Source organism: Schistocerca americana, chromosome 8 (assembly GCF_021461395.2).
Source record: "Schistocerca americana isolate TAMUIC-IGC-003095 chromosome 8, iqSchAmer2.1, whole genome shotgun sequence".
NCBI lineage: Eukaryota > Metazoa > Arthropoda > Insecta > Orthoptera > Acrididae > Schistocerca > Schistocerca americana.
Window position 1 is genome coordinate 285,470,439 of NC_060126.1, and position 72,089 is coordinate 285,542,527.

At 42.3% G+C, this 72,089-nt stretch overlaps 1 protein-coding gene across 1 annotated transcript; it reads left to right on the plus strand.

Annotated features, from left to right (window-relative positions):
• Positions 1–16,116: 16,116 nt before the first annotated feature.
• On the plus strand, positions 16,117–53,307 carry LOC124544837 (endocuticle structural glycoprotein ABD-5-like). The gene is made up of 3 exons (XM_047123540.1): positions 16,117–16,171; positions 36,215–36,336; positions 51,608–53,307. Exons 1-3 carry the CDS (start codon positions 16,157–16,159, stop codon positions 51,849–51,851), a joined length of 381 nt encoding a protein of 126 aa, XP_046979496.1. The 5' UTR covers positions 16,117–16,156; the 3' UTR covers positions 51,852–53,307.
• Positions 53,308–72,089: the final 18,782 nt, after the last annotated feature.

Consider the following 72,089-nt stretch of genomic DNA (forward strand, 5'->3'; position numbering starts at 1 on the left):
GTGGATGGGCTCACGTAACTAACATTATCACACCTTTACAGCCATGCACAATGAGTAGTACAGTTTGTTTAACGTCAAACGTACACCTTAGAAATTGCTGTATGATTCATTTGTATTTGTAGTCGAGCACTAGTAAATTATGATGCGTACAGCCCCAGCTATTGCAGTATTTTGTAACTACACTCCTGGAAATGGAAAAAAGAACACACTGACACCGGTGTGTCAGACCCACCATACTTGCTCCGGCAACTGCGAGAAGGCTGTACAAGCAATGATCACACGCACGGCACAGCGGACACACCAGGAACCGCGGTGTTGGCCGTCGAATGCCGCTAGCTGCGCAGCATTTGTGCACCGCCGCCGTCAGTGTCAGCCAGTTTGCCGTGGCATACGGAGCTCCATCGCAGTCTTTAACGCTGGTAGCATGCCGCGAAAGCGTGGACGTGAACCGTATGTGCAGTTGACGGACTTTGAGCGAGGGCGTATAGTGGGCATGCGGGAGGCCGGGTGGACGTACCGCCGAATTGCTCAACACGTGGGGCGTGAGGTCTCCACAGTACATCGATGTTGTCGCCAGTGGTCGGCGGAAGGTGCACGTGCCCGTCGACCTGGGACCGGACCGCAGCGACGCACGGATGCACGCCAAGACCGTAGGATCCTACGCAGTGCCGTAGGGGACCGCACCGCCACTTCCCAGCAAATTAGGGACACTGTTGCTCCTGGGGTATCGGCGAGGACCATTCGCAACCGTCTCCATGAAGCTGGGCTACGGTCCCGCACACCGTTAGGCCGCCTTCCGCTCACGCCCCAACATCGTGCAGCCCGCCTCCAGTGGTGTCGCGACAGGCGTGAATGGAGGGACGAATGAAGACGTGTCGTCTTCAGCGATGAGAGTCGCTTCTGCCTTGGTGCCAATGATGGTCGTATGCGCGTTTGGCGCCGTGCAGGTGAGCGCCACAATCAGGACTGCATACGACCGAGGCACACAGGGCCAACACCCGGCATCATGGTGTGGGGAGCGATCTCCTACACTGGCCGTACACCACTGGTGATCGTCGAGGGGACACTGAATAGTGCATGGTACATCCAAACCGTCATCGAACCCATCGTTCTACCATTCCTAGACCGGCAAGGGAACTTGCTGTTCCAACAGGACAATGCACGTCCGCATGTATCCCGTGCCACCCAACGTGCTCTAGAAGGTGTAAGTCAACTACCCTGGCTAGCAAGATCTCCGGATCTGTCCCCCATTGAGCATGTTTGGGACTGGATGAAGCGTCGTCTCACGCGGTCTGCACGTCCAGCACGAACGCTGGTCCAACTGAGGCGCCAGGTGGAAATGGCATGGCAAGCCGTTCCACAGGACTACATCCAGCATCTCTACGATCGTCTGCATGGGAGAATAGCAGCCTGCATTGCTGCGAAAGGTGGATATACACTGTACTAGTGTCGACATTGTGCATGCTCTGTTGCCTGTGTCTATGTGCCTGTGGTTCTGTCAGTGTGATCATGTGATGTATCTGACCCCAGGAATGTGTCAATAAAGTTTCCCCTTCCTGGGACAATGAATTCACGGTGTTCTTATTTCAATTTCCAGGAGTGTATTTATGTTTCTTTTGCCATGTATTTTCCCCCTTCTCTGATAATATTCCGTTGCAATTTGATATCATTCTGGCCAGTCGTGTTATTTCTACAGTGGTTAGAATATTTAACTTTGATTATAATCACCCTGTATATACGGCATGTCGGCCAGTATGATGATTTCAGTGCGCATGCACTCTCTCTCCTGAACTCTTCCGAGAATTTATTGTTACGTGGCGAATAATAAATATGATAGTCAGAAGGCGCTGCGTGCGAGGTGTCGTCAAGTTAGGGATTTGGGTCGGGTGGAAAGCGTGGTCGGATAGCCGAAACAGTAAGGGTGACGCCTCATACAAAGGGAAATTAATAATTTGAGTCCGGGTCTGGCACAAATTTTGACATTTCGCTACTAAATTCATTTGATTGCCCCGAATTTATTTCATATTATTATAATTATGTGACACGCAGAAAAGCCATTAGAGTGCATTCGTATTATTCGAGCGTACTGTTGTTACTTGCCTATGCAAGACCGCGAAGCAGTGACTGTTGATGAATGACGTAATGACGTCGTACTATAATCGGTGATGAATCACGTATCTGGACTACCCCGGATGACCATCGTTGTCGACTATAGCGGTGACCATGTGAGAGTTCCCATTTTTCCAAGATTTAGGAGAAACATAGCAATGTGAGTCCGGGAGTTATGCTGCGGTGAGCATTCTGGTATGACCTCATGTCACAGCTCGAAGTGATCGATTATATGAAAGCGTGGTGTCGGTTTTTTGGATATATTCACATAATTGATTCACCTAGCTGGGCAATGGATGCACCTTCTTCAGTGCGGGTGCCCAAATACGCCCGACCTCCCGTGGGAATCTCAGAGTGGTGGAAATGGACAGGGACTGATGATAGATGGCGCTCGATGGAACTGTGAATCGGCCGTGAGAGGTGCTGAGGTAGTCCAAGTAGTTGTGATAACGCTGTGTCCCGGATGGTGCAATGGTTAACGCCCTGCCTGGTAAGCAGGAAATCACAGGTTTGATTTCCGGTCTGATACACATTTTCACTCGCCACCGCTGATTCCGCGTAATGTCCCGACACAACTGATAGCAATGATGCACTCCCTTTATTTCTTCCCCACTGCACCTTCAATTTACAGTCAGTTTCACAAGAAACCGTACGCCGTTATTGAATGAAATAAAATATATTTACATGAAAATACATGTTATTACTAATTCGGCAATTACCTAACAATCCAATTGCCTCCATTATCGATTACAGCTTGGCACCTTTTTGGTCTGCTTTTCACGAGATTTTCTTCACAGTCTCTCGGTACTCCATATTGTCCTGATTTAATATGACCGTCGCTTCGTTTAAGCTTCATCTTAATATACGACCAAAAGTTTCCGATCGGATTTGCATCCGGAGACATTGCAGGCCACTCCCACGTGGAACGGATCTCAGAAGGCTTTTTTGATATTTATATGAATATAAATAAGTGACGCTTCAGATATTTTGGACTCATTTTCCACTGCAACCGACAAAACAAAACATCCAGGGCTCACGTTGCTTATCTATACACTAGCGCACTGATTACAGATTCGAGACCACTAACAGAGATGTCGCTGCGGACTTTACATTTAAAATTATGGTATGTACTTTCTTGTGGAACTGACTGTACATATATCATGAACAGTATACGCAGATGTCAGCATTTGAGAGAGGGCGTGTAGCTACGTTCAAAGAAGCTGTTTAGAGTTATCGAATAGGAGCGATGTCACTATTCAGATATATTGGCAGGAGTGGGTGAACGATAGTCGAACACAGCATCAAGTAGGAAGCGGTCGACCTGGAGAGAACTTGAGAGCCGAGCAACCCACAGAGAGGCTCTCAGAGCCTCAGTTTTACATTATCATCGATCCGATGTGCAACAGATGTTTCAGTGACCAAAAGGACGTTTAATACGCGGCTCATAGGAAGAGGTCTGAGCTCACCGTGTCCCTTACGATGACTAGGATTGGCCTCTGTACACCAACGAGCCGGTTTGCAGTGATGTCCGGCACATCCGGCCTGAAATTTCATTGAGTGGATGAGAACTGTCTTCAGTGATGAGTCCCGCTTACAACTGCGGCCCGATAACCAGCGGAGAATTGCCCGGAGACACTCCGAACAGCTGTGGGATACCAATGTAACTGGCCCGGCAACCCAGGGAGTGAACGTCTGGGGAGCCATGTCATTTCATACGAAGGCCCCTTTGGTGTCATCCGCAGCATCCTTACAAGAAATTGGTACATCGACGATACTCTGCGATCCGGGTTCACTTTTCAGTAAGATAATCCCCGCTCGCAACTGGCGAGAGTTTATGCTGCTTGTGTTGCTGCTAGCTAAACCCTATCTTGGTCAGTAAAGTCACCGGAACTCTCCTCAACTGAAAACGTGTGAAGAATTATGGGCAGTGAATGCCAATCCTAATAACTGGGTGCATAAGAACCACAGGTGGACAAACGCGTTATTGACTTTCTCAATTTTTGAAGCTATTTCCCTTCGATAAATCATCTAATTTTACTGAAATTGTAAACATTTGTTTGCCTGTACATGTATGTCACATGCACCGATTACCGTTCCATTCGGGTAATTCCTTCGTGGTGTGTCGTCTTCTTTTGTGTGGTATCTGCAGAAATATTGCTTTGTCAACTAAATTTTAACTCCCTGAAATTTAAAGAACTTCTGTTTCTTCTCTAATTTTGCAGGGATCCGACGTTCTTTGCAGTAGCGTAGTCCTGAAGTTCAATTTCAGAAGCTTTTTCTTCTATATCGTACCACAATTCCAAGTTTTTATATGTAGCAGAACGTAGATTTTTATTCTACCATTCTTCATGATGTTTGTGTTTCTTTAATGTATTCTTTGCATCTTTCCTTACTTTCCTGGTGAAGGACTAAGTTACATTCAGTCTTTACCTATGAACAGCCATTGCTAATGAGAAGTTATTTGTGGTTGCCCTTCATTGGTCAATCACAGTCATGGGAAGGTTTATGTGAAAAGAAAACGGCTAACTTCCCTCCCTTACCTACTTAAACCGACCTCTAATGACCACACTATCCTCCACATCTGAGCTAACTTAGTTATATAAGCTAAATCCTCTTTTAAAGAGTTTTTCATTTTCCTAATTCTATATCATTAATGTGCGTAAATTTAAAAGGCAGATACAAAGAATCAAGAGGCGTTTCAAGATCTGCATAATCAAGAACTATGTTGTCGCAGTGCATAGTATTAAGTTACATGATGAAGTGCTGTCAGGGGCTTGCTACGATGTCCTTGAACTTATCAAAACAGTTACAGCGCCTTCAAGCAGAATATAAGTGTCGTTTATGAATATTTATAATGCAAACACAGTGACCTGTTTGCTGAAAACGTATGTCACTCCTGTCAGGGACTAAAATACTGACGGATCAAACCAAAAGGCCTACTTCATTATATCACCTTCTATTGTTGGTGATAAGTTACATGCATTTCTTTCTGTTTGCGAATGAAACATTTGGGATTCTTAAAATCTCAGTGCGTGATCTTAGTTAAGTGAGCTATTCAGAAGGGACGATGACAAGGCTGACGAATCAACAGTGGCTTCACCTCTCAAAATTTGTGGTCATTCTGTTGACAGCCAGTCGAAAAAACCTTGGATTCAAGGACTGCAGTCACGCCATGATTACCTGTGAGATTATAATCTGCATAGCTTTCCTCTTTGTAAGAAGTGTATCTATAATCAGTTTTCTAAACGGACAACACAAAAATATGAGCTGTCGTAAGATGAGTTAACATTGACGCTTTCTCGGTATCGTGCCGCGTCACGTTAGAAAATAAATGTCACAATACAAAATCGACGTTTCCAGTCATTGTTGCAATGGTCTGTCTCTGGATCCGCTAACCAGACATGTCACGCTTCTGAAGTCAGGGTGAGTATCATCTCGGTTGCGTGGCTGGATTCATGATCGCATTTTTTCTTCTTTTCAGAAACATCACTGCTTAAGGTAATTGACAGCGGGTCATTGAGTGAAAGCGAAGTGATATCTGTGGTTACCAAGAAAGTGGTTCAAGTGGTTCTGAGCACTATGGCACTTAACTGCTGAGGTTATCAGTACCCTAGAACTTAGAACTACTTAAACCTAACTAACCTAAGACGTTACACACATCCATGCCCGAGGCAGGATTCGAACCTGCGACCGTAGCGGTCGCGCGGTTCCAGACTGTAGCGCCTAGAACCGCTCGGCCACCGCGGCCAGCACCAAGAAAGTATTACGGACCATGTGCTGTTTCTAATATGAGCTAAAGACTTAGGAAACAGCAGTCGTCTTAGATTGTTCGCAAATAATACTGTCATTTACCGTCGATTAAAGTCATCAGATGATCAAAATGAATTGAAAAATTTAGAAAAGATATCTGTATGGTGAGAACAATGTCATTTGACGGTAATACATTAGAAAGTGTGAGGTCCTCGGCACGAATAATATAAACAATCCGTTAAATATTGGCTGTCGGTTACACAATAAATCACACAAATTAATAGGTTATAGATTAAAATAAATACTTAGAAACTATAATTACAGGCGTCTTAAATTGGAACCACAACACAGAAAGTGTTACAGGAAACACGAATCAGAGAATGTGTTTCGCTGGCAGCACACTTAGAAGAACCAACAGCACTAAAGACAATGCCTACATTATGCCTGTCCGTTCCCTTCTGGAGTAATGTGGTGCTGTATGGGATCGTTACTAGACAGAATAGATGGAGGACATCGAGAAGATCATAGAAGGGCAGCTCTTTTTCTACCGTCATGAAATAGGGTACAAAATGTTACTGATAGGAGAAGATAGCTGGATGATAGTCATTAATCATTAAACTAACTGTTTTCATCGTTACGGGAATATTTTTCACGAAATTTTAGTGTTCAACATCCTGATCTAAATGCCAAATATTTTGTTGTATCCAACCTCTATAAGGAGAAATGGTTATCGTAATAACATAAACTAAATTAGAACTCGTACAGAAATATTTAAATTTTCATTTTTTTCCATGTGCTACTCGATAGTGGAATGGTCGAGAAAGTCTGAAAGTGATTCTGGGAATCCTCTACCAGTGCAGAGTAGTCATGTAGATGTATGTGTGGAAATACTGAACGAAGATCCTATTGATGTCAGGACAAAATGACAAGAGGGAAGTAATCCATAAAGTTATCTGAAAAAATATAAGTACTGAAGTATTGTGTTTCTGAATATAAGCTCTGAGCTATAATAGTAAATGAAGTGTCATAATGAAATGTGAAAGACAAGGTGCACTGTCAAAGTGAGTAACTGTCGTAATGAAAAGGAAAGTCTTTCAGGCTGTAAAAGTTAGGAATATGACTGCAAGAATTTTGGACAGTATAAATAGCCTGAATAATTAAATTGGACATGACACCTAGAGTAATTGGCTTTGTAAAATTTGATCACAAAAACTGTGACTGAATAACGTAAGTTGGCCTTGATTCAAACAAAAAATCATTATCTTTTCTTCTTACCTCTATTCTGCGCAAATCTGGACAACGCGTTGCAGTACTGCTCTGTCTTGCTCTCTGCTATGCTAAAGCTGAAAATTACTGTAACTACACAGTGCAATAAGTTCTCTGTTAATTGCAAATCAAACATACTTGGTTGGATGATCCAATAAAACGAATTGTAAGAGAAAGGTTGGCAAGAAAATGAAATATGCCCAAATATGACAGCACTATGTTTTTTTATATTGAGAAAAAGTGCTCAACGCAAATTTTAAATTTAATGAACTTCTCAACATCCAAACAATACACTTTCCTACCTCTCAAATCTAACAACCTTAAGTACAATAACCAAGTTCGCTCGATGGCGCAACAGTAGTAAAAAAATGTCATTATTGTATTTACCTGAGATTACATTAGATTTCTTCCTTCGCATATCAGTTTCATAATCGAGTTGATTGAACGAAATTATACATTGTGACATTTAATTTGAATCATAATATTCCCATAGTTTCATCACTTTTAACACTGTTTTACATTATCAGCCTAACTCTAACACAGTTTAACTCCGACTCTGTCTCTCTAAAGCTAATGTCTGCTCCACTGCGCCCTTGCGCAGCTCAAAGATACTCACTTAACCTCTGCGATGTAGCTAACAACATCGCTGCTTGCTCACAATCGATTCAGATACCAAAACGTATACATGGTACCTATCAACATGTTCCTAAGGAACCTTAGGACTTAATGTCTTATTGACAACTGGGTTAGCACAAACTGTGAGTGAACAAAGATGAGGAACGAAAGCGGCTGTGTCCTTTTGGAGAAGTACAGCCCAGTATTTACCTAAATCCTTCCATGCACTGTGGGACGCTATTGTGCAGTTAACTTCGCACTGTTAACTATTTATTCGGCCAAGGATAATTTCAGAGAGATATAGGACCTGCCAGCTTATTCTAGTAGAAGGGAATGACACATACAGACGCGAATGGTTAAAGAGAGGAGTACGAGTAGTCCGCTATGTTGTTGTTAAAGTACAGTCCCAGCATTTGTCTGAAGTGACTAAGGAAAATCACGAAAAACATAAATCAGGATGGTCGGAGAGATCATGAGCCTCCATACTCCCGAATCTGAGGACAGCATCTTTACAAATGCACTACTTTATTCGGTAATACCTGTCGCATAGTTTTCTTGTACTTGTATATAATGTAACATGAAAGAACTAATTACACACTATTCATTTAGTCTACCCACACTTGATCATTAATGACTTCAGGAGTACGATCACTATTTCCTATTGCCCAAAGGACTGGAATTTCACACATATTTGTGATGTTGCTGTTTGTTGGTGGATGTACCTGTAGCATGAGGTTTTTCCTTGCTATACTGAAGTAACAACTGAGCACCATAGAGGCACTTTCAGCTACTTGCACTTGGATTTCGTTATTTGCTACATGTATACCATTCAGCACTAGTGTTCAGTAATACATTAGTCCTTCGAATGTCCAGATGGTCCAGTACCCAGTGTGAAGAGGATATCACATATTGGCCATTTATTTGTACCTGTAACTGAATCTGAATGTTTATATGCCTTATGTACTTCTATGAAATATTTTTTATTCTCCTGGTATGAACTTGTGCTGAGGTACATCTACAGATACATCCACATAGATATTCTGCAATTCACATTTAACTATCTGGCAGAGGGTTCATCGGACCAGCTTCACAATAATTCTTTATAATTCTACTCTCGAATAGCTCGCGGAAAGAACGAATACCTGTGTCTTTCCGTGCAAGTTCTTATTTCCCGTATCTTATTATGATGATCGTTTCTGCCTATGTAGGCTTTGGGAGGGGAAAGTTGGTTATTGAAATATCGCGACAAGATTGCGCCGCAGGGGAAATGCCTTTGTTTAATCATCCCAAATCCTGTGTCACGTCCGTGACACTCTCTCCCCTTTTTCGCGATACTACAAAACGCACTGCGCTTCTTCGAACTTTCTCGATGTACTCCGTTAATCCTATCTGGTAAGGATCCCAGACAGCGCAGCAGTACTACAAAAGAAAACGGACAAGCGCAAAGTAGATCTGTTACATTTTCTAAGTGTTCTGCCCATGAAACGCAATATTTTCTTGTATTGTTTACAATTTAAATTATTTGTAATACTAACTCCTAATATTTAGTTGAATTTACGACTTTTACATTAGACTGATTTATCGTGTAACCGAAGTTTAACGGATTCCATTTAGCACTCATGTGAATGACCCCGCATTTTTCATTATTTAGGGTCAACTGCCAATTCTCGCACCTTTCAGGTACTTTTTATGTATCGTTTTGCAATATGTTTTGATATTCTGAAGAGTTTACTAGAAGATAAACGACAGCATCATCCGCAAACAATCTAAGACGGCTGCTCCGATTGTTTCCTAAATCATTTATATGAATAGGGAACAGCAGAGAGCCTATAACACTACCTTGGGGAACGCCAGATATCACTTCTGTTTTACTCAACGACTTTCCGTCATTTACTACGAACTGTGACCATTCTGACAGGAAATCACAAATCCAGTCACATAACGAAGACGGTATTCCGTAAAAACGCAATGTCACTACAAGCCGCTTGTGTGGTACAGTGTAAAAGCCCTTTTGGAAATCAAGTACCTAAAATATGGAGCCGACTTTGTTATTTTGTCATATTTGCCTCAATTGTAAACAGTTTCAACATAAGTAACTGTAATATAATGGTTCTCAGTGGGATCAAGAGTCGTTTGCCGCGCTCTTGTAAGAGGAGAAAAGCTTATAAGGTAAGGATTTCAAGTTTTTCACTTAGAAACAAACCTTGACTTCAAAAAAGTAATTTATCTTGTCGTGTGAGTAATAGAATCTTATTGGCTCAGTATCACTCTCCCTGTTTACAAGTGTCATTCAGTTTTCTTCTTAAAGCGGGTGCCTAAATTTATTCATTCTCGAGTCCAGTGGGACGTACGTGTCACACACGCTATACTCATGATGTTACAAATACTGGCTCTTCTTCAGGAGAGTCCGCAGCTCGTGGTCGTGCGGTAGCGTTCTCGCTTCCCACGCCCGGGTTCCCGGGTTCGATTCCCGGCGGGGTCAGGGATTTTCTCTGCCTCGTGATGACTGGGTGTTGTGTGCTGTCCTTAGTTTAGTTAGGTTTAAGTAGTTCTAAGTTCTAGGGGACTGATGACCATAGATGTTAAGTCCCATAGTGCTCAGAGCCAACCATCTTCAGGAGATGGTGAGAGTGTAAACACGCAATCGGCGCCTAGCTTATGGACTGCTGACTGATGGATGATATGCCTGTTCTTCCATGGCAGACAGACAGACTGGAGTCACACTGTGTTGTGCTGGACAGAAGATAAGGTTTATAACGGGCTGAAATATTCTTTACCGACCCGAAATCATCTGGCTTACACTAAATCCCAGAAACGGGTCAAGATACATTGCGTGTATAGGAATAGGAGAAATTGCAGGTTACAGTGCAAAAACTACTGCAATATTAGACATCTATATTAACTGGAACTTTGAAGGGTCAATAGATTTAAAAAAAAAAGACTGGAGAATTCAAAACCGAACGTTCAGCCAGGGCATCACCTCGCCTGATTATTCTTGAATAGGTGTCCTCGTATTTCCACCCCATTTTTTATGTACACCATGTTTTAATACTTTTCGTCTATTAAAAACTCATATTACCAAACCATGGAATACAACCTGTAATACTGAACCGTTCCATCTTTCTAAATCAGACAAACCAGTAGCGTCTACCACTCCATCGTCTAGCAAAAGCGGTGAGTGCATATACGTTGCCAACATGTCAAACTCTTCTTTTCCACTAATCTGGTTAAAGAATTTGATGTTTTGAATTTCTGTTCCCACCTTTACTCCATACTACCACTTCTTAGTGTTTATCAGTTATTTTAGAAGACTGTCTACGGCATTAGTAAGGAAGCTTTGCTCTGTGTGTGGTTCTAGACAAGTGGTTAACACTTTTATGTTCACACTACATGACATACGTAGTAGCTTCGTCTTTTCTTCGGAAACATTTTACGCTGTAACAGAAAGAAGAACGAGTACCTAAATCTCAAAAAACAGCTACTGCAGAGTAACAAGTGCAACTATTCTTGTCTCGGGCGGTTAAATGATTTATCCGTTGATTCATGATGGAGAGTCGATGTGTCACCGTTACACACGCATCAAATAGCTACACCGCGTAGTTCGTCAACAAAGTCCCTGCAAGCGTGGCGTTCGCCCATGCGACTCATTTCTTCCATTAAATAAAGGTGCAGTTGAAAGAAAACGATTTTTATGGAACGAAATATTCTTTTAGCAGTGTAACTATGCAACATATACCACCAGATAGTCTAAAACAGGTGATTAGAATTAAAATCGTGAAAAATACACTGAGACTGTATTGCAAATTGTTCATAGTGCTTCCCGCATTACAGTCCTTCCCGCATTACGACTAAAACATACCGAGGCATAGAGGTGGTTAACTCAAATGTAGTAATAAAAAATTAGTTGCGTAAGACAAACATACATAACAGTTCCCACATAATGATTGGCAGGGGATCTACACAAAGACTGAAATGTTTATATACGGGCTGAAAGTCATGTTGCTTCAATAATGACGCTACCAATTACGAGAATATCAATAACATGTGTGTTCTGTTTTAATAACCTGATGTAGAGCGACTGACAGCACACATGAACTATATTGTGGCATATTCCAGGAGTGTAATACAAAAATTGTTTCCGGAGCTAGAGAAAACAGAAGTATAAAGAAAATGTATGTTTTGGGAAAATTATCCTGATACTTTCCAGTAAAACACAAGAGATAACCTCCTTTTCGTACATGAATAAAAAGTAGACTATACTGAAACAACGCTCAAAATGATATCTCATTTTAAATATATCTTACATTCTGTATTTCATGAATGGAAAATCCTAATTAGCTCATAGACTTAAGTGATCGTCTTGCGAAGAACCCTTACTGCAACTATGCATAAAACCATTGCCTCTGGAATGAAAAACACAATTTTAAATCATAGCTGGTAAATTTATGCTACATTTTCTAGTGAATCAAGAAAAAACTTTATTCATTACGGCGTCATAGAAATACGATCCATGGATTCGCAAACTAATGATCTTCTGAAGTTAATTGTCATTTCCTAAGTATATGTACTGCTGTATGTAAATGTATGACAAACAATTCTCTAGTAACGTTTCCAGAGATTCAAAAATATAAAATTCTTCTTTTTGTTTTGTTATTCTCTGTAAATTTACAAAACACAGGGTGGATGTAGTGGATGTCTACACACCCACATTAGGAATGTGTAGCCAAGACACACTTAGTAAATGATTTCGCAGACCTAATCATAGGCTCTAGAAGAAACAGTGATTCTTTGGATTTTATACTCGTTCTTGTCAGCTTCGTACAGATTCATTCTGCAGATTTTCCAATGTAAAGCAGTGAACTTATTGGGGTGAGCAACACTATTATTGCATCTTCTTGCTACTTTTCAGTTCCTAATTTAATATTTTGCAAATGTATGCCCCTATTGTGACACGTTCCGTATTCTCTCTTTCGCTCATCTTCTCTCGATACTTTTTCTAGGCGTTTCTCGGGGCTAAATGTCTCAGGTAAACGACCATCTGCTAACAGCCTCAGATTTCGACAAAACCACCATTTTGGCGTGATTAGCAGTTTAAAAATCGAGATTAAAATAATCAACAGTTGAGGATCCAGGGATTAGTATTAATTTTTGTGGCTCCATTGGTGAATTTTAGCTGAATATAATTAATTACATAAGCCTCTTCTACGGCTTTAAATAAAATAAAAAGAAAGAGTTTGTTTCGACCATTCTCAGCAGCTGTAGGTCATATGAGTTCATTGTCAGTTTTTTTTTTTTTTTTCAAAGCTAATGGGATTCACGTTGACTAATCCATAGTTTATTCAGCCCAGGATGATATTACAGCCTCGTTGTCTCTGAGTTCTGCTGCTATGGTTTGCACGTTACAAGCTTATTTGTACGTATGTTACTATCATACTACTATTCGAATGTGTGGCAGTTTAGTCATTATCTAAAGGTTTATATGAAGCAATAATCACTTATTTTATGAAGGCACAGTATGATTGCAGATATTCTGACACTCAACACTTCCTTGTCTTACATCTCCGAGATCACGCGAAAATCGATAGCACATGAAAGTCTGAGTTTATATCTGTCTCCTTACATTGCACTCCAGCATGTCTTTTGGTCTGTATCGACTACGATTATTCACAGGATCGTCATACATGTCTTTTGATTTACTGTGAACGAATGAGTACAAAACATGATTATCAGTTATGTCAAACCGAACAAGCATCTAAAAGAGACAGATCCGAGTCCTAATAAAGACAAAGAGACCCTTGCAAAATGTTTGATCATTTTTCAAATGGCTGCTAGTTTTGTATTAGTGGTGCTATAAAAAACCTAGTATGAAAGGAGCAGTCAAATGGAAACGAGGAAGATGAAAAAAGTAAGTGAGCTGTTCAGCATTTCAAAAGTATTCGGCATAACTGTTAATACATTTATTCCACTGTGAGACAAGATGACCAGTGCCTTCACGGAAAGATGTTTGCTGTCCCAGGCGTGCACTCGTCGTCCGAGGCTAATTGACGGCTACGAATGTCTCTTTTCAAGGCTCCAAAAATTGGAAATCGTTTGAGGAGACGTCAGGACTGTATCTATCACGTGTGAAGGATTCCCAGCAAAACTTTTCCAGCGTACTCGAAACAACCTTGGCAACATATGGGCAATTGTGATGTTCATTCTGTCAAACAGGACGCGAGAATCAGCTACGTAGCGAGGCAGGTGTTGTGTCAGCATGCTTTGGGGCCCAAGATCATGCCACACCGTGGAATATCAGCATTACGTTTAACGTCCTCTCTCATGTCCCATGGTGTAAAACACTGGACAGTTTCTGCAGGACGGGGATGGAACTGCATGGAAAATTCACTACAGATGCACACGGAAAATGTGAACAGATATGTGTGAAATATCTTAAATATATGCAGGTAATACTTTACATTATTTGTGAAATGCACGTGACGTATGCGTACAGGAGCGGAAGCGCGTGTGTAAAACCTGGTCATGTATGGAACTGTAGTAGAAAATATTAGCATAAGAGAAAAAGAAGACACATGACGATCGATTCCATATTCCTAGATTTCCAGAAGGCTTCTGATACCGTTCCTCACAATCGACTATTAATCTTATTGCGTGCATGTGTAGTATCGTCTCAATTGTCTGACTGGATTCGTGATTTCCTCTCAGAGAGGTCACAGTTCGTAGTGATAGACGGTAAATCTTCGAGTAGAACAGATGTGATATCTGGCGATCTGCAAGGTAGTGTCGTAGGGCCTCTGTTGTTCCTGATTTACATAAATGATCTAGATGATAATCTGAGCAGCTCCCGTAGATTGTTTGCAGATGACGCTGTAATTTACCGTCTAGTAAAATCATCAGATGATCAATTCCCATTACAAAATGATCTAGAGAGAATTTCTGTATGATGCGAAAAGTAATAATTAGCACCAAACAAGGAAAAGTGCGAGGTCATCCACATGAGTACTAAAAGAAACCCGATAAATTTTGGGTATACGATAAATCGCACAAATCTAAGGGCTGTCAATTCGACTAAATACCTAGGAATTGCAACCACGAGCAACTTAAATTGGAGAGACCACATAGATAATATTTTGGGGAACGCGAAGAAAAGACTGCGCTTTGTTGGCAGAACCCTTAGAAGATGCGACAAACGCACTAAAGAGACAGTCTACATTGCCGGCCGGTGTGTCCGTGCGGTTCTAGGCCCTTCAGTCTGGAACTGCGTGACCGCTACGGTCGCAGGTTCGAATCCTGCCTCGGGCATGGATGTGTGTGATTTCCTTAGTTTAGTAAGGTTTAAGTAATTCTAAGTTCTAGGGGACTGATGATCACAGATGTTAATTCCCATAGTGCTCAGAGCCATTTTTGAGACAGTCTACATTACACTTGTGCGTCCTCTGCTGGAACATTTCTGCGCGGTATGGGCTCCTTACCAGGTAGGATTGACAGAGACATCGAAAAAGTCCACAGAAGGGCAGCTCGTTTCGTATTATCGAGCAATAGAGCTGAGAGTGTCAATGATATGATGAGCGAGTTCGGGTGGCAGTCACTGAAACAAAGGCGGTTTTCTTTGCGGCGATATCTATTTACGAAATTTCATTCGCCAGCTTTCTCTTCCGAATGCGAAAATGTTTTGTTGACACCCACGTAGGTAGAGAGAAATGATTATCATAATAAAATAAGAGAAATCGGAGCTCGAACGGAAAGATTTAGGTGCTCCCTTTTCCCACGCGCCATTCGGGAGTGGAATGGTAGAGAGTATGAAAATGGTTCAATGAACCCACTGCCAGGCACTTAAGTGTGAATTGCAGAGTAACCATGTAGATATAGATGTAGATGTATGTTGCAAAACTAGCTCCAGTAACTGTTACAATCAAGAAGTATTCACTACTATATTTATTACATTCAGAAAATTTTAGGTACTCTAAAAATGTATAAGAGTGAAACTGAATGAGGTAACAGAAGAAGACACCAATAACACCGTCTTAATACAATAAACAAGATGAATTCGTACGTACTTAAAGGTAGTACTTGCCGAGAAATTTTCTCACATATTGCTTTTTGTGGCACTGCAGAGATCGAAAAGTAAGGACTGCAAATCAGTTTATTCGGGACCGTGTTTTACAATCTCCTAATATAAAATAAAAATTGGAAATAAAATTTCGTAAATAATCTATGTTACTTTCCTCAATGGTTTCCAGTTTTATGGTAGTCGACTGCAAAAGGAACTCATAGATACCATACTTGTGTAACCCTGGAGACGCAGCACAAGTGGAAGTGGGACATGGTGCCTACACGTGACGACGGTATAAAAGCGGCGTGGCAGGCGCGGGAGCTCAGTCGTCCTCGTTCATCCACGACAGGAGCATCTGCCACAGCAATGGCCGCCGGTACGGTAGGTAACGCTCCCAGGTTGCCTAGTCACCCTCCCATGCATACGTGTGCATACAGACAAGACTGCTCTGACGTGACCTTCAGAATTTGCCGCTGGGACGACGCGCTCGTTTTGGACTCTTCAACTCGACCTTGCGCATCTTCTTGCTCCTGCGACCTTTTCACTCAGTCTCCATTTGCCACCACGCTGTATCCTTTAGGACCGAGCCGTCCTTGAATACGTCGGGACCTGGAGTTAAGTTGGGATTTACCGCTACCCGCCGCTTGCGAAACTTTACGATCAAAGTAGCTGGAGAGTACGTTCCACCGGAGACTTCTGGTAGCGTGATGGCCTGTGCTGCAGTGCTGGTGTTAATCGATTTCACCTTTACATTTGCCAACAAGGCGGTGTAGTAGCTCAACAATAAACGTATGCTCGCCAGGTGTGATTTCAAAGTTACTGTTAGTCCGTCGTGATTTCCTAGAGGACGCTCGCTGTTGTGGCTTTTACAACTAAGCATCAGCGTATTTCGCTTCTTCCTTAGCCATTGGACTTTATATTGCACCGATAACTATCCTGATGTCGACTGATAGTTGACTCTTGAAATCACCGTCTCGCGCGTTCACCTCAACAATTTTGATCTCAATTTGTGCACCTGCCCCAGAGCAATTTTCTCCGTTGATGATGGAAATGATCGATTGTTGTCCTGCGAACGCATTTAGCGCTGCAAATATGAAGGTTAGTGAGATCACTTATTCTGCCTGAATTTGCTATGTAGCAGACAGTTACGTGGCCCAAGATTGTTACTCTACTATCTAAGAATGAAGGAAAACATTCCGTCAGTAATGCTGCAGAGTCCAGTTTCACACAGCACAGGAAAGATCCAACATAAATGTCTCTCTTCCCCTTTCGCATCCGCCCCCCCCCCCCCTGCCCTCGCGTCAGAACCAATGTTTAACATCTGTCAATATAAATAAACTGTAATCGGATTCAGAGCATGTAGCTGTCTTATGATTCGCATGCATATTGTTTGTAACCCGAATTAATTTTGCACATTTTAGTCCATTTCTGCCTGAATTAATTGTCTCTTCTTTTACAAATCAGATATTTATTTGTTCATTGTCATTAATGAAACGTATTACAACAAGCTAAACAAAAAAGTGATTATTAATTTAGCAAAAGGGGGTGTAACATACATGTCACGCCAATCAGATCGTACATTTTAAGTGAAATACATGGCAGTAAATAAAATAAAGCAGTGTATGTCATTTACATTAGGTTTTGGCAACAGCATTCATTTTGTGTGGTATTGTCTAAAACGCTGTGTGCACTAACCAACACATTTACAGTACGTTATTCTGAAATTCCTTTGCAGTTTTCTGCTGCGCAGCATCTTGTTTTTTTTTTTTTTTTTTTTTTTTTTTTTTTTTTTTTTTTTTTTTTTGTGGCACCATAACTACCAGACGATTCTTTCGTCGTATTTGATCATACAGCACTAGACTACAGGGCGACCAGGACCTCTAGTGTTTGTTGCATTGGATGTCAGGTAACATTTCACAATGTAACGCCAAAACTGCACTTGTGGCATATTCATACGTGTCTTTCTGTAGCGAAGCCACGCATTATGTAGAGAGACATTCAGTAACCACGGAATAATTGGCCACCACCATTTATTTCCTCTGATGCTCACTCCGTTGCCCGCATATTTTTGTTGTATTCATATGGTCGCGGTACAAGTATTCTTTTCTTCTCTTGTCTTGAACATCGGCTCACAGAGCTCACTGGATTGATCAAATGGCAAAATGCTTTACCGTGCTTTCATTGTAATCTAAATCTTGCTCAGGCGCAAAGCGGAGAGAAAATATTTTTTTAATATCTCTGTTAATGGACTAAGTTTCCACATTTTATCCTTTACATTGATTTGTGTAGTACCACATGAATGATTGAATCTCATAATTGTTTCAAATCTGTCTCTTCTCATCAAGTTCTGCATCATTTCATTTCTCACATCTGATCTTGAAGCACAGTAACATCTTCTGCTAAGTAGAAATTTATAGCCCGAGAGAATTAGAATTCATAGAAAATCTTTTATCTCTTCAAGTGTTATTTTTGGATCTGGGCAGTCTTTGAACAAAGCGTATTTTGTGCATTCAATACTGAGAAAATCAATTATTTCGTCACTCCAAAACAGTACAAAGCACTGAACTGGAGACAAAATTCTGCCTTTACTGTGATCACTCTTGCAATTTCTTATTACAAATGGTTCAAATGGCTCTGAGCACTATGGGACTTAACTTCTGAGGTCATCAGTACCCTAGAACTTAGAACTAGTTAAACCTAACTAACCTAAGGACATCACACACATTCATGCCCGAGGCAGGACTCGAACCTGCGACCGTAGCGGTGCGCGGTTCCAGACTGTAGCGCCTAGAACCGCTAGGCCACCCCGGCCGGCTCTAATTACAGTTTTTGAGATCTGTATCTTTCCGACCTCATTTGAATTGGCATTTCCTCATTTATGATCAAGAGATCACTCGGTCTCAGGTTCACCACCTAACCTGTTTTTATTTGTTAATACCGCTTCTGCAACAGCACGAATTTGCCTTGGTCCAAGGTTGTCTATTTTCCATCAGAATCCTAATCCGCCTCTACATTACCTTCAGAAGGCCCAGTAAATATATTCGTTACATCTCCTTCCTCCTTCTCAACAACAACCAGGATTTCATGCAAAGACAAGCCTCTAAGAAAGAAGGAACATTTATATTAAACGTTCTGCTTAGCGGAAGATACGTGCAACACTCAATTAAAAACTGTATTTGGAACCATAATACTGAAATGCGTTTTGTAGCTAACCTTTAATATAAATTTCAACACATTTAACATTGTTTTAAAAATTGTATGTTATATTGCTTCAGGAAATAGTACTTACTTCCAATTTCTGGACATAATCCTATTGAGAAAATGTTTTCAGTAAATGAACTATCAGACTGACACTATCCCCTTCCTGCTTTCAACTGGTAGAAACTCGCTTAAATATCAATAGTAGAGCTTCGTTAACTGAGAGACATCCAACAATAGGCATATCAAATACAAGCGTTGTTGCTAACAAGAGAAAACAATGGTAGAATTTTACGTGACATACATGTCACGCTGGGCAGAAAAGGGTTAAAGCAGTACAATGTGTTCTTTTCCTATATGAATTGAAAGAAGAACATTTACAGATTAATGAAGTGCATTTCTCAGTATTTACACTACTGGTCATTAAAATTGCTACACCAAGAAGAAATGCAGATGATGAACGGGTATTCATTGGACAAAGACATTATAGTAGAACTGACATGTGATTACATTTTCATGCAATTTGGGCGCATAGATCCTGAGAAATCAGTATCCGGAACAACCACCTCTGGCCGTAATAACGGTCTTGATACGCCTGGGCACTGAGTCAAACAGAACTTAGATGGCGTGTACAGGAACAGCTGCCCACGCAGCTTCAAAAAATGGTTCAAATGGCTCTGAGCACTATGGGACTTAACACCTATGGTCATCAGTCCCCTAGAACTTAGAACTACTTAAACCTAACTAACCTAAGGACAGCACACAACACCCAGCCATCACGAGGCAGAGAAAATCCCTGACCCCGCCGGGAATCGAACCCGGGAACCCGGGCGTGGGAAGCGAGAACGCTACCGCACGACCACGAGATGCGGGCCACGCAGCTTCAACACGATACCACATTTCATCAAGAGTAGTGACTGACGTATAGTGACGAGCCAGTTGCTCGGCCACCATTGACCAGACGTTTACAGTTGGTGAGAGATCTGGAGAATGTGCTGGCAAGGGCAGCAGTCGAACATTTTCTGTATCCAGAAAGGCCCGTACAGGACCTGCAACATGCGGTCGTGCATTGTCCTGCTGAAATGTAGGGTTTCGCAGGAATCGAATGAAGGGTAGAGCCACGGGTCGTAACACATCTGAAATATAACGTCCACTGTTCAAAGTACCGTCAATGCGAACAAGAGGTGACGGAGACGTGTAACCAATGGCACCCCATACCATCACGCCTGGTGATATGCCAGTATAGCGATGACGAATACATGCTTCCAATGTGCGTTCACCGCGATGTCGCCACACACGGATTCTGTAAACAGAACATGGATTCATCCGAAAAAATGACGTTTTGCCATTCGTGCACCCATTTACGTCGTTGAATACACCATCGCAGACGCTCCTGTCTGTGATGCAGCGTCAAGGGTAAGCGCTGCCATGGCCTCTGAGCTGATAGATCCTGCTGCTGCAAACGTCGTCGAACTGTTCGTGCAGATGGTTGTTGTCATGGAAACGTCCCCATCTGTTGACTCAGGGATCGAGACTTAGCTGCACGATCCGTTACAGCCATGCGGATAAGATGCCTGTCATCTCGACTGCTAGTGATACGAGGCCGTTGGGATCCAGCACGGCGTTCCGTATTACGCTCCTGAACCCACCGATTCCGTATTCGGCTAACAGTCATTTGACCTCGACCGAGCAGCAGTGTCGCGATACGATAATCACAGTCACGATAGGCTACAATCCGACCTTTATCAAAGTCGGAAACGCGATGGTACGCATTTCTCCTTCTTACACGAGGCATCACAACAACGTTCCACCAGACAACGCCAGTCCACTGCTGTTTGTGTATGAGAAATCGGTAGGAACTTTCCTCATGCCAGCACGTTGTAGGTGTCGCCACCGGCGCCAACCTTGCGTGAATGCTCTGAAAAGCTTATCATTTGCATGTCACAGCATCTTCCTCCTGTCGGTTAAATTTTGCGTCTGTAGCACGTCATCTTCGTGGTGTAGCAATTTTAATGGCCAGTAGTGATGATTTCTCAACCTTCTCCTGTTACGTGTGATCGTTTCTTTTTCTCTTACTGACAGGTCAGACCGACAGTTTTCATTTACATTTCCTGTCATTCTACAACTCTATGATTGTTTTACTTTCTTCAACACGACCGCAGCCAGATTTCTTCCCCCTTCATTCTCATAACAAGTCTCCCGTCTCGATGATCTTTCAAATAAAATATCAACTCCATCCTTTCCTTTCTTTTAATTCTTCTTATTCTTCATGTTACATTTAATAGTTCAGACACTTGCCGTGAAGTTTCTATTTTAGAGTCTGGCCAAACCGTTACATTTTAACACTGTTTGACTAGAGCGTATTGACTGTAAGCTAAATATGAGGGATTACTGAAAAATAATCCCTCCGAGTTTTTATATGGAACCTCTTAAAGCTTTATAACTAAGACAATCGTTGTTAACATTCATGTTTACCTTCACGTCTACTTATTTGCAGCCCTCTTCCGCTGAATGGCTCAGAACTATAGCGTGTAACATGCGGTACCGTAATTATCTCGGTGCATGAGAAACAGCTCAGAAAACTAAAATCACGTACTCTAAGCTTTCTTCCACGCACTCCGTCAGCTTGACAGCGTCACACCACAAACTGTGCTACGACATCTGCAACAATCGGAAGCCACGGGTTCACTGTTCCTTCGAAGACTTCACTTTGATATTGACAAAGCGGTGCAAACAGAGGTGAAGTTGTTGCTTCGTCAACATACTCAACTATTCTGCAGTGACGGTGCAGCAAATTACTCTCCCGTTAGAGGAATTTTGTTTATACCATGAAACGGTATAATGGGATGACAATAGTGGAACGAAAGGGTATTCTATCCCAGCTAACGACATTCTGTGCAGCAGATAGCTGTTCCTGAGAAACTTTGTATTAGATGTGGACTCCCCTGCTACAAAAATGTAGAGCAAATATCAAGACTAGACAGGATTGGTGATGTATCACGCAATTTAAAGTAGGAAATGAACGTGGTCTGACATATTAAGCAGTGTCGCTACGATACATGGTTATTCTGGTCATCTTTTGGACATTAAAAAATTGTAATACATGTTTTTTTATAAGATAAAACGTAAATGATCAGCGTAACATGTGAACAAATATAATCAACTTAAGGCCTGATTACAGTTAAACCTGAACCTAAGGATTTCTCTTATGTGTCTGAATGACTTTTTCATCTTCAGATGCTAATTCCGAAGCTATAAAAATTCCAAGTGGAAGCATTCTGATTACTTAGCTGCTGTTAATCTTCTTTTCCCTAGCGTTTATCCTACCATTAGCGGCTCCCTTTTTCAGGATTCGTCAACTTTTATTTTTTGGCTAACTTTGTGGACTTATGTACTTTCTGGAGCAACATTCTTTAACGAAACCTTAGGGAGGGAAGTCATGTGAGTCATTTGTCTCTGAATCGTGGTAACTTTATTCTGAATGTTATATACCTATTGTATTCTCTCAGACAGACATTGAGGAATAACCCAGAATTTACCACAACAAGCATGAAAAAACGCCAAACACAACAGACAGGTTTTTTGGTTGACCAGCGCCAGGCCGTTCGCAAGAACAGGTTCGATCTGGATCAGGCTCGTCTCCCTGTGCGCGCTGCACGTTAACCGTCCTCACACGGGACATGTCCCTCGTCTCGAAACACGCCAGACGTGGTGTCCGTCGTGGTTGCTGCACGCTATGAAACGACTTCCTACATCTCATGGAACGTGCTCGTTATCGTGATTTGCGACCGCAACATTCTCAAGAGGCAGTTTGCGGTATCTGGCACATGATTTACATAGTTTCTTTTACGAAAATGGGCCCGCGTAAGACAGCTGCCTATTATCATAGCGAATGTCGAAGAAAAGCATAGAAAATTCTGGACTCGTCAATAGCGAATAATGTTGCACAACGATTTGACATACATACTACTAGGAGACAGAAAGAAATGACTAACATTAGGCGTTAGTGGGTACTGATTTAAGGCAATGGGTAAATTTGGAAATTTATGCCAGATCGAGAATTGAACCCGCATCTGTTGCTTAGTAGCCAGAAGCGCAGACCACTGCGCCATCCAGGCGCAAAAGTCATCGCAACTGAACCGACTACCCTACCACGCCTCCCGACGGACCAAAATTCTCAACTTATCCATACACTACTGACATCGTGCCCCTGACCACTGTCCTCATTAGTCACGGCATTTCGCCGATTCCCGTAAGAATTGCACCTACACTGGAGTGATCAATTGGTCGGCCCCTTTAATTATGAATGTGTTGTCTGTTCTTGATGTTCCATTGACTACCATTGCTCTGAAGTAAAGTACTTCATCACACACATTTCAGGGTCTAGACTCGTTTCGCAATTTCATTCATAATAGCAGAAACTTCCAGTGTGTAACTTGCGTTTCTTTCTGACATAAACTGTCTATTACTGTAAGATATCTGGCCAGTGGAGAGATATTCCAGTCATTGGCCTCTGCAATAATAATTGCTAAAAATAGGTTATTGTTGATAAATTACATCGAATACTCGAGTAATACTTCTCTTAAATTAGTAACTAAGACCCAGAATCTTTTAGAAAACAAAAGACGAAAAAACCGTAAAGAGGTTGCCATCTCCAATCTGCTGCCTTTATCTTCGCAGCCCACTACACCTTCAAGTTAACTATGACTTCAACATGACAACCAAGCCTTCGTGTGTGGTATACACTGTCACTATCTACAAACGCCATTATTTGATATTTAACTGTGACAAACTGTATCAAAACAATGCACTTTTGATAGATCGCCAAATGCCGTAGCATTGAAACGGTATACTTTCAGAGTACACAAGATGTAACAATATATCAAATGTAGGAAGCCCTCATCTACCAATATGTAATTTCCACTCATTCTAAGCAAATGGTAGCTAGAATGACGCACCTTAGAGAGATCCTCAACTGGCCAATGGTTTGAAGAACCTTATCTTCATATCACTTATTGCATAATACAGAAAACCCACTATATACGCAGCTTAATACAATATGGTTGCTCCGTTCTGTTTGTGGTGAAAAAACGGTGTCGTAACTCACGTTCCTGTCCACGAGGAAAAAATCTTACATTCCAGATTCTTCATTTGAAGCTGCGCAGTATATTGGAACGTGGTATTTCACGCTGTGTCGTCACCGGCTCCTCAGCCTCGTGCGTTTTCATTATGAGAAAAAGTCGAGGTGTTTTGCGTGCAAAACAGTAGGCCTACAACGCATAAAAATTAACTGAAGGCCATCGCCTATAGCAGGTAACTCTGTCATTATGCCAAGGGAACTATGGAGATATATGGCTGCACGAAATAAGTAATGAGGAGTACCAGAAATAAAATTTGCGATTAACTTCCAAATCGGTGACTACGAAGTAAAGGAGTTGCGGAATTCAGCTAGCGTGAAAGTAAAATAACGTATGAAGCATTAAGCAAGGGGGCGTAGAAAGCACTCTCACAGGCAGAGACAGTATTTCTGGCCAAAAGAAATCTACTGGTACCAAATTTAGGCCTCAATATGAAGTAGACCAGGCTGCGAATGAACGTTTGGAGCACAGCTTTGTACAGCAGTGACTCGCGGACTGTGAAAACACCACAAAGAAGAGATTCGTGGCGTTTCATACGCGGTGCCACGGAACGGTGTTGCATATTAGGTGGAATGGTAAGGTAAGGAAATCCGCAGCGTCAACGAAAAAAGGAATATATGGAGAACACTGACAAGAATATGGGACAAAAATTTGGTACGGTGTGTGTTAGGATATCGGGATATTACTTCCATGGTACTAGAGGGAGCCGCAGACGGTAAGAACTGTAGAGGCAGACAGAGATTGGAATATATCCAGCAAATAATTGAGGGCGTGGGCTACAAATAGTATTCTGAGATGAGGAGTTTGGCACAGCAGAGAAATCAGAAGACTGGCAGCTGACAAAAAATATTAAGAGCACAGCAACTGTCAAATAATTTCCAGACATCGTGCTCGTAAGCGATAGTGCAACTATACTCAATAGTACTTCTTTGGCGAGCTATTAAGGCAATTGATCACATGAAGAGCCCACTCACTACATTTTCGTGTGAATCCTTAAACAGTCAGCCAAGACACTAAATTAATCTACGAATGTGTGTTGAAAGGTAATTCCTCATAATTTCTTATGTGAAATCTATCCAAGCTCTTTAAATAAAACAAACGTACGTAACATTCTACATCATTATTCTGCACGTTCACAACTTTTCAGACCTCTGTAGGTAGATTGTTTCGAATTGTAGCGTGTACCATGGTGGTGAGCAGCGTAGCTACTCTGGTACTTTAGAAACAGCGTGCTGCGATAGAATTTCGAATTCGAAGAGTTCGTCCACACGTGGAGCACCCTCTCCTTCAGCAAAGCAATGACAGACCGCAAACGCCGACGCCTGGCGTTCACTGTCATCGATCATCCTCTGTACACTCCCAACTTAGCCCCATCCAATTTTCTTCCGTTTCCAAAACGTAAAGAACAGTTTGCGAGGACTTCCCTTTGACAGTGATGAAGTGCTGTATGGATGTATGGAGAGGTGAGATTGTGGCCCAGTAAACAAAGTCAAACGTCCTACAGTGACGGTATCAACAAACGTAACTGGTTGCGTGTGTTTATCGCCTGGATGATTATGTTGACAAATAACTATTTAGACATAAAGAATGAAGACAAAGGATGTTAATATTGTTTTATTTAAAAAACTTTGAGCTTTTTCACATAAAAAATTGGGAGCTACCCCTTTCCAGCACGCCCTCGTGGTATATAGTTATTCTCCATGTTGCAGGAAAACATGGCAGCAACTACACTACTAGCCATTAAAATTGCTACACCACGAAGATGACGTGCTACAGACGCGAATTTTAACCGACACGAAGAAGATGCTGTAATATGCAAATCATTAGCTTATCAGAACATTCACACAAGGTTGGCGCCGGTGGCGACACCTACAACGTGCTGACATGAGGAAATTTTCCGACCGATTTCTCATACACAAACAGCAGTTGACTGGCGTTGCCCGGTGAAATTATGTTGTGATGCCTTGTGTAAGGAGGAGAAATTCGTACCATCACGTTTCCGACTTTGATAAAGGTCAGATTGTAGCCTATCGCGATTGCGGTTTATCCCATCGCGACATTGCTGCTCGCGCTGGTCGAGATCCAATGACTGTTAGCAGAATATGGAATCGGTGGCTTCAGGAGGGTAATACGGAACGCCGTGCTGGATTCCAACGGCCTCGTATTACTAGCAGTCGAGATGACAGGCACCTTATCCGCATGGCTGTAACGGATCGTGCTGCCACGTCTCGCTCCCTGAGTCAACAGATGGGGACGTTTGCAAGACAACAACCATCTGCACGAACAGTTCGACGACGTTTGCAGTGGCATGGACTATCAGCTCGGAGACCATGGCTGTGGTTACCCTTGACGCTGCATCACAGACAGGAGCGCCTGCGATGGTGTGTACTCAAAGACGAACCTGGGTGCACGAATAGCAAAACGTAATTTTTTTTTCGGACGAATCCAGGTTCTGTTCACAGCATAATGAAGGTCGCATGCGTATTTGGCGACATCACGGTAAACGCACATTGGAAGCGTGTATTCGTCATCGCCATACTGGCGAATCACCCGGCGTGATGGTATGGGGTGCCATTGGTTACACGTCTCGGTCACCTCGTGTTCGCATTAACAGCACTTTGAACAGTGGACGTTCCATTTCAGATGTGTTACGACCCGTGGCTCTACCCTTCATTCGACCCCTGCGAAACCCTACATTTCAACAGGGTAATGCACGACCGCATGTGGCAGGTCCTGTACGGGCCTTTCTGGATACAGAAAATGTTCGAATGCTTCCTGTCTAGCACATTCTCCAGATCTCTCACCAATTGAAAACGTCTGGTCATTGGTGGCCGACCAACTGGCTCGTGACAATATGCCAATCACTACTCTTGATGAACTGTGGTATCGTGTTGAAGCTGCATGGGCAGCTGTACCTGTACACGCCATCCAAGCTCTGTTTGACTCAATGCCCAGGCGTATCAAGGCCGCTATTATGGCCAGAGGTGGTTGTTCTGGGAGTTGGTTTCTCAGGATCTATGCACCCAAATTGCGTGGAATTGTAATCATATGTCAGTTCTAGTATAATGTCTTTGTCCAATGAATACCCGTTTATCATCTGCATTTCTTCTTGGCGTAGCAATTTTAATGGCCAGTAGTGTATCTTCATTCGACCTAATATCGTGTCCCGAAAGGTTGGGAGAAGATAACATATTGCTATTGGCGTTATCCGTCAGTGAAGAAAAGTTTCATAATCTGCTTCTACCACGTAACACCAGAAGTGTTAAGTTACAATGGAACTTAAATACAGATACTAATATACATGGATCGACTTGTAGTACTGTGCCTTCCATTTTTACAGCTAGTGCCACACAGCTAACATGTTCGGAATATGTACCACATCAAATGGTTATGGATCAAGATGATTTTGTTTCTTCGACGTCAAACGAATGTGCAGGCCTTCTTTACAAAAACGCGCGCTAGCTGCAAGTTTTCCTTGGAGACGAACAGTAAGGGAATCTCATATACCTTCGAGATAATCGGGAGATACGAGTATTATTTTCCGTCTACGTTTCCATCTGTTATACAACGGAAGCTGTAGAACACAAGGTCATGAATATTCTTCAGCAAATTTCTGAAAGCACATGAACAATTCTAACCCAGCAAGTCGATAGTAAAAACTCTGAAAAATGTCTGCATTGATAATCTACTTGCTTACTTTAACGCTGGACTAACGTGTCACCTTCTAGGACCATGTGGCGTGTAGGTGCTTGCCAACTAACCTGCCTCCTGAAGATGTCAGATCTACTAGACCTAGGCTTCCAATTTAAATATCAAGCCAGAGGTACCTAAGTAGATAACATCTAGAAAAGCTTATGTTACAGCTGGACTCTACTGTCACATAATTAGTAGTTGTTGACAGCCTTGGATCTGTCTTAACGTGTTTACTTGGCAGGATTTTTTTCTTTTTTTAATCTGTTTAAGTAGCAAATCCTCTTGGCTCAACAGCGTGGTGAAAGTTATCAGAGACCACTTATGGGAAATGAGAGTTTCTGCTTTCTTTCATCTTTCATTACCATCTTTCCGTAACCGCTACTGAAAAATGAGTTTTAAATCTTATGGGACTTAACTGCTAAGGTCACCAGTCCCTAAGCTTACACGCTACTTAGCCTAAATTATCCTAAGAACAAACACACACAACCATGCACGAGGGAAGACTCGAACCTCCGCCAGGACCAAACTGCTACTGCCAGTGATACTTGTGTGCAGTAGCGTGTGTGGTCTGAGACACTAACGATAAACCACCGAACTTTATGAAGAGTATGATGCACACAATACGGAACATTGCATGGATAGATAAATGCCAAAACTATAGCACAATCAGTTTGACAGCGAACATACGCAAGAACGTCCGCCTCCACAACTGAGTGGTCAGCGTAGATGGATGCCATGCGGAGTGCACTCAGCCTCATAAGTTCCGTTGTGGGCCTATTTGTCCGCAGAATAGCGGCTCCACTGTCTGGAAAGTCTGCAAAAGAGCAGGAAGAGTAGTATGCTGTCTAAATGCCCCTCCCACCGCATCGCCCTGACGATGTAAAGCGACCCGTAGACACCCATTGGGCTTGCACATCCTGGTGATGAGGTCGTTCACACATAAGTATGAAAAATAAAATTTAACATTTCTTGGATGACGATCACGCTGCCTATGAGAAACGACATCTGGGTTGCAGATCGACTTGCGCTCGATAATGGAAACAAAATAAAAACAAGTACCCTTTCACAGTATTTACAAGGGCTATTCGGAAAATGTGATCTGATTGGGCGCGAAATGGAAGCCACTGTGCAAATCCTACAAAGCTTTGGGCAGTGTCTCTAATATGCCCGGCGATCGCATAAAATCGCTCGTTTCAGTTCTGAACGCAATGAGCGAGTAAAGGTTCCTAGAAACAACAGTGTCTCCCACCAAGTATGAGGGCCCGCTGAGAGGTTTCACCTCATGGTATGTAGCCCACATAACACAACCGCTACGTACTCCCTGCTTCATTGCAATTCTCAGATGCAGTCTGCGGGGGCAGTGAAGAAGCTTATGCAGCCTTTTCGACGGGAAGTGTTAGACCACCCACAACACAGCCCTAATTGGCTCGTCCTGAGTATCATCTCTATTCACACGAAACGCTGGATATGAACTCGCTACAGACCAGCATAGAGAATTTTCGGAAAGCACAGGCGGCTGCCTTCTATGACGAGAGTGTTGGAAAGTTGGTATAACGCTACGACAAATGTCGTCACCGATCGGACCGTATTTTCCAGTCTTCGTATAAAGAGCATACGAAAATGTACATAATGTGCGTTGGGGCGTTCTGCCGACTTGCCGTTTCCATTTTCTGCACAATATTTCGACGACCGAGCCAGTGATCTTCTTCAGGTGCTGGGAGTGTTGTTGTTATGTTTGTTCGTGACCTGGACTCCAACCAGGCTCTGGCTGCAGAAATGGCTGTAACCGTGCTGGACATCGAGAGAAAAGTTGATCAGTCGTACTCGATGGCGTGTGCCGGTGTGTCAGCGTGCCAGCATCCCATGGATTTCAATTTTCCAATGGGCGAGAGACATTTTCCGTAAGCCGTGGTCCAGCCTGGCCGCAGCTGCTGTTGACAGCATCGTCTGTTGAGCACGGCTGTAATATGGAGCCTCGTCCACTACCCCAGACGAAATACGCAAACCCAGGGAAGTAATTTATAAAGTTCTTGAAGTTTGGGAAAACACTGATAGGAGATGTAGTCTTAAGAGACAAATAACTTCCTTCCCCAGAGGTGAAAGACTATTTCTTTCTACCTTTTTTCGGTTTTTACGAGAAACGTTTCATTCTTCACAGATATCTGCCATGACAAAAAATATTCATATTGATATTCTGTTCAAAGAAGGTTATATCCTCGTATTAGGGACGATAACTAATTTCCGAGACATTCTAGCTGGAAGAGTAAAAATACATTAGCCTACGTGTTGGGCATAATTTTCAACTTCGATTTTAATTCATTTAAATATTTCCTCTATTTCTTCTGACCTGTTTGCTTTACATGCAACTAGAAACATATATCTACATCTAGAAACATATACGTATCACATAAATGTTTGTACTAAAGCAAGTGGGTTAAAGAAAAAAGAGGGGGGGAGAGAAATTGTTTTTAAAACTGACATTTATTGATTCTGAACATTTTTGTAATACAGAATTTTATTCAGTGTTATGCACCTTAATATTTATATTGGACCTAAAATTATTTGTCAATAAAATTAATAACAGTTCTAGAATTATGTAACAGCTACTGTCTTTATAATATATTTACAATGATCATCCACTGCCGTGACGAAAGTCACGTTATGCCTCCTAATACCGAGTCGGACCTCCTTTTGCCCGGCATAGTGAAGCAACTTGACACGGCATGGATTCAAGAAATTGTTGGAAGTACTCTGAAGAAATATTCAGTCATGCTGCCTCCATAGCCGTCCGTGATTGCGGAAGTGTTAGGTACGGGATTTTGTACACGAACTGATCTCTCGATTATGTCACATGAGTGTTTGACTGGATTCATGTCGGGTGTTCTGGTGGTCAAATTTTTCGCTCGTATTGTCCAAATGTTTTTCAGACCAATCGCCAACGGCTGTGACCCCGTGAAATGAAGCATTCTCATCCATAAAAACTCCGTCGACGTGTGGGAGCGTAAAGTCCGTGAATGACTTCTAATGGTCTATGACTGCAAAAGGTCTCCAAGAAGCCGAACACTAACATTTCCAGTCAACTATCGGTTGAGTTGGACCAGGGGACCCTGTGCATTAACGCATGACTTCGTCGCACTGCCCTACCGGTTACATTCTGTACATCCCACATTGATTTCTGTGGTTATTTCACGAAGTGTTGCTTGTCTGTTAGCACTGACAACCCAATGCAAATGCCGCTACTCTCGGTCGTTAAGTGAAGACCGTCAGTCTCTGCGTTGTCCGTGGTGAGAGGTAATTCCTAAAATTTGGTATCGTCGGCAAACTTTTGGCACTGTGGATCTCGGAATATATTGCATTCCCTAAACGTTTCCAAAGTGGAATGCCCCATGGGTCTAGCTCCAGCTACCATGCCGAGTTCAAGGCCTGGTAATTCCCATCGTGTGCCGCTAATCACGTCGGAAACCTTTACACATAAATCACTCGATGGCAAATGACAGCTCCGCTAATGTACTGTCTTTTTAAACCTGCCATCTGCACATGTGCATAACGCTATTCCACGACATTTGTCGTCTCGTTGTATGCACAACACCTACACAGCTAAAATACTGCAATATCTGTTGAACAAATAAGCCGCTGTGCATCATTATTTCCAGAAAGCTCTCCTCTGAAACTTCTGTCAAAGCAGTGCGAGTCATGCTGGTTCATCTCCATGCTCGACAGATTTTACACGCTGTTGTGCAGAATAAGTCAGCCTTCATATACATGCATTTTCTTCCGCGACCTTGAGTGCAGCAACATGAAATTACTAGTATTATCTTGTCTGTAGATGGCAGTCATTTCATTTGAACTGGAGAGCGTGATGAGTTTTATTCCCTCCAATTATAGTTTCTGGGATCCAAGCTGTTACCCAATCCTAGCTGGACTTGTAGACACGCTCGGAAGGAGTTGAGGCGTCTTGCGTCAGTGGTGGGTGGCAAACGAGAGAGTATGAAAGCATTGCTTGCTTGACCCACGAACACATTAAAATATTGACAATTTTTATGAGTTAAGGTGGCACAATTACGACTATTTCGTGTTTTATGTACAGAGAGAGACAGAGGAGGGAGAGGTAGAGAGAGAGAGAGAGAGAGAGAGAGAGAGAGAGAGAGAGAGAATGTATTTTTCTCCCGCTTTCGCAGTGGCCTCAGGACTGGAAACTTTTTTATTTCAAATTCCATGTCACAATTCTCACTACTTATCAAAGAACGTATCTTGAAATTCAATTTGGTAAGACGAAGACGATCTTAAACTTCTATCATCTGCTTGTATCAATGTCTGGTTAACTAATTTCTTTACCTTACGTTTCTTAATATAGTCTCGACGACATAGCTTATTCACTTCATTCATGTCAACGTTCTGTAGAAGAGTACGAGCTTCATGCTTCCGTTCCTTGGTGACACGTACAAAATTTTCTAACGCCTTCGTCACTTTTGACTCCTTTCTTTACGAAATAAATTTACCTCAAATAAAACAGATGGTAAGGTCGAGTATGATCTCTCTCTCAGTCCACAGAACAAAAGCGTAAGAAGCAGCATTACATAACACAACAGGCGCAATTATTTCGCACGGCTCTAATAAGCGCACGACATAAAGTCAACTAAACTGGATGCTTTTTGTTAGAAACGACAGCGACAGCTCCACGGGACCGGTGACAGATGGGAATGGGAACTCCCCGTTTTCATTGTTGGGCTCCTAATCCTGATTCTAACAGTACTGAAAGCACAAGAAATTTTTTCAAGTTAAAAATCTGCGAAATATTTCCACATACCAAATTACTCTCTTTATTTGCATAAATGACCAAATATCAAAGGCAGAATCCAATCCAACCCTCATATTTCGAAAATTATTCGTCTGACTTAAAATACGCACAAAATCTTTTTTGTGTAGAATTTACGGGAAATCTCCGTTGTTCTCTCCAAAAAATGAACGATTTTATGCAGAAATTTTTAAAAATGGAGAACTGAGTTTTGGTGGCGAATAAAAGGGGGACGCGCTCTCCCTACTGGCTTTTCTGTCTCTTGTGCTCCAGATCTGTGCAAACGATTTGTGAGACAAAATGAGCAGCCCTCTTGTAAAGTCATCGTCCAAAACGGAATTTCAAAATGATTTAGACAGGATATCTGTATATTTCAAAAACTGGTAATTGATTCTACATATTGAAACGTGTGAAGCCATCCACATGAGTACTAAAAAGGATCTGCAAAATATCTGTTAGACAATAAATCACATACATATCTAAAAGCTGTCAATTTAACTAAATACATAGGAATTACAATTACAAACATAACTGGAACAATCACCTTGATAATGAAGCGTTGAATGCAAACCAAACACTTATCTTTATTGGCAGAACACTTCAAAAATGCTACAGATCTATTACAGAAACTGCTTACACTAAACTTGTCCTTCCTGTGCTATCCAGTGTGCCTTAACCTTGAGATAGGATTGACGGAAGATATCGAAAAATTTCAAAGGCCAGTTCGTTCTGTATTATCGTGATAAAGGACAGAGAGTGCCACAGGTGTGATACACGCATTGAGGCGGCAATCATTAAAACAAAAGCGTCTCACTTTAAGACGAGAACTTCGGATAAAGTTTCAGTCACCACGATTCTCCTTCGAACGCGAAATTATTTTGTTGGTGTCCACTTGAACTGGGGAAGTGATCATCCTAATGAAATAAGCGAAATCAGAGCTCGTAGGAAACATTTAATAATTTGTTCTCCTGCACGCTGTTCGAGAGTAGAATGGTAGTAAAATAGCTTAGATGTGGTCAATGAACCCTCAGCCAGGTACTTCATAGTGAACTGCAGAGAAATAAAGATGCAGGAAAGATGGCGAGGTGGCATTGCACAGTCCATTGCATTTGCTGGGTCACACTCACTGCAAGGCAGCAGTAGGGCTACAGGGGCACGGCCCCACTCCGTATTGTTGCCAGATGTATCCAAGATGGCGGCGATGACGTCATACAAGATGGCGGCTTGTAGATGTAGCAACACCGCATGATGTCATCCCAAATGGCGGCTGTGGCGTCATCCAAGCTGGCGGATTTTAGTGGGAAGTTTGAATTTTGGTGAGAAGATAGATCAGTTAGGCTACCTCCACTAACCTAATCCCCCTCCCCTCCCATAGAAAAATGGCAGGAAGTTCAAATTCCAACAGGATAATGCATCACGCCACGGTTATTTCTACTAACCTAAGAAAATGGCGGGAAGTCACATGGACTACCTACACTAACCTAAGTCACCCGACTGCACCTCCTCCTAGGAACTGGCGCCAAGTTTGAATTTTGACGGTGAAGAAAGGTCACTTGAGCTATATCTATTAATGTAAGAAAATGGCGGGAAAGAAAGGGCATTTGGACTAACCTCAGTCACCTGTCTGCCACCTCCTCCTAGGGATTCACGGGAAAAGGACTCGATCAGTGCTAGCCTGTTGGAGAGAGGAGGGAGTGTATTTATTTTTGAACAATTTACTTAGGGACGGATTTTGAGAGATAGTATCCTTATTACACTGATAGAAAACACATGCTCTGACATGTTTGGGGTCACACCACACAGCCTACAGGCATGCAAACCACTAGAAGACTCTGCAAACGTGCTTGCCAATCGTCAACTGTCGAAATCATCTACCAGTTTTCACTTAAACAATTTGAGCCACTACTGCCATACAGTGCATTCGCCACAAGGTCCAGAGCCCAAATGACCTAGTACACAGTACCATTACCAGAGGGCACTGTCGTCAATTCTGTGACGTAATACAAGATGACAGCCATGAAGTCAGCTGATGACGCAAACATCATTATCTAAGATGGCGGCAAACAGTATGTTCACCATGAAGTCTGGACCTAGGACACACTACTGCCACCAGAGTGTGCTGTCGTTCTTTCCATGATGTAATCTAAGATGGTGAGGGGAAATGGCAGTACAGTGTGTTTACCATGAGGTCCAGAGTTCAACTAACCTAGTATACAGTACTGCCACCAGAGGGTACTCTCATCCCTTCAGTGACATAACCTATGATGGCGGTCTAGGGTGGGGGAAAATGGTGGGGAAACGAGTCTGCCTGTGCTGGACATAAGTCTTTATTTTGCAGGAATTATCTCCACCATGAGATCTAGACTCCAACTAACATAGTACACAGTACATATGTTAAGTAATCCCACCAAGTCTGATTAGAGTGCATAACTCAACCAATTTTTTTACTCTTTATACTGAAACAGTTGAGTTACCTCACTAGAAGTACAATAGCCAAATACCTTGATACCTCTATATATGTACATTGTTAGGTAAAAAAGACAATGTTAATTATGATAATTTAAACATTTTGTCGCTATGAGCTCAGCAACCGTGTATGCAATTATATAAAATGTAATAGTCAGCCAACCGGATAGCTGACTATTATATTTTATACAATTATAATTAATTAAAATATTGAAAAATTTCTAGATACATTCAAGGTACTTTAGCTAAATGGAACTCGATTCCATAGCCATAATCTACTAATTAACATATCATTCGATGTACGTAGCAAACTATTTTTGTATTAGTTTCCTTTTATGGTTTTAGCTGCTCTCCCTCTCCATGGCAATGGGATTTACCCAATACATTACATCAGTAATTGCTTACGTCAATCTGTGCGGGTAGCCAAACTCTACTTTGATAAACGGAATGTTATTTAAAATAGCCTTCTGTGGCAACTGGAATATGGCCAACTTCACTGCCTTATCATAGAATCGATCACCGTTATTCGTTTACAATGCAAGTACATCGTCCTTCCATATTACCACTGGGGAAAATACTTGTATCGGTTTTAGATGTCCCAGAAGCATTCTCAGTTGAGCACTTAATAATGCTCTCCTCCTCTGTCAGTCCGTGTTTATAAAAGACTATATGGGACCTGTCTGACCACTGCATACCAGGGTGGGCCTATAAATCCCTTGCCATTGATAATGTTCTATTGCACGTTGAACAAGCCTTTATGTTTGGTGTCTATTCGTTTTTCTATAACACGTTTATATCATTGAACAACCACTGACATTTTTGGGCTCACACTATAAAATCTGTATACATATGTACGCCATTTCTTTCTTCGACATCTTTAATTACCATCCCCAGTGACAACTTTTGTGTGTGCTGTGAATACGACATTCCTAATCATTTTTGACTAGTATTCCTTTCACAATGAACTTGAAGTGATTACATTCCGACTAACGTCGTACACCCAAAGTAATGAATTGCCAGCCGGTCGTTAGTCCTTGTATAAATCAGGGCTACAAAATCGTGCTTTCTGATTGAAACAGAGCCTCATTTGACGTCGGGCAGCACTTTTATTTATTTTCTGCTTTTTGCTTTCAGCTGTTCCTCCTAGTGACGTTGGTGACTGTTGTGTGTGCGGCACCCCAACGTGACAATCCGAAAGACGCTACTATTCTGGAGCAGGAGAACGACTTCAATGGCGTCGACAACTGGCGCTGGAGGTATAGAGTCTCATTTAAAATACATGTAACTTTACTGAATATCATAAAAACACTGGGAAGGACTCAGCTCCAGTTATGAGGATTCAGTGGAAACAACCTTTCTAAAGACGTTTAGAGCGCTTCTGCTCAGTATCATGTAATTACAGAAGAATATCCATAGACTTAGATCTTTTCGAAGAGAAATGCAGTGTCTCATTTTCTCAATGTTTTCTGCTCCGTGTACTAATACTGTACGTGAAAGAAAGGACTTTTCGTCAAATCCAAAATGAGAGAACTTACACTCTAGTGTTCCGTTGGTTGGTATTTGTTCTTCATGTTATGTTCATGAGTCATAAATCCCACTACGAAAGAGAAATTTTGGGCTACAAAACACAAAACACTATTTTTCTGTTTGATAACCTTCGCCGTAGATTTGTCAAAGAAAGTAAAGAAAAAGAATGTGGTCATAACAATTTGTCTCCCGAACGGGGATGTATCACCAAGTCACTTGAACGAAGTCTGATCCAGTGTCTGGTTAGCAGTGGTCTATGACACAAGAATCTGTTGTATCAATTCCGCAATTTATGATGAGTTATAGAGTGCAATGGTAAGTACATTTGCTAAAATTGGAATAGCATGGCGTTCTGGGTGTATCGGACGATGGTAAATTCAATTTCAGCCTCATACGGTTATTGTAAAGTTCATGTTTTCAGATGTTAAAAAAATGAAAGTGCCGCATCAAATTATAAAGAGTGATCTCAGTTTTACAGTATTCATACCAGGTCCTGGCAAATACGAGCGGACATTTCATCAGAGTTGATAGTGCGACACTTGCATCAGCCTAATATTCAGATCAGCACGGAGAGTAATATACAAGATGTCCCAAAATGTTTTCGAAACAAATTAGAGGCGTTGTAGAAGATCTTTTGACGAACAAACAGTGGACAGAAATGCGTGTCGGATAACATCACCCAACGATGCTACAGAGTATCGTAGTTACACGCGGCTGTCACTATGCCAATGCTTCGGCAACATACGTGACTTTTTATGCTGACTGCCTGTAGGCGGAGTGTCACACTTGCTTGTTATTCAGTGATCGAGACTGATTGCCTCTATCGCTATAGGTGAAGATGAAGCTAGCTGCTGCACAAAAAGACCTGGTCTCCTATGAATGTGTGTTCTGATGCCTTGGTCGATAACAGTTTTGTACGCAGTTCCATCGACTGCTTGTGTTTTTCTAGGAAGCCTCTAAAATCTCCATTGTTTTTAAGTATACAGGGGAGAAGTGACCTGCAGATGGAAACCCGTGTCCGAAACCATCATCCACCAACGCAATAGAGCGTCACGTTCACATGAGACCAGATGTGCCTACACAGCTGCTACTGTGGTGTCACCGCCAGACACCACACTTGCTAGGTGGTAGCCTTTAAATCGGCCGCGGTCCGGTAGTATACGTCGGACCCGCGTGTCGCCACTGTCAGTGATTGCAGACCGAGCGCCACCACCCGGCAGGTCTAAAGAGACGTCCTAGCACTCGCCCCCAGTTGTACAGCCGACTTTGCTAGCGATGCTACACTGACAAATACGCTCTCATTTGCCGAGACGATAGTTAGCATAGCCTTCAGCTACGTCATTTGCTACGACCTAGCAAGGCGCCATTACCAGTTATATTGAGATTGTAATTATGTATCATAAAGAGCGATGTACACCAATTATGGATTAAAGTTAAGTATTCCAAGATCTTCGTACTTTATTTGCAATTCTCAAGACATTGTCCTGTTCCACACCTCACGCCAGTCTGCGTGAGCTTAAACGCGTGCCTTTCGGCTACCTCCGAGTGGCTTGGCTGTCTTGCCAAGTCACTACAGCTACCTCCATCTTCTCCACTTGCGATCGTAACAGTCACGATCACTGAATAAAAAACCACGTTGCTGGATGTTCCTCCTACGATCCATCCTTGTAAAAAGTCACGTTTAATGCCGAAGACGTGGACCGTTGGCAGGCGCTGGCATCTATAAAGCTCTGCAGCGCCATTTGGTAACGTGTCCGGTCATGGGTTCCTATCCACGATTTGTTCCTTAGGACACACTCTACAAACCCTCAAAGCTTATCACAAGATTTTTGGGACACCCTGTATATGCATGGTGATTAAGTTGCCCCTACTATAGTTTTTATGCAACCTGCAACACCTTCAAAGATCGTGTTGGAGATTTCCATATTCTTTTCCTCACTACATGCAAACTATTAGTGCTTCAGAAAAATGAGCAGATCCTTGTTGCAGCATATATAACGTAAAATTTGGTACTGGAATGTGTTTTCACTGGAGGCTGTGGTTTTCGAGTTATTCAAGAAAAATGCGCCAGAAGGTCACTGTCGCATGTTCTTATTGATTAATTTGAAAACTATGGCCTCTAGCGAAAATGTATCCCAGTTCAAAATTTAGCTACATTAAATTTCCTACAAAAAGGTTCATTTTTCCTGCACTACTGATGTAGCAAGCGAGATATAAAGGCGAAGGTGTTGTAGGTAGCATAAAGCCCACGAGTAGCAGCATTTGAATGACCCTGTATATTTTTATACGGACAACGAGATCTCCAAATCTTTTTCAACAGTTGATGGTAAGAGACAGCGACTGCATATAGGTGCCGTTCGATGGGAGTGTGGATTGGCAATTAGGCCTAATGAGATAATACGTGCAATTGTGAATGTGCTGTGTCCCGGATGGTGATGTGGTTACCGCAACTGTATAGTAGGCAGTAGATCCTGGGTTCGAATCCCGGTCTCGTACACATTTTCACTCGTCGCCGCTGGTTCCGCTTAATGCCCCGCTGCAGCTGATAGCAGGGACCCCCTTCAATTTACATACACTGGTTCGTTATTGAGTTAGTACCAATGTTGCACGAACATCAATTACACAGTTACGTCAACGTTGTGCTTCTTCTGTGGACTATTTGATTTTCTCATACCTGTGAATTCAAAAAGCAAAAGCACCGTCGTGTATTCTGTTTCCGTACAAGAGATAAATAACTGCAGTTTTTATAGTGTGGTATACAGTGTGTATACGATAACTGTTTACAACATATCGTAGTGATGTAGGTGAGGTGAAGAGTATCAGAATAATGTAGGACACTTCTGATGTATGAAGCCAGGAAACAATCTAAAAATTGTACTGCAAAATTCACCTAAGCTACTGCCCATGTGCGTCACTCGCGGTTTTGGCTAAAATGATCCTTTCTTGCACTTGCGAAATGTAAAATTAACGTTTGTGCAAAATTTTTGCCCAAAATATTGTCAATATCGACAGCATGAAATTAAAAAACAAACGTTTTGTTTCTCTGTCCTTCTTGCTAATAAACTACCTTGCTTCCAAGGGTTAAGCTTAGATTGAATTATCAACGTAATTAGTTTTTGTATACCGTTAACAAAAGTATTTTTTTCTTTCATTAGCCTTACGGGAAACATTAATTTAATAATGTTCACGAAACAGCCGACCAAGGCAGTGGCGTGAGAAAACCAGAGAGTATTGAGAGCCGCCCCCCCGCCTAAACACACACACACACAGACACACACACACACACACACACACAGACGGTGATCATACGCTGTAGTTTAAGCGGGAATGTGAAAGGACTTTTCTCGTCAAAACACTTCGTCATTGTCAACAATATCATAGCAGTTCCAACAAAGATAAAAAAAATCCTGATTTTCTTTAGAGACATCCTGTTGCAACTTAAGAACTAATCGACTGGGTGACCTAGGTCCTATTGTATGCACCCATCCACATAACTATTGGTTATAAGCGAAGCGTAGGGGATATTAATCAAAAATTACACTCCAGTATTTCCTTTCATTCCTGAATGATTGATAAAACACAGTCATTCAGTAACGTATCAGTAGACGCGTGTCATAATCATTGGATATCCACTTTGAATACCTTAGAGCAATAATTCCGTAGCTTCTAACACCGATGTGTTAACATTTTTTAATATATTTGACGCCCTCTGTGGAAAGCATGAGCTATGTAGGAAACATAGACCTATAATCAGGGTGTAGCCTTGTTCAGATAACTCACAGGAATGCAGCTCGATGACGTCGTCGAAAACAGCCGATATTTCGACACGAACTCCTCCTGCCATTTTGAAGGCAAAATTTCAATGGAAATGGCAGGGGAAGACGAGGATTTCTCTTCGGATGAGTATAGGGTAATATCAATAGCGGTAGAAAATGGTATAATGGGAGTTGGATTCGTTATGAATAGAAAGCTAGGGTAAAGAGTCGGTTACAGAGAAAAATTCAGTAATAGGGTTGTTCTTGTTTGAATCGACAGTAGACCAACACCAACAAAGGTGATTTAGGTGTACATGCCGGCGTAGTAAGCTGAAAATGAAGATATAGAAAAAGTATATGAGGATATTGAAAAGGTAATACCGTACATAAAGACAGATGGAAATCTAATAGTCATGGGGGCTGGAATGCAGTTATAGGGGAGGAAGTAGAAGAAATGGTTACAGTAGGGTATAGGCTTGGGACAAGGAATGGGAGAGGAAAGAGTTCTGTAATAAATTTCAGCGAGTAATAGCGAATACTCTGTTCAAGAATCACAATAGGAGGAGATATATTTGCAAAAGATATTTCAAAATCATGTATGAAATGTAAGGCGTACCCAGAAGCACATATACACTCAGATCATAATGTGGTATTGATCAACCGCAGGCTGAAGTGCAAGAAATTAATCAGGACGAGTTAATAAGCAAAGAAGTGGGACACAGAAGTACTAAGAGATGACAAAATACGCTTCAAGTTCTAGGGGTATAGATACTGCAATAAGGGATAGCTTAATAGGCAGCACAGTTGAAGGGGACTGGACATCTCTAAAAACGGCAATCACAGAAGTTGGAAACAAATGCATAGTTAAAAAGAATGTAACTGTGGGTAACAGAACTATGGGTAACAGAAGAAATACTTCAATAGATCAATGAAAGTAGAAAGTACAAAAATGTTCAGGGAAATTCAGAAATACAGAAATACAAGTCACTAAGGGATGAAATAAATGGGATGTGCAGGGAAGCTTAGACGAAATGACTGCATAAAGAATCTGAAGGAATGCAAATAGAGATGATTGTCAGAAGGACTATCTGAGCATATAGGAGAGTCAGGTTTCAGCGATATTAAGAGCAAGGGTGGTAACATTAAGAATGCAACGGAAATTCCACTATTAATCGCAGAGGTGGGAGTGGATAGGTGGAAAGAATGCATTGAAAGCCTCTATGAGGGGGAGGATTTGTCTGATGTGATAGAAGAAGAAACAGGAGTCGATTTACAAGAGCTAGGGGATCCAGTATTAGAATCAGAGTTTAATAAAGCTTTGGAGGATTTAAGATCAAATAAGGGACAAGGCATAGACAATGTTTCATCAGAATTTCTAAAATCAGTGGGGGAAGTGGGATGAAAACGACCATCCACATTGGTGTGTAGGATGTATGAGTCGAGCGACATACCATCTGACTTTCGGAAAAATGTCATCCACACAATTCCGAAGACTGCAAGAACCGTACAATCAGCTTAACAGCTCATGCATCCAAATTGCTGAAAATAATAGTGTACAGAAGAAATGAAAATTGAGGATGTGTTAGATGGCGACCAGTTTGGCTTTAGGAAAGGTAAAGGCACCAGAGATACAGTTCTGACGTTGCAGTTGATAATGGAAACAAGAATAAAGAAAAATAAAGACACGTTCTTAGGGTTTGTGGACCTGGAAAAAGCGTTAGACAATGTAAAATGGTGCAACATATTAGAAATTCTGAGAATAATAAGGGTAAGCTATAGGGGGAGACGGGTAATATACAATATGTGCAAGCGGCAAGAGGGAATAATAGAGTGATCAAACAAGAACGAGGAGTTCGGATTATAAAGGGTGTAAGACTGGAATGTAGTCTTTCCTCCCTACTGTTCAATCTGTACATCGAAGAAGCAATGAAGACATTGCTACCCTGAGTGAAAGTGAAGAAGAATTACATGATACACAGAATGATATGAACAATGTAATGTGTACAGAATATGGATTGAGAGTAAATCGAAAAAAGAAGATAGTAATGAGCAGCAGCATATATGAGAACCACGAGAAACTTAATTGATGGTCACCAAGTAGATGAAGTTAAAAAGTTCTGCTACCTACGCAGGAAAATTACCTATGAGGGACGGAGCAAGGAGGACATATTGAACTGAGGAAGAAATTTCTGAGAATGTACATTTTGAGCACAGCATTGTATGGTAGTGAAACATGGACTGTGGGGAAACCGGAACAGAAGAGGAGGTTGAAAATTAGATGGACTGGTGAGGTAAGGAATGAAGAGGTTCTGCCCAGAATAGAAAAGGAAAGGAATATGTGGAAAACACTGAATGGTGAAGGGACAAGATAATAGGACATCTGTTAAGACATCAGGGAATAACTTCCATCGTACTAGAGGGAGCTGTAGCCGTCAAAAAGTATGGAGGAAGACAGAGATTTGAATACATCCTCCGCACTGAATAGCCACGTTGTTTGAGGCGCCATGCCACGGATTGCGTGGGCCCTCCCGCCGGAGTTTCGAGTCCTCCCTCGGGCATGAGTGTGTCTGTTGTTCTTAGCATAAGTCACTTTAAGTAGTGTGTAATTCTAGGGACCGATTATCTCAGCAGTTTGGTCCCTTAGGAAGTCACACACATTTGAACATTTGGAATATGTCCAGGAATTAATTGAAGACATAGATTGCAAGTGCTTCTCTGAAGTGAAGAGGTTGGCACAGGGAAGCAGTTCATGGCGCGCCGCATCAAACAGTCAGAGGACTGATGCCCCAAGAGAAAAAGAGTTATTTTCAAAACTGTTATCGTCTTCTTCGTTTTGACAGCAACATTAGTAAAGTATTTTTTCCATATTGTGAGTAACATATACGCAGTTTTAACTTTCGTATAAATTTTTCGTCAGTTTTTCGCGATTATCGTTCTTATGAACTTAGACTAACATGTTATTTGTGAAGTGTTCTGAGTAGTGTGTTCCTTGACGAGTAGCTCCCGAGTTTCCTGCAGGGTGACGGCGTTAAGATACTGCGAAGTTTCGACCAGTGTCACATTCTTCATTAACTTCGGCAGAAAATTATGAGTATGATACTCGTCGAGATGTCGCGGTGTCTTGGCAGGTCAATGCCGCTGGAAACCTGCAAGCTTTTCATCAGTAATATCGATCGGTTGGATAAAAGTTTGGAAACACCGCGAGAAATTCATGCATGAACATATAAGCTAGAGAAACCTGCAGGTTGCTCTGTGTATGTGACAATAAACGGCACCTGCGCATTGTCCTCAGGCAAATGATAGCCGTGACCTGAGCAGTGCAGTTCTAAGTGCATTATCGAAACTAAGTGAACTGGAACGTGTGAAAATTGTTGGTGTTCAAAAGGTGGGATCTTCCGTAAACAAGGTAGTTGAAGTGTTGGGTGTTGTAAAAGGCAACGAGCTGAACGTTCGTACCTCATACAGGGAAAACGCAAAAAAACATTTCCGCTAAGTCACAATGCGCTGGGAAGTGTGCGATGAGTTATCGTAACATTGGTCACACTCGCGAACCCTGTCAGCGCCAAAAGAACGCAATGGGGGGTTCCGTAAGGGCGATCTGGAAATACAATACCATTCTTTAGTCATATAAATCCCAGTTAAACGAAACTGCAGTGGTAAAGTCATTACAACATTTCGGCAATGTAGCAACGTAAGAAATTCATATGGTCAGATGAGTGTTACTTCAGATTTTTTCCAACTTCTGGCCGAATTTACGTCCCACGAGTGAAAGACGGCGGGGGTTCAGTGATGCTTTGGACAACCTTATCGTGGGCCCTGTCGTTACTCTGCAAGGTCGCGTTACTGCCAAAGAAAGATGTGACTATGCTTGATGATACGATCCACTCCATGATACAATAGGGATGCTGTTATTAGATGACTGAGACACTGTTCACAAAGCTCGCAACATACAGGACTGGTTTTAAGAGCACGGGGATTAATTGTCACATATCCCTGGCCATAACGGTCCTCATATCTGAATATTTTTTAATGAACATATACGCTATTCCTCTAAAAAAACTCTTTGTGACAGTGAACCTCGACCGTGAGAAGTTAATCATATCTCAGTATAGTTGAGACTGTGTGGTCTAGTTTGGAGACAAGGGTGCGTGATCGCTACCCAATCCCAAAATCGTTACATGAATTTGCTACTGTTTTGCAGGAAGAACGGTATAAGAGCTTCTTGAAAACCATAAAAGACCTATATTTATCCATTCCGAGAGGACTGGAGGTTATTTTGAGAGTGCCAACAGCGTTTTATGCACGATAATGTGAAGTGCTTTTGGTGTTACCATAAATTTGACCACCTGATTTGTGTCTCTTTCGCGCTTTTTTTTAGTGAAAAATTTCTAATTGTTCTCCAGATTACTACATTTTAGAGTGTCGTTATCAATTTCATTGTCAACATTACATCTTTCTATGAGGGTCATTCAATAATCAAAGAGACAAATTGATCTGGGGAAAAACTGTTAGTAGGGCCAATTTCGTACTTTCATGGCTTTAAGCTGTCACAGCTGGGATGAGCCCTCATCAGCTGATGTATAAACATTTTTTTGTTTATAACCTCAAAAATACATTTCAAGATGGCGAGCCCGCTTGAAACGTCCACATTAGTTCAACAAAGTTCTGTTATTCGCTTTTTACTTACTGAAAGCGAGGAACAAGTGAATTTATACTGTAGAATGTCTAAATTTATGGTGAAGGCTGTATTAATCGTGCAAACGTTTACAAGTGCGTAGAGCTGTTCAAAAATGGTCGCTTCTCAGTGTCTGACGAACACCGTTCTGGCCGACCAGTTGCGGTATCAACTCCCTCACTTGAAAGTCGGACTGATGACATTATGCGTGCGGACCGCTGCGTGACTGAGGAAATGATAGTTTATAAGGTTCAATTTAGTACTGGTACAGTTCATTACATTATCTGTAACAAGCTGAAGTACCCCAAAACATGTGCAAGATAGGTCCGAAAGGAGTTGACGCGGCTACACAAGGAAACAACGTTGAGAGTGTGCACAGAGCTAAAGGAACGTTATGAAACGGAAGGTGGGCACTTCCTCAACAAAATTTTAACATGTCATAAAACTTGGGTTCACTATTGTGAGCCACAATCAAATAGACAAAGCATGGAATGGAAGCACACCAACTCACCTGACAAGAAAAATTTCAAAACGCAAGCATCAGCAGGAAAAGTCATGTTGACGGTGTGTTGGGATGCTGAAGGTCCAGTTTTTTTTGTGATTACCTCGAAGAACAGCGTACAATGAACTGCCAATACTACTCGGCTTTGCTTTTAAACATGGTGAAACCAGCCATGAGAGAGGGACGTCGTGGATCACAGACGAGAGATATGATTCTCCAGCAAGACAACGCACGTCCTCATATTGCTGAAGAAACCCGTGAAACCATCGACAAAATGAGCTGGGAAGTACTGCCTCATCCCCCTTACAGTCGTGATTTAGCACTCAGTGATTTGTTTCGTACACTGAAGGACGAATTACGTGGGAAAAGGTTCGAGGACAACGGGTACATGAATAAGTTTGTGGGAAATTGGTTCAGACATGAAGATAAACAGTTCTCTGCAGCCAGAATTTAAAAAAAGCTTGTAGCCCGTTGGAACAAGTGCATAAATGTTCTAGGGAATTATACTAAAGAGGAGAAAAGTATTGTTTCTTAAAAACAAACGTTTTTTTTTCTCTCCAGACGAGTTTGTCTCTTTAATTATTGAATGACCCTCTTACATTGCCGCTTCCTGCTATGTGTCGCTGATCCGATGGGTCTGCTGAGAGCTGCTGTGGCTGGCCACATAGGAACGCAATATCCATTAATTGTAACGGTGGGTTATTCGGGCTATCTACAGATGATCACACTAATACAAGGGAAGATCGGATAGTGACGCACAATAATTTTGTTACCAAAATCTTTAACAGGCATCAAAACATAAAAAATCACAAACGAACTCACATCTTTTATCTACCTTTCTACATAGTTGCCAACGTTCTCATCACATTTCTACCATAGTGATACCGGTTTCAATACACCCTGCTCGTAGAAGTCCGTTTGGTTGGAGTATAGCCACCTGCCGACTGTTAGTTTCACTTCCACACCTGTCACAAAGTGCTGGCCGGCCAGGAATTTCGTCATGGGACCAAACAGATGAAAGTCCGACGGTGCGTGGTGGGGACAGTATGGTGGATGCTGAAGCACCTCCTACCCGAATTTTCTCAAGAACAGGAGCAGTCACATTGGTGCCAGCATTGTCATGAAAAACTTTGACACCGTCGGAATTAATGTTGTGGCTTTTGTCACGAAGAACACGACGGAACTGAACCGCAGTTTTAATGTAGGCTGCAGCGTTTACAGTGGTCTCGTTTTGAGTTAAGTCCACCAATAGCACACCACTCAAATCCGAGAATACATTCACAAGCAATTTGCTAGCAGACTGACTAACTTAGAATTTTTTTCGTAATGGGGAATCAGCATGTTGCTACTCCATAGAGGCTTGCTTGACGTCAGGCGTGTAGTGGTACGCCCACGACTCATCACCAATGACAATTCTGTTCAGAAAGTCATGCCTTTTTCTGCTGCGTAGTGCGTTAAATGATTCAAGCTTGTCATCATTCGCTGACCCTTGCGGTTCTCTGTCAGGTCTTAGGCACACAGCGAAGATTAACTTTATGAAATCTCGACGTATGATGAACAAAATCGTACGCCGCACTATAGGAAATGTTGAATGCTGTTCGCAATTGCTCACCACAGTCGTTAAAAACTGCTGCCTCAATGGATACGCCAACCTGCGGGGTTGCAGCTGCAACCGACCGTCCGGAGCATGACGGATCACTAAGGTTCAGACGGCCTTTGAAGAATGCAAGCCACCTGGAGAGATGGCTCCGATCTATACAGTCGTCCCCATATACACCCCGCATGTTCCTATGAATTTCACTCGGTTTATGCGCATTGGCTCACGGATATCGAACTACACTTCCCTGCTCTTTACAATTGGACGATAGTAACATGGGCACCATGTTTGTTTTGTAGTTCAGGCTTCTCTGAGTAGAACTGTACATGAAAACAAAACAGTCTCCACAGTGCCAGCTTAAGACAATATCGTCGTGAAATTTGAACACTCTAGCTGCAATACCAGGAGAAAAAAATTATTGTGCGTTACTCTCCGATCCTTCCTCGTATTAATGTTAGTGGACAGTGAGTAATGAGAACTGTCCATTACAACTGACTGACTTAAGACTGCGATACGGACTTTTCTTAAAATCTGGAGTCTTTTGAGTCAAAATTGTGCAAATGTTTGAGAATCTTTAAGTGAATAATCTGACATTAGTAATCAATGGAGGAATATGGTTATTTGCTTTCGGCTACAACGACTTTCGAGTCATATTGCGGACGTCAATGACTGTTCAAATGCTTATTTTGAAACTCGTTCGTTTTCCGACACGATCAAACACCCTTTCAATAAGATATCACCGAGTTTGGTCATCACCACTCATCTTCAAATCAAAGAGACATAGAGTAGTTTCCTCCAACCACTGAGATAAGGACATCGAACATGTCAGATTGTAATGGAAAACTACATTTCCTGAAAAAAAGGTGTAGCACTCGCAAGTGGAGGAAGAAACGAAATTAAACTTCACGGGTTGAGAGGGTATATGATATTACTTCTGTGATCACACAACCGACTCATATTTACAGAGGACTTGGCAGTCTGGGACCACTTATCAGTACTACGCTGCACCCCCTCTCAACTGGATGCGAGCACTGGTTCGGTTGGTAATGGTGTCATGCCTTTCTATCCTCTATAGAGGGAAGCTGGCCCACAACTATTCTAACAGGTCCTTGATAATCAATGCTGGCACTGCGACGCCGTAGGCGTCTAGGTGGGGTCCACACACGCTCCAAAGGAGACAAATCCTGAAACACTACAGACCATGGGAGTAGCTCATCACATTGCCGAAGTTCATGGAGACGCATGCCATTTATAGAGGACCATTATCCTTTTGAAAAATAGTGTCATGATTCTTTAAGATAGCGCGACTCCGAAGCGTATGTACAGGGTGGGCCATTGATAGTGGCCGGGCCTAATATCTCACGAAATAAGCATCAAACGAAAAAGCTACAAAGAACGAAAGTCGTCTAGCTTGAAGGGGGAAACCAGATGGCGCTATGGCTGGACCGCTAGATGGCGCTGCCATAGGTCAAACGGATATCAACTGCGTTTTTTTTAAAGTAGAAACCCCCATTTTTATTACATATTCGTGTAGTATGTAAAGAAATATGAATGTATTAGTTGGACCACTTTTTTCGCTTTGTGATAGATGGCGCTCTAATAGTCAAAAACATATGGTTCACAATTTTAGACGAACAGTTGGTAACAGGTAAGTTATTAAATTAAAATACAGAACTTAGGTACGTTTGAACATTTTATTCTGGTTGTTCCAATGTGATACATGTACCTTTGTGAACTTATCATTTCTGCGTACGCATGCTGTTACAGCGTGATTACCTGTAAATACCATATTAATGCAATGAATGCTCAAAATGTCTGTCAACTTCAATGCATTTGGCAATACGTGCAACGACATTCCTCTCAACAGCGAGGAGTTCGCCTTCCCTAATGTTCGCATGTGCATTGACAATGCGCTGACGCATGTTGGCAGGCGTTGTCGGTGGATCACGATGGCAAATATCCTTCAACTTTCCCCACAGAAAGAAATCCGGGGACGTCAGATCCGGTGAACGTGCGGGCCATGGTATGGTGCTTCGACGACCAATCCACTTGTCATGAAGTATGCTGTTCAGTACCGTTTCAACCGCACGCGAGCTACGTGCCGGACATCCATCATGTTGGAAGTACATCGCCGTTCTGTCATGCAGTGAAACATCTTGCAGTAACATCGATAGAACATTACGTAGGAAATCAGCATACATTGCACCATTTAGATTGCCATCGATAAAATGGTGGCCAATTATCCTTCCTCCCATAATGCCGCACCATACATTAACCCGCGAACGTCGCTGATGATCACTTGTCGCAGCCATCGTGGATTTTCCGTTGCCCAATAGTGGAGCAGAAGTGGTTTGAAACTCTGCGAACGCTCCTGCAAAGTCGCATGCCCCGCCAACCGCCCCAGCAGCGCCGCAGGGGAAGGGTGTAAAGAAGACAACCACCGCCCCAACGGTATCGGCGGCAGCCCCCGCAAGGGACCGAGAAGTCAAAAGGGCAGTCTACATCGAACAAGCGCGAGAGAACGACCTGCAGGTCTCCGATGACACTGCGACGCAGCACATTGAGCAAGCAGAGCTGCTTGAGCAGCAGCTGCGGCAGAACTGCGCCACGCAGTAGCAGGAGACGCCGACCAACAGCGAGCTGCCGCCACTCAGCACCATCCTGATGAATCTGTGCCAAGTTACTGAAGACACAGCGCAGCAGAGGGCGTAAGTCAACGCACTGCGTTGCCCCAGCGGACTCGTTTTATTATAACGAACATGGCACTGACACGGTTTCTTCTGGCACGATACCCGCTATTAACATAACCTACCCTTGCATGAACTGTCGCAGTCAGCAATATATCCGCTACTGCTCTTAGTATCTGACCTAACTATCGCAGAGTTTTTTTTTCCCTTGGTGCTTGCCTTGGGACTTTTTTCCTTCTACCCTTCAAACCGCTACCCTTCGCTCGATTTTCCACCCAAGCTATCTCCAGATGAGCGCGTATAAATGGTTAATCTTAACCAGACATACGCAAACATCGCAGTAGCCCCATCCAGCGCCACTTAACTATCGCAGAGTCTTTTTTCCCTTGGTGCTTGCCTTGGCACTTTTTTCCTTCTACCCTTCAAACCGCTACCCTTCGCCCGATTTTCGACCCAAGCTATCTCCAGATGAGCGCGTATAAATGGTTAATCTTAACCAGACGTACGCAAACATCGCAGTAGCCCCATCCAGCGCCACCAAACTTTAATGAAAACTAACCCTTATGCAGAGATGGCAGTAGAACTTTTGAGTTGGCCATCATACTGGTGTGGTCGTGAAGGGGCTCCACCTAAGATTAAAAAAAAGGGGAGGGATAAGTGTGGTGTTCTTGTCTTTCCGACCTGCGACGGTAAATGCGCTAACGTGTACTATGGCTACGTTATTACCAGATGCATCAAATCAGGGCCACCGTGCTGTCCTTCTTTCCTTGGCTGCGGATGGACGGATACCGCAGACATTTATCAGTGAATGAAGTATGTGTATGGGGAAACATATCTTTCGAAAACAGTGGTAACGCGTAAGTTACGCCAACTCAAGTGAGAGCACTCGCCGTACAGTCCTCTCCGCTTGCCATTATGAGATCTTCAGTGCCTGAAAAATAGGCCTTGAAGCGTCGAGCATTCTCATCGGACGAGGAGATGGCCTCAGTGTCTACGTCAATTTTGCAGGCAAAAAAGTTCTGGATCAGTAGCATCCGAGCGGAAGCTTTTAAATCGCACCTTTCAAAAACAAACTGAAAGGAGTTTTGACACTTTTTGTAATAACTTCGTTATCTAAGGCGGATTTTTCTGAATTTCAAGCCAATAACGCGAAGTATAGTTCAGGAATGAGTGTGGAGAAAGAGGTAAGAGTCAGAGTTTCCAATCTCGTGCCTAGATTTGAAGAACGGGCGATGAAGAAGCAATTCGTCCTTTCCAGATCGCTACATGAATAAGGTACATTAACATTAAAAGTTGATTAAAGTGTATAACGTTACTGAAGAAGCTACTATTCTTATTAAATCTTTGTAAACGTAAGTCTATTTATCCCACATTTCGAGTCGGCTTCTGATTCAAAAGGAGCAGTGAACATTGACGTTTGGACCAAGAGCGGCGTGGACCGAAAAAGTCTGAAAACCACTGCTCCAGTTTTATTTGTATTAAGTGTAGGGTTGTTAGTATGTTATGTTCATGGCACATAGTCCTTAAGGATATAAATAACATTCAAATTAGATGTTTTGTGTAAATGAGATGGAGAACGTAGTATTTGCTCTCCATTTCTGTGTTAACCTGTCACCGTTACAGCCTTGTCCTAAGCCTTTCATTACAGGAATGTACCATCAATTAAAGATTGTGACCTCGCACGTTAGGAGTATTAGAATTTCATCTCAACGAGTTGATGATAAAGGAGGAGGTTCCAAACACGTACCTAACATACTATTCTCATTCAAGGTCCTCTCTTGCAGTTACAAGTCGAGTGACGGCAGCCAGCGACAGGAGGTTGGAGGAATAGTGGACGGATTCCTCAAGACGGTCGGGAGCTACTTATGGAAGTCGCCCAGCGGCCAGAAGTACACAGTCAACTACGTCGCCGACAAGGACGGCTACCAGTCCAAGCTGGAGGCCGTCGACGAGACGGTGGAGCCGCCCAAGCTCGAGAAGCAAGTCCTCCTCAGCCCCAACGCCAAACTGTCGCTCATCGGCCGCTAAAGAACCCCGCAGTTCTTACCAATATACGACGTACCACATGCCCAAAACTCATTTTCTGTCCTTCTGAGATAGTGTGTAAAGAACACTTTTACAAATGAAGCCTTCCTGCAGATATTATGAGACTGATACAAATGCGATCAGGCGAAGGTACAGATGAGATAAACTCGTAGGCTCTACTCACTGTTTTAATGGACAACCTTCGGATCATGTCACGAAAACTGACAGATTATCAATTACTATGGTTTCAAAATTAATCCATTTGGTATGAGTGTCAAGGATCATCCTCACGTTGTATGGAGTCAACAGATTTATCATCAAACATTTCCTAATGTGTGTCCAATAAAAATTGTTGTCTTTTCGGCAGCTATATGACGCAGTTCCTAGAGCTCTAATATCACACGTCAAAGATAGCTTTATGAATAATGTGTCAGTGGGACATTTACACCTTAGAATCTTCTTGAAATGTCATCGTCTCTGAAGTAGTGTGACAAACTGAAAGACGATATCGCTGCATGAATTTTTCTGAAAGTTGAAAGTTCGTGACAAGCCACTTCGTCTGTCTGTAAAAGAGTTTACATTTGTTTCTGACACTTCATTCATAAATTTACCTCTTGATTGCATATAACAGTACAAATAATTCATAGTGATCGGTTCCTGCTTTTTGCCATCATCAGATCCGTTACGAAAACTAGGGAAAGATACTAAAGTGAGAATAATAAGTTGAAACATTGAAACCTAATTTACAGAAAATATAAGCGTCTGTAAACAAGAAATGTATAGGAACAGATAGAATACATAAAAAAGGATAACGTGCCATTGAAAGTAATCAGATACAAGCATCAATGTTAAGTGCTAGTGATGGCCTGAGAGCGTCCTATATTTATACATACACAACTGTAACCAGCGGAGGAAGCTAATTCTGAGGCACATAAGTAATCAGCATCATAAATTTAATAGCATAAAATACAATCATTAATTAAAACGAATTCACCAGAATACTTTTAGTGGAAAGTTATCCTTTTTCAAGTATTCTTAATTTCATATTTTTATAAGTTATTAGGCACTGTATGTAATGAACTGTATTATTGCCATATTAGTGTTTTTTCTATTTTTAGAACAGATCTGATGGTGGCAGTGAACCGAAGCTGTCCAATGTGAATAAGGTATTGTGACTAACGAGTTATATGCGATCAAGGTATTTACAAATAAATTATGTCTGAGTAGGTGCCATGTCTCAGAACTTCTGAGATAGAACTTAAGTTTCCTAAACTTTCTGTTCCTATCCCGTAGTACGTTACGATTGGGACTCTTACAATGTTTTCTGTCGATCTCATCTCTTTCTATTACAAAGATTCTGTCCGTGACAACTTAGAATCGTGAAAGACTAATATTACGATATTAACAAGTGCTAATTTATGGAATGTAACATAAATAAAGTTGTGTTCATTATCATACATTTGCTGCCTCGAAAGCCTTTGAAAGTGAAATAAATCTTAGGACAAATTTAATGTTCACTTAATGGCATAGCAAAAAGAGCTTTTACTAGTTCGATTTCTATCCAACATGTACTTCTGCCAGAAACACATTGATATGCTATTCATCAAAAACTACACATACTACGTACTCCAAAACAGTTTCAGAACACATTCCGTCATTAACAGTTATTTTCTCTATAAGATTCATTATAAATGCGAAAGCAGTAACGTTGGTAAAAACTGCAGTAATAGAGAACTCAACTTTCAGATCACTTTGAAGCCATTCTTAAGTGAGCTCCACGTCCTTTGGGCGGTTGTGGTGTAGGCATTCGTCTCCCTCAATTACGAACGAAGCAACTACTTAGCTTAAGTGTAATCGTTAATTAATGTGATCAAGGAGATGACATGGAAGGACTATGCCCCTTTAACTAACACCATTTACGCATTTGACAAGAAATACTTATTTTTCAAACTAACAACAGGTCACCTTTAGAAAAAGCATATAGGCATATTCAAAGATATTTTGCCACGTTAAATTTAAACACCTAAAAAGCGTTAAAAATGTTAAAAAACACAGTTACTCTTTTAATGGCCATAAACAAGAGGCAAGAATATATCGCTTTAATAATATTGGCCTTTAAAAAACTTTAAATTAAAAAAAAGGATTTAAATAAACCAGCAAACAATTAAAACTGACTTCTAGATGATTTTTTACAAGCAAGCTCAGAACCGAAACATCAAGTTGGCCCCCAAAAGATAGATATTAATTAGTTAACAAAAAATAACATTTCGCCTTTAAGGCTTACTCAAAAGTCTTACACTAAATAATTTAGAAGAAAGTTTAGAACAAGCTTACAATGTGTATTACACAAAACAACAACATTAAAGGGAAAATTCCCCGTGAAAAGACAGTTTAATCGAATAAATGCCTCTTGACCACCAGCAAAATTGTATTTACTTTGCAACTCAGATAACATAAGGTACTCAATTTGAGCACAGACAGTCATGACACGCCACTGCAAACAAATAGCTGTTCGCGCTAGGAAATGCTCCAGAGCCGTGCACGTAGCCGCAAGCGATCCAGGCCCAAGCGGCAAGAAGCTGCCGACACGGAATGCTCTAACGGTAGCTTATCTGGTGCTGTCAACAAACACCGAAGTGTCTTACTGATTACACTACAACTGAAAGTTATCGTTTCACCACGACTAGACACAAAGAACCTTTGCAGTAAGGTTATACGACCCAGGAATTAAGCCTTACTGAAAATGTATGGTGTTAAAGAGAACTAATCAAAGAGAACAGTAAATTCTTCCCAGACGAAATATAAATAACAACTTCCTGAGGTCTTGACTGGAGGTCATAACACGCAAAACTCAAAGGACCGGATACTAATAATACCAGAGAGCACACCAGCTTCTAAAAAACGGTGAAAACAAATATTAAAATTGAGAAACAGTTTGTTCTCTGCCATAAAACAGCTAGATAACTCATAGGCTTCAAAAAACTATGCGCAAAAGCTACGTACGTCACATAGTGACAAAAATCGCCATAACAATATTAGCCACAGTAAACTCGTAGAGACAATACTGGTCAGAGACAAGTCACTTCGTAAAACTCACAGAGCAGACAGGACATAAATTTGTCCTAGAACCAAATACAAAGTCAAATAGCATAGGCGTGAATGACGATTCAATGAATATAAACTTGAACATCTGCTCAAACAGCTTGCGGAGAGGTCAAACGTTGCACAGATTTGAATAACCAGATATGCATGGTACAGGCCAACCAAACTCTTTGGCTTCTACCGTGTCCTGGCGAGAAAGTGTGAACGACGACCCGGAAAAGACGTAGTGTCCATCCGCACCCAGCGTCCGCTGCTCCAAGCAGTGCCACTGGCCCCAGCTCCACACTGTGCGAAGATTGCACGTAAACTGCCTGCACTGCAGTGGGAAAGTGAAATGAGCCGCCACAGCTTATTATGAAACTTGTGGGAGAAGTAACTTCTGTGTTTCTAATGGGGTTTGAAACTTCCTTCTAAATACGAATTTATTCCAGGACTACAAACATTAAGTGCAATCATTTTAGTTTGTGTCCTTGTGCTGTATATATGACCGTGCGACGTACCACAGCAGTGGATGCTTTCTGTGCTACGATTTCACAATACAGGGTATTAAATATTGCATGTAATGCCACTTTTTTCAGTTGAATTACATTCACTAAAATGTAAATCAATCTTATTCATGTAACACATCTCCACTGAGACTTAGAAAGCCACAATCGTTCAACACATGTTTTCCACGGGTGCTGCTGTTCACACCCATCCCATGGTAGCAGGCCTGGTTGCTATCTTCGGAAACAATAGGTGGAAGGTAAGAAAGATATTAGATATTAAATGAGAATATTCTCCGAAGAATCGACGATGAAAGGTTTAGAAAACACTGACATAAAGAAGGGACAGAATTACAGGAAGTATGTTAAGAACCCAGGAAGTAAGTTCTGTGGTTTTAGACGGAGATGTAGAGGGCAAAAACTGTAGGGGACGACAGAGATTGGAATACATTCAATCTATAATTGAGTACAATCCATGTAACTGCTACTCTGAGATAATGAGGTTGTCTCAGGTGAGACACTTAAGGCGAGCCGCATCGAAACAATTAGAGGATAATTACTGAGAAAAATGTGGAACCGTTAGAGACAATGAAACTTGGAGACAGCATAACTTTTAATGCTTGAGCTCTTTAGAAGCATCATAGTTTGGTCCGAATCCTGGTCTGGCTACATTTTTTTATTGAAAGTTAACCCTGTGGGGGCTATATAAAATGACTGAGAGTGAAGTAAAATTTAGAACACTTATTTTTTAAAACAAGACATAAATTATACTAAACAAGTTATAGATTGCATACCCTAAACAACTAACAGATGATTTAATTCTCCACTGGGTGGACCATAGTTGGCAAAGACAGTTTAACTAGGTGATCAGTGAGTCAAGTACTCTGGCCGTGAAGATGTGTGTAACGCAACCTGAGTCAATCTGACGCTGAGCAGAGTTTGACTGATCAACTCTACTGTAGTTTCACTACACAGGTGGAGCTGAGAGCAAATATCGATTGAGAGCTGTACGCCCCTGACAATACCGGAGTAGCAGTACAGAACCCTGTTTGCTTCATGAGGTGATGTGACGAGCGAGATGTTTGCCGGGGAGGCGAGACGTGAGGCGCCACCTGTGAATCGGTCGCGGCCACGAAATAAATGCAAAAATCTCACGGTCTAGCGATCAGGCAGACGGATCTCAATTTACTATCTACCAGAGCCCTCAAATCATGGTAGATTTCAGTGTGTGACACACCTGTTCGCTGGTCGTACCAAGGACCAGTTGGCTCACTTATACGACAGAGCGCCCAAAGATATCAAACGTCAGGACTGGAAAACCAAAACCGAATAAGTGTGCCCTCAGCAGACGAGTAGTCCGAGACATTTGAAGCCTCCCTGCCGGTGCAGTAAGAATTTCTCCACAGACTCCCCCCATCTAAATTACTGGCAAGTGAAGTCAACGTCAGGACAGGTCCCAAGAACCAATCACACGTGCCAGAGCATCGGACACAAGTGCTTACCAGGCCAAGGTCCCGCACCCGAGTGATTCGCAGCTCATCAGAAAAAAATCCGTTTTTCCCACAAAGAGCACAAACGACACTCCCTTCAAGCCGTCTTGAGCCAATCACAGGGCTCTAGAGGCACTACATCGTCCCTCCGACACGACAGCACAAACTCTAATCGAGCCAAGGCAAGAGTTAAGAAACCTGGATCTCTGGAAAAAAAGAAACCGCCAATTACTGGCTTTTTTAAGTTTTTGCGGAGGGGTAAGATGATTTTTCCCGAAGTCGTGTCACTTCCCACGAACAAATACAATCTTAAACATCTTTATCTAAATCACCTGTGCCTTGGAGCTTGTTAGTCCTAGCTATGAGGTGTAATCAAGATTCTATCTCCAAACTTTTCTCAGACACTGAATTTTGCACATGGCTGCACGTTCAGAGACCGTGAATAGTTACAATTGAAAGAGAAACAGCCCTCAGTATATTTTTAACAAATCAACCTGCTTTCAACACTGCTAGGAGTGTCTTCTTCAGAATTTAAAACAAAGAATGATCTATATTCAATAACATGGTCACAGAATAACGTCTAAAAACGTATGATAGGGTACAAGTACGAAATCATCATAAAAGACTGACATTACTTATACAGCATTTATAAAATAATAAATATGCCAAAAGGGCATTAGTTACAAAGCTATTGAAGATAAAGAAAACTGATGGTGAGCCACTAAGGGCTGCTCGCTACTTGCGTGGTCCAGGTTGCAAAACGGACTACAACCGAGGCAGCTAGGGAAGTGGTTCACAGTCCTACTTGCACTATCGGCAAATACAAAAACAAGTGAATTTTTACCATATGTGGCTCTGCACACAAGCCCAGTTCACGACTCCACTGTGTAGACACGTTCCTTCAAACAGGTCGCCACCAGCCCTGCCTTCCACAGCCACCAAGACAGGTAGCTCGGCATTGTTCTGCTGGAGACCTGCCTCGTCTCGACAAGGGGCTGCCCTGCCAGTCCTGTATGGCTGTGGGCCTGTCCGGCAAGATTTACTAAGGGATGGTATGCCGCCAATTGCTTTCAACTCCAAATATGTCGTTTCTATGAGCTAAGAACCATAAAAACACCTCATGCTTTTAGTGTCCTACCAGGCTCCATCTGTTCAGGCTGTTAACTTTCTAGAGTCTGGCTCAAGGTTCATATGTGGTAAATAAGTGAGAGAGTAACCTCACCTCTCTCAATATTTACAGCTGAATTTTTGATATCGATTTTATCTCTGAGGTAGAAATAGTAGTAGTGGTGTACTAGTAGTAGCTTTATTCATCTGTATATCTCTTTTTACAAGGATATAGGACATGTCTAAGTGTTTACAAGTTTAGATCAATTTAAAATAAGCTATTTTACATACACAACATTTACAGCCAAGTAGTTAGAGACAATCGCTAGATTTACTCCTGGTATGCAATACATTTATTACAAATAACTTAATAAATAATGTAATGCCACACTGTTCACACATATCTCACTATTAGTCACTGCACACACTACACACACATTGTTTCACAACACTTCACTCACTACACACATAAAACAAACACACTCACTGGTGATCTCTGGGCCATTTTCTGTATCACAACTTCCCATTTGCTATCCTGAAAAACTGAGTCAGCATCCCTCTGTATGAGGTGTTGAGCTCAGAAAGAGGAAGAGGTGCTAGTGTTGTGCTATGCGTAGTTTGTGGGTAAGTATTTATAGAATAGGAAAAAAGAAGGAAAAAACATAGTGTAAAGGTGTTACACGGAATGTTGGATGTCTTATAATCATTATTATTATTTATTCGTACAACTTTTTTTTTACCAAACGCATACTCGGTTTTATATAAGAAATCCTTGAATCTATCAAATGTATTGCATGATAGGTACGCTTTAGCTGTCTTTTTAATTTGTACTTTTTCAATTTCTTTAATCTCTTTGGGTAATTTATTGTACAGTTTTATTCCTTGATAGAAAAAGCTGTTTTCAGTTTTATGTTTTTTTTCTTTTTTTCGTAAATGTAAGATGAGCCTAGCTCTTGTTCCACGGTCGTGGACAGATCTGTTTGTGCAGTAATTAACGACGTTATTTTTTATGCGTACAATCAAGTGGAAAATATGTTCACATGGTGCAGTAAAAATCGAGAGTGTTTTGAAATGTTCTGTACAATGAGCTCGACTACTATTTTTGGTTGTTATTCTTATGGCTCTTTTCTGGAGTCTGAAAATTGTGTTCATATTTTGTGCATCTGTTTCCCAAAACAGAATGCCATAGCTAAGAAGTGAGTGTACACATAAGTAGTATGTAACTAAAAGACACCACTTGTTACACACTGATGGCAGGATTCTAAGTTCATAACATGCTGATAACATTCTGTTTGCAAGTACCTTTGTGTGTTCACACCACTTCAACTGAGAATCAGCATTCATTCCAGGAAATTTTGCATTTATTACACAGTCTATAGAGGTGCCATCTATATTTAATGTAACACTGTCATTTTCCCTCTTCAAACTGAAATTCATGGCATTAGTTTTCTTTATGTTCAGTGTCACTTTATTGGTTATTGACCAATCGTAAACTTCCTTGAGAGTTTTATTTTCTTTCTCTGTGAGGAGTTCTCGTGTTTTCTCAGCAACTATAATATTGCTGTCATCAGCGAACAGAATTTTTTCGCCATGAGTAACACTTCTGGGAAAATCATTGAATTATGTCAGAATTATATCCGATGATATAGTTGCTGAGCAGTTCAGAGAAAATTTGAGTCTCGTAACAAATAAATACCCCACTTATACGGTTATAGTTGGTGGGGACTTCAACCTTCCCTCGATATGTTGGCAAAAATACTTGTTCAAAACCGGTGGTAGGCAGAAAACATCTTCCGAGATTGTCCTAAATGCTTTCTCCGAAAATTATTTCGAGCAGTTAGTCCACGAACCCACGCGAATTGTAGATGGTTGCGAAAACGCGCTTGACCTCTTAGCCACAAACAATCCAGAGCTAATAGAGAGCATCATGACTGATACAGGGATTAGTGATCACAAGGTCGTTGTAGCTATGCTCAATACCGTTTCTTCCAAATCCACCAGAAACAAACGCAAAATAATTTTATATAAAAAAGTGGATAAAGTGTCACTAGAAGCCTTCCTAAGAGACAACCTCCATTCCTTCCGAACAGACTATGCAAAAGTAGACGAGATGTGGCTCAAATTCAAAGATATAGTAACAACAGCAAATTAGAGATTCATACCTCATAAATTGGTAAGAGATGGAACTGATCCCCCATGGTGCACAAAACAGGTCCGAACGCTGTTGCAGAGGCAACGGAAAAAGCATGCGAAGTTCAGAAGAACGCGAAATCCCGAAGATTGGCTAAAATTTACACTCGCGCGAAATTTGGCTCGGACTTCAATACGAGATGCCTTTAATAGGTTCCACAACGAAACATTGTCTTGTAATTTGGTAGAAAATCTGAAGAAATTCTGGTCGTATGTAAAGTACACAAGCGGCAAGACGCAGTCAATACCTTCGCTGCGCAGTGCCGATGGTACTGTTACCGACGACTGTGCCGCTAAAGCGTAGTTATTGAACGCAGTTTTCCGAAATTCCTTCACCAGGGAAGACGAATGGAATATTCCAGAATATGAAACACGAACAGCTGCTAGCATGAGTTTCTTAGAAGTAGATACCTTAGGAGTTGCGAAGCAACTCAAATCGCTTGATACGGGCAAGTCTTCAGGTCCAGATTGTATACCGATTAGGTACCTTTCAGACAACGCTGATACAATAGCTCCCTACTTAGCAATCATATACACCGCTCGCTCACCGATAGATCTGTACCTACAGATTGGAAAATTGCGCAGGTCGCACCAGTGTTTAAAAAGGGTAGTAGGAGTAATCCATCGAACTACAGACCTATATCATTGACGTCGATCTGCAGTAGGGTTTTAGAGCATATACTGTATTCAAACATTATGAATCACCTCGAAGGGAACGATCTATTGATACGTAATCAGCATGGTTTCAGGAAACATCGTTCTTGTGCAACGCAGCTAGCTCTTTACTCGCACGAAGTAATGGCCGCTATCGACAGGGGATCTCAAGTCGATTCCGTATTTCTAGATTTCCGGAAAGCTTTTGACACCGTTCCTCACAAGCGACTTCTAATTAAGCTGCGGGCCTATGGGGTATCGTCTCAGTTGTGCGACTGGATTCGTGATTTCCTGTCAGGAAGGTTGCAGTTCGTAGTAATAGACGCCAAATCATCGAGTAAAACTGACGTGATATCAGGTGTTCCCCAGGGAAGCGTCCTGGGACCTCTGCTGTTCCTGATCTACATAAATGACCTGGGTGACAATTTGAGCAGTTCTCTTAGGTTGTTCGAAGATGATGCTGTAATTTACCGTCTAGAAAGGTCATCCAAAGACCAGTATCAGTTGCAAAGCGATTTAGAAAAGATTGCTGTATGGTGTAGCAGGTGGCAGTTGACGCTAAATAACGAAAAGTGTGAGGTGATCCACATGAGTTCCAAAAGATATCCGTTGGAATTCGATTTCTCGATAAATAGTACAATTCACAAGGCTGTCAATTCAACAAGTACCTGGGTGTTAAAATTACGAAGAACTTCAGTTGGAAAGACCACATAGATAATATTGTGGGGAAGGCGAGCCAAAGGTTGCGTTTCATTGGCAGGACACTTAGAAGATGCAACAAGTCCACTAAAGAGACAGATTACACTACACTCGTTCGTGTAGAATATTGGTGCGCGGTGTGGGATCCTTACCAGGTGGGATTGACGGAGGACATCGAAAGGGTGCAAAAAAGAGCAGCTCGTTTTGTATTATCACGTAATAGGGGAGAGAGTGTGGCAGATATGATACGCAAGTTGGGATGGAAGTCATTAAAGCAAAGACTTTTTCCTCGTGGCGAGATCTATTTACGAAATTTCAGTCACCAACTTTCTCTTCCGAATGCGAAAATATTTTGTTGAGCCCAACCTACATAGGTAGAAATGATCATCAAAATAAAATAAGAGAAGTCAGAGCTCGAACAGAAAGGTTTAGGTGTTCGTTTTTCCCGCGCGCTGTTCGGGAGTGGAATGGTAGGGAGATAGTATGATTGTGGTTCGATGAACCCTCTGCCAAGCACTTAAATGTGAATTGCCGAGTAGTCATGTAGATGTAGATGTAGCTGTAGAATAAAATTGATCATAATATGCTACCTTGTTGAATCCCTATATAAATGTATTTTGGTTCTGATAAGCGTTTACTAAATGTTTCGATCTACACTCCTGGAAATTGAAATAAGAACACCGTGAATTCATTGCCCCAGGAAGGGGAAACTTTATTGACACATTCCTGGGGTCAGATACATCACATGATCACACTGACAGAACCACAGGCACATAGACACAGGCAACAGAGCATGCACAATGTCGGCACCAGTACAGTGTATATCCACCTTTCGCAGCAATGCAGGCTGCTTTCTCCCATGGAGACGATCGTAGAGATGCTGGATGTAGTCCTGTGGAACGGCTTGCCATGCCATTTCCACCTGGCGCCTCAGTTGGACCAGCGTTCGTGCTGGACGTGCAGACCGCGTGAGACGACGCTTCATCCAGTCCCAAACATGCTCAATGGGGGACAGATCCGGTGATCTTGCTGGCCAGGGTAGTTGACTTACACCTTCTAGAGCACGTTGGGTGGCACGGGATACATGCGGACGTGCATTGTCCTGTTGGAACAGCAAGTTCCCTTGCCGGTCTAGGAATGGTAGAACGATGGGTTCGATGACGGTTTGGATGTACCGTGCACTATTCAGTGTCCCCTCGACGATCACCAGTGGTGTACGGCCAGTGTAGGAGATCGCTCCCCACACCATGATGCCGGGTGTTGGCCCTGTGTGCCTCGGTCGTATGCAGTCCTGATTGTGGCGCTCACCTGCACGGCGCCAAACACGCATACGACCATCATTGGCACCAAGGCAGAAGCGACTCTCATCGCTGAAGACGACACGTCTCCATTCGTCCCTCCATTCACGCCTGTCGCGACACCACTGGAGCCGGGCTGCACGATGTTGGGGCGTGAGCGGAAGACGGCCTAACGGTGTGCGGGACCGTAGCCCAGCTTCATGGAGACGGTTGCGAATGGTCCTCGCCGATACCCCAGGAGCAACAGTGTCCCTAATTTGCTGGGAAGTGGCGGTGCGGTCCCCTACGGCACTGCGTAGGATCCTACGGTCTTGGCGTGCATCCGTGCGTCGCTGCGGTCCGGTCCCAGGTCGACGGGCACGTGCACCTTCCGCCGACCACTGGCGACAACATCGATGTACTGTGGAGACCTCACGCCCCACGTGTTGAGCAATTCGGCGGTACGTCCACCCGGCCTCCCGCATGCCCACTATACGCCCTCGCTCAAAGTCCGTAAACTGCACATACGGTTCACGTCCACGCTGTCGCGGCATGCTACCAGTGTTAAAGACTGCGATGGAGCTCCGTATGCCACGGCAAACTGGCTGACACTGACGGCGGCGGTGCACAAATGCTGCGCAGCTAGCGCCATTCGACGGCCAACACCGCGGTTCCTGGTGTGTCCGCTGTGCCGTGCGTGTGATCATTGCTTGTACAGCCCTCTCGCAGTGTCCGGAGCAAGTATGGTGGGTCTGACACACCGGTGTCAATGTGTTCTTTTTTCCATTTCCAGGAGTGTATTTGAAGTATGTGTTATCTCTACACTTTGTACCCAATCTGCTAGGTATGATCGAAACCAGTCATTAGCTATCCCTTTTATTCTAATGCTTCTATTTTATTTAATAGAATCTTGTGGTCGACTGTATCAAAGGCCTTAGAAAGATCCGAAAATATGCCTGTGACACACTCATCTTTATCATGAACCTCAAGTACATCTTTTGTACTATGGCTGATACTGTATTTTTGTCACTTCGGAAACCAAACTGTGATTCGCTTAAAAGATTGTGTTTATTCAGGTAATTTATTAAACTGCTTTTCATAATTGCTTCTATTATTTTTTAAATGGTGACAGCAGGAAAATATGCCAGTAATTTTCTATGTCTTCTGCATTACCTTTCTTAGGCACAGGTACAGCTCTTGCCTGTTTTTACTGCTCTGGAAATGTCCCTGGTGTGAAGGATTCATTTATTATATTTGTTAAGGGCCTTGTATAATCTCTATGCATTGTTTTGGTAACACACTGGTACTCCATCTAAGCCTACTGACTTTTGATTTTTTTTGTTTTTGAAAAGCTTTATTGACTTCATTCTCTCTGGCCAGAAGTAACATCATTGTATTTCGTCCAACACTATTTACAGGTGTTATATTTGGTTTGGAAAATTTTTGCGGTAACTTCTCTACAATACTTGAAAAATGCTCATTTAAATAGTTTTCTAAGTGCTGTGGATCATTTATTACCTTATCCCCTTCCCTTAGCAGTATGCTGTTCTGCATTTGTTTGCCGCTCCCCGTTTCGTTTTTATGACATCCCAGACTGCTTTGCTTTTCTTTTCTGCATTATGTATTACTTTGTCATTAAATGAATTTTTTTTCAGCAATCAGCACCTTCCTATAGATCTTTTGGTATCAATGATAGAAATTTAAGAATTCTGGATCATTGCGATTCTTTTTCATGGAACTGAGGTACTTAAGTGTTTGTGAGGACTTCTTAATACCTGCAGTTATCCATCTGTTTTTGTGTGATGTTATTACAGACATGCATACTTTTGGAAATACCTTTTCAAAGTTCAATTTAAATAATGTGGCCATTTGAGAAAATTTCCTATTCACATTGGTTTCCTTATACACTTCATACCAGCTTTGTTTTTCTAGCTCTTTTGAAAAATCTTTTATTTTGATTTCTGATAGACGTCGTTTGTAGGCTTTTAGTTTAGGGAATGGTTCGATGCCTGATTTTACTGTTGTTATTTGGCAGATATGGTCTGATTGTCTGAGATCTTTTACAGTTACATCACACTTTTACCCTGTTCATATTTGGGGCCACATGGTCAGTTACTGATGAAGTCATTGTAGTAACCCCTGTTGCACTATTGACCAGTAGGGACATGCCAAAACTTTGAAGGATATTTACGATAGTCCTGCTGGATTCATTTATGTTATTAAAGTTGATGTTAATGTCCCTACACAGAAACTTATATTTGAGACTTTATCTAGAACTTCTGTTAATTTGTTGGAAAAGTGTCTGGGAGATCTATACACACAAAAATTGATTAATTTCCTGGTGATATCAAGCCCTTTTAATTCAGTAGCTGATATATAACAGAGTTTGTCTTCACTTACTATACTGAGGTCATGTCTTGATTTGAACAGTGTTCGTTTCCTGATATAAATGCGTGATACTTCACCTCTTGAAGCAGTTCTGCGGTGAGAGTTTGCCATTTCATACAATGATAATACTACATGTTGAATATCTGTGTCTCCACACCAGTTCTCGGTAACAGACACAACTGTGCAGTTCAACGATTGGAGCTCAACTTCTAATAGTTGTATTTTTTTTTTTTTTGATTGCATGTTTGATGGGGGATTGTTAAGTCTGTCAAATGCTCCATGTTACTCATTCCAATGGTTTGTTTTTCTTTGTGACATCTGGTATGTGTGATACTTGAAGTGTTAAAATCTGTCTTGTGAGTGGTTCTTTCAGTATTTCTTAAATAGCGGGAGGTAGTCTTTAGGTAGCGGAACCTGTTGTCTGGATTTATCCCAAAAAGACCTGCTTCTCCTACCCATGACAACAGGTATTTGACTGTGTGTGGCCTGAGATCCATCCCCTATACTTTGATGAATCAGCTGCACCAGTCTTCTCTTCCCAGTCCTGTTTAGATGTAGGCCATGCCTAGTGAAACCCCATCTCTTGGTAGTCCCGACGGGCACCAGAGGAACAAGAGCAAAGCTGGCTGCCGTCAGAGCCATCCCTAACTTCTGATTCGCCTCACAGCTCCATCAAGGTGTGATCGATCATGACGCCGGAGCAGCTCAACAAAGTGTACGTGGGTGCCATGAGTCAGGGAAGCAATCTTGTCCAGGTCACCACCTATGTCAAATGCCCCATCTCTGTCCAAACTGTTTCCTGCCCCACCCACTGTAACCACATGGGCCTCTTTTGTAAACTCCTTACCTAAAGACCCTAGGTCCTCTATCACATGACTTAGCCCTGCATTTGGCTTGAAGATACTGGTGGTCAGGTACGCTGGCCCTCAACTTTGTAACTGAGGGCCTACACCTCGCCCATGGCTACTACCTAGCAGCAGCACTTTCTTCTTCCTAACATTTGGTATATTCCTAGGCTTCTTGGCATTGGTTGAAGTGTGCTGCACATTTCTTGCTCCTCGTTCTACCTGAGGCTCTTCTCCACTTAACTCTGGCAGTTGTAGATACCCGTTTTTGGTGTTGATGACAAAACTATCAGATCGCGTTCTCTTTCTTCCAATCCTCGTACCAGCTGCCAGTTCCCTGCCACCCTCCTCCCACTATCTCCCTTTATCCTTATCAGTTCCTTCCTTGGTTCCTCCAACTGTGCCTGAAAGACACAGATTTTCCTTTCCTGTTCCCCAATCACAATATTCCTACTGCATACTCTGCAGTTCCAGGAGAGAGCCTCTTCTGTTCTCCCAACATTCTCCCTACTGCATCCCCCCCCCCCACCCACCAGTGAAAATATTTCTTAGAAGATTGGCTACAAATCCCTCTACTCACTTGTGCTTACGTCATGCAAAATTTCAGGTTATGTCGCGATAATCGGGACTTCAGATAACATGAAGTTTTTTCAAGAATAAGCTCTGCTGGGTCGCTAATATTCGGTTGTGTGACAAGAACGGACACTACAGCAAATATACGAAACAAGGAAAATTTAAGTTCGTCACTATTTCCTCTTCAATAAGTTCTTTTAGCGGACGAAGAAAATACTTGTGATCTCACTCGGCAGCCATCTTGCTCTCTAAAACGAAAACTTTCGGGTACTACACTTTCATTGCACAGGTAAACCATCGTTGGTCGCGCTTGTCTTTTGCGTAGTTAGTCCTATTTTCACAATGAAAAATATGCTTTCAAATAACTGCTGTAGCTCACTTAAAGTCCGTAACCCACTTTTTCGGCACATACTTGTCCAATGCGTGATTTACAATGTGTTTAAAATTTGCCCATAATTCTTCCACGTCCATCGTACCGGAAGTAAATGAAGTCGATTCATTTACTAAGTGGAATGCTAACAACTTCTTATCTGCTCTTTCTAGTAAGAATACTCTCCTAGCCTTCTTGACCGACTTTTTTACTTTGGTAACCATAGTCGTAACGACAACATCATGATCTCTAATCCCTGTCTCGACACTGACACCGTCGATGGGGTCTGGTCTGTTCGTGGCTACCAGATCTGAAATATTTCCATTACGCGTTGGCTGTCGATTTAGCTGCTGAAGACAGTTTTCGGATAATGTGTTCAAACGTAATTCACACGACGGCTTGTCTGTACCACCTGTAATGGATCCATAGACATCCCAGTCTAAACTAGGTAGGTTGAAGTCGCCTCCGACTAATATAGCATGATCCGGGTACTTCTGCGATACAGAAAGTAGACTCCCTTTGAATGATTCCAGAACTGTCACGGTGGAACCCGGTGGTGGGTAATAACACCCCACAATTAACTTTATTTCCCCTAGCCCTGTTAAACGTGTCCAGATAACTTCACAATCACACTCTACTTCGACCTCAGTAGACACAATATTTTTGTCAAGTGCAATGAAGACACCACCTCCTACGGTGTCTAATCTGTCTTTCCGATACACGTTCCAACCCTCACTAAATATTTCAGAACTTCCTATCTCAGAGTTCAGCCAGCTCTCAGTCCCGAGAATAACTTGCGCGCAACACGCCTCCTGGAGGGCAGTAAATTGAGGAACTTTATTCCGAACACTCTGAAAATTTACTGCTAATATCTTGACAGCTGAAGTGTCTTTACAGCCCGCACGTCGACTGGTGAGTGATCATCAGGACACCTCGCACTACTACCTAGCCTAAAAAACCCCCATGTGCACGCCACAAGTACTCTGCTACCCGAGTAGCCGCTTCCTTTGTGTAGTGCACCCCTGACCTATCTAGGGGCATCCTACAATTCGTCACCCAATAGCGCAAGTCTAGAAATCTGCAGCCAAGACCGTCACAGAGTCGACGAAGCCTCTGGTTGAGACCCTGCACTCGGCTCGAAACCAAAGGACACTGATCCACTCTGGGAACGATGCAAATACAGAGCTCCGTATTCACCCCACGTGTGAGGCCAGCAGTCTTCACCAAATCCGCCAGCCGCCTGTACGAACTGAGGATCGCCTCAGAACCCAAGCGACAGGCATCATTGGTGCCGACGTGAGCAACTACTTGCAGACTACTGCACGCCGTACGCTCGATAGCCGCGACCAAGGCCGCCTCCACATCTTGGATCAGGCCGCCCGACAGACAAACCGAATGCACGTTGGATTTCTTTCCAGCCCTGTACGCTATTTCCCTAAGGGGCTCCATCACCCGCCTAACGTTGGAGCTCCCTTGTGTCTGCTCGGGCCCTGCTGAAGGAGCGGCCACCTTTCCACCGACAGGATGAACGGGCGAGGCCAGCCGGCCAGCCTCCACTTTGGCTCTCCGCCTCGAGCGACGCGAACGCGTTGCAGTCCGCCTCTCACCCTGAGGTGAGGGCGGCACCAACGCGCTGGGTACACTAGAAGGTACCTCGGCGGCTGAGTCAGCGGACGCAGCAAGCGGCACCTGGGGTGTCTAAAGCTACGCGCCAGACCCTACGCCGTCGCTGCACCTCGAGGAAGCAGCCTGAAGGCGGCTGACCGTGGCCAACAGCACGCTCAGCTGCTCGCGAACCGCGGCCAGTTCCTCCTGCGCCCACACACAGCACGCACACACCCTATCCATCCTACTGCTAATATCTAACGACTCCACGAATTTATACTCTACGGTTATCAATAAGCAATATTACTCCTCTTAAATACGAGGATACGCAAGGATTTTATGCAATTAAATATGCAAGCGCACAAACACTAGGAAATAAATTAAGATGAAACTACAAAACAAATATGAAAGCTACATATGCAACTCGCTACTGCACTGCTGCTGCACTGATACTTCACCAGTGGCTGCTCAAGGCTCACTGAGCTGTGTCAAATCCGCACTGGCTGTCCAAAACAAACAACTGACTAACGACCTCGCGAATTTATACCCTACAGCTATCAATAAGCAATATTACTCCCCTCAAATACGAGTATACGCAAGAATTTTATGTAATTAAATATGCAAGCGCACAAACACTCGGAAAGAAATTTCGTGGTGGAAATTAATTACTCGAATACGTACAGTGGGAAAGTGCTTAAAGTTTTGTTGGAAGTAGAGTTTGCTGCCAAATGCGTAATAAATTAATAACTTCATGGTCAGACATGTGTTAAACCTTATAAGAAATCTGGTGATGTGTTCCCCTTCTAGCTGTATTTTACCAAATCTAAGGAAAGGAAGTGAATAAAGATGAATACTCGTCAAAATTGAGCTATGAGTAGCTGTTCTTCCTGTTACCCGCTGGGTGAGAAGCTGTACATTAGAAGCCACTGCTTCTAAAAGTGAATTATTCGTCAAGGCTGTGTGTGAATATTGTACCGAGAGGTGTACTATGTCAGTGTTACAAACGGGAAATGTCCTCACACGTGGTCACAACAACAACGTAGAAACTGACGAATTTCTCCTTGCGACTCCGAGGCACGGCATAGGACGTCTATTGAAAAACGAAATCGAACACGTTTGCGTATTTGATGGCATAGAGAGTCTATCGATGATGTGCTCTGTCCTTCGTGTGTACTCTCGTGGTGAGGTAACTTTAGTACCCTGATAAAGCATTTTATTTTACCTTATATTAGATGGGTGTAAGTGTTGTCGCAATTTGCGAGAAGAAGACGTCGACAACGACTTCGTCAGCCAATCTAGACAGTTTGTTTCAACCTATGTTCCATTTGTCTAAAGGCAAAACACTGAACGTTTATGGATATCCTTAAAGTCATTTATGAAGAAAAAATGTCGTCGGGGGAAAGAGATGAAGTGTATATGGGGTGTTCTCGTAAGAGAGTGCGAAAATATAACAGGACGTAAACGATGTTGCACTGAACAATTTGAGGTAAGGAACATGAGGTCGTAGAAGCCAGCTTAAGGAAATAATAGGATTAAAATAACGTTACCGTGTACGTTTTTATTTGCATTAGTTACATTTACTGTAAATACCATCATTGACACAGTAAATGTACTAGTTGCATTGTATCTTACAAAATGTGCTGAAACTGCCTGCTATCAGCCTCAATGCAAGCATGACATCGGCGAACAAACTTCTGACGCACCCTGACAAGTATCACTGGTGTATTACGAATTACATCACAGGCAGCTACAATTCTGGCAACTAATTCCGGGTAATCCAATGTGGTCTCATACACAAGTGATTTTAGATATCCCCACAGGATATAGTCAAGGATATTCAGGGCAGATGATCTCGTGGGCCGTGGAATAGGACCTCCTCTTCCAATCCAGTGACCAGTACTGTATCGGTACTGTACCAGTACCAGTAACAATACCGGTACTGCTCCATCGCATTGTACTGTGCGTCTCTGAATAGCACTGAGTAATGATTGCGTCTGACGTTGATTCATAGGACGTTCTGTCATGGAACAGTGCAAATACGATACAACAGAAGCACCTTATGGACAAATAAAGCAAACAAAACCTGCTTCATGATTTTCTATTAATCAGGCTCGTACCCCTTATTTCCTAGCAGGAAATAAAGAATGTACATATAAAAGAACAGCATAGTATGTGGAAACTTGTACGCATGTTTGTTGTAAATAAGCTGGAAAACAGTAATGCTAGACAAAGCGATAGACAAGTTTACTTCCATATCTCCTTAACTGACTTCTTAGACCCCAGGTTCCCTATCTCAAATTGTTCAGTGGAGCATTCTCTATCTCCTGTTACATTTTTGCGCGCCCTTATAGAAACACCCTGTTTATGGCAGTACTTGTATTTCCATAACTTACGCCTGCCAAAGCAATGTCTTCCATTTGAAAATCTCCCCATATTTCTCAGAGATATTGCCCGTCTATATACTGGCTACGGAAAATAAGGAATGCTGCCGTCTGCCTATACCACACGTGGCATTGTCCAGTTTGAAGCATTCGATTTACGTGGCAAATCCTTGATAGTACTTGGGTGAAAGACATGACAGGTTACTTCCCCCATTCTGGTGAAAGTAAAGATGAACGCCAGTGTGATATTTATAGCCGTCTGATACTGCTTACAGAATTTTACAACGATATCACATCACTTTTCAGTTCCATTATGATACGTAATTAACTGAGACACTCAACATCAGTCTTCCTTTGCAAGATTTTCATATGTTCTTATTTCAATTGCTGTTCCGCTTTAGACGCACATCTTTCCTGTGGACGTAAATACCTAATGTCGCAGGAAGGGTAACAGCTATTTACTCAAAGAAAAAATTAATTGGCAGAATCAACATACTGTAGTATTTATTTTAGTGTCCGGTTTCAGTATGACATGCGGGTACTCTTCTGCTCTAGTATTGCTAGAACCAATTTGTCCAAGGCAACTGTGCAAACACTGACAGGTGTGAGTGTGTGTGTGTGTGTGTGTGTGTGTGTGTGTGTGTGTGTGTGTTATCTTGGACAAACTGATTATTGTAGAACTAGATCTCTGTACTGTCTGAGTGTTATACTGAAGCTCAAAGTAAATGCAGTGATAAAGGCAGTGATGTTCAGCAACGAGACATTGTGATTGACGGATCAACGTAAGCTCTTCATCTTGTCTGCTCAACGGAATGTGACTACTTGTCGTGGAATAATGGAACACCGACGGCATAATGGCGTCCGTGCTACAGTACGATAAATCTCAGTCCGTCTGGGGCACGGTTTCCCAACTGTGTTCTGCGGAACATTGGTGTTCCTTGGGAATAGAGTAAGTGCTCCGAGGAAAACTATAACATGGCGTTCTGTTGGCATTTCGATGAGATTAAATTAGGTTTTTTTATGATCTTTGTATTACTAATTATGATTTTATACTTAAGTAACCACCTACTAAACA

Bases quoted from the DNA above. Each gene is read 5' to 3' on its own strand.
- LOC124544837 (XM_047123540.1), top strand. The intron at 36,337-51,607 runs GTATAGAGTCTC...CCTCTCTTGCAG, and splicing joins GTCGACAACTGGCGCTGGAG to TTACAAGTCGAGTGACGGCA.